The 71,661-nt window shown below is 42.5% G+C and overlaps 2 protein-coding genes across 4 annotated transcripts; one reads left to right on the top strand and one right to left on the bottom strand.

Moving 5' to 3' along the window:
* Positions 1 to 8,202: 8,202 nt before the first annotated feature.
* Positions 8,203 to 12,814, bottom strand: LOC134390212 (serine/arginine repetitive matrix protein 1-like). The gene is made up of 4 exons (XM_063113447.1): positions 12,733 to 12,814; positions 11,424 to 11,621; positions 10,942 to 11,377; positions 8,203 to 8,623 (listed from the first exon to the last, which is right to left on the bottom strand). The coding sequence occupies exons 1-4, from the start codon at positions 12,812 to 12,814 to the stop codon at positions 8,500 to 8,502; spliced, it is 840 nt and encodes a 279-aa protein (XP_062969517.1). The 3' UTR covers positions 8,203 to 8,499.
* On the top strand, positions 11,212 to 50,190 carry DUSP10 (dual specificity phosphatase 10). Of its 3 annotated transcripts, none has more exons than XM_063114100.1 (4): positions 11,212 to 11,357; positions 14,374 to 15,227; positions 44,898 to 45,257; positions 49,081 to 50,190. In XM_063114100.1, exons 2-4 carry the CDS (start codon positions 14,417 to 14,419, stop codon positions 49,344 to 49,346), a joined length of 1,437 nt encoding a protein of 478 aa, XP_062970170.1. In that variant the 5' UTR covers positions 11,212 to 11,357; positions 14,374 to 14,416; the 3' UTR covers positions 49,347 to 50,190. The 3 variants fall into 3 exon arrangements, with proteins under 3 accessions (XP_062970170.1, XP_062970168.1, XP_062970169.1); XM_063114098.1 differs by lacking the exon at positions 11,212 to 11,357 and adding an exon at positions 12,170 to 12,259; XM_063114099.1 differs by lacking the exon at positions 11,212 to 11,357 and adding an exon at positions 12,271 to 12,375.
* Positions 50,191 to 71,661: the final 21,471 nt, after the last annotated feature.

Below are 71,661 nucleotides of genomic sequence, written 5' to 3' on the forward strand. Positions count from 1 at the left end.
ACTCTTTATCTATCACCTTTTCGTCATCACAGAACTACTTAAAAGAGGAGTCTTTGTCACTGTCTCCACTTCCTCACCTCCACTGCCTCTCTCACCACCTCCCTGCCTCTCTGCAGCCCACTCTTGCAGAGATTCCCAGTTGTTACGTTCAAGCCTTTTTTCTGTCCTCAATGTACTAAAATTCCCTTTAATGTTTGACATTTACTGAAACACTACTCCCTGTTCCTGAAACTTGCCCTTTCTCCCAGTTCTGCCCACACTTATCTGACCACTTGTTCACAAATTCTTCCACAAAAGCCTAGCAGATGTGATCAGTGTATTCTTTTCCGAAACCATTACCGAAAGCATGTTCCTGAGTAAGTCATTTCAACTCTGTCTTTTATTTTCTTTGGCAAAATGAGGAGGTTTGCACTAGGACATTTCCAAAGTCTATTTCAGGTATAGTTTGATTCAAGAAACATTTATTGCATGCTTTGCATGTGCTATGAATAGGTTTAGGAAATTCACTCAAGAAGTGTGAATCATATCAGGAGTCAAAGTTCACCTACTGTCTGCAATGCGATGATAACACAACTAGCTGCTACAAACATTTTGAAGAATGAGGCAGCAGTTAGATAAGCAAACAAATAAATATAATCAGCATTGCTCATTTTTATTTAGCCAGCCTGCAACTATTCATTAAGTAGCTACTCTCAGACATTGTGCTAGCTACACAAATATAATCACTATTTCGAATCCTCACAAATCTCCGAAGACAGTGTTATTATTTCCATTTTATCAGAAATTAAATGGAGGCTCAGAAAGGGTAAGGAATTTTTATGCAAAAAAAAAAAAGAGAGAGAGAGAGAAGTTGGAATTTTATTTTGTAATTATCTATTTATTCATATGCTTTCTGTTTTAATGTCTATTTTCCCTTCTAAATGGTAAACTCTTTAGGGCAGAAAATATGTTAATTTTGCTTGCCACTAAATATCTAGTACCTAAAAGATAGGCACAGAGTAGGTTATTGAATTAACTAATCAATCAACTGATCAAATTAAACCCCAGGGTCTCTTGATTCTAAAGCCTATGCCCTTTTTGCTAAGAGACTTGGTGCTTTATAAATGCAGTAAATGTGTCACAAAGATTTTTGGGAACATAAAGAAGAGCCCCATTAATGAATTTTTGAGATGGCTTCCATGCCATTTTTGACTAGGTCTTGTGATAGGACCTAAGATGGCCAAGTGCTGTCAGGAGAAACTTTGGATGGGGCCAGAGAGAAGGGTACAGGGATGAACTTTGTAGCAACAGTTTTAAGGAGCCAAGGAGATGGATTAAGAGATGAATTCAGTGCTTCGTGATAAGTGACCAAAGGAGTAGACTTGTTCCTCACAATGTCTCTAGAGCCAGATGTGCTAACTCTACAGTAGCACTACCCTAGATTATAGAAGTATAATGCAAGCCACGAATGTGAACAATGTATGTAATTTTAAATGTTCTAGTAACTGCATTTTTTAAAGTAACAAGAAACAGGTGAAATCAATTTTAATAATATGTATTTAACCCAATATATCTAAAATGTTTTTTCAACATATAATCAATATAAAATTATGAATGAGATATTTTGTCTTTTTTTCCTACTGAATCTTCAAAATCTGTATGTATTTTGTGTTTAGATTAGATTGTAATTCAAACTAGCCACAATTCAAGTGCTCAAATAACCACATGTGGCTAGTGGCTACCGCAGTGGATGGTACGGATTTAGATAGGCAAAGTGTGCTGTGTGGACCAGCTGCATTAAAATCACCAGAGAGCATGCTAGGAATTGTAGACTTTTTGGTCCCATCCCAGACCTACTGAATCAGGTCCCCAGGTGATCAGTGTGTATTTAGAGTTGGGGAAACACTGGTCTAGATAATAGGCAGGGAGCTTCCAGTCTACTGGAAAACAGGAAGGATAAAGCAGAGAGTTGTATATTTACAGTCAAGCACTTTGTACATTCCTGATAAAGAGCCAGAGAAACCAAAAACATTAGACAGCTATGGAGTGAATTCTTATTTCCAATTTTTTTTTGTAAACTGTGACCTCTTCTTAAGAAATCCACTTCTTAGGCCCTTAGGCTGAGATTTTATAATAATTCAACCATGTGCCAATTAACTCAGGAAAGCAAACATAACGAGAAATAACCAAAAGAAGATGGTGACGTTAATATTGGGATTTAAAATGGCTTTCTTAATACATGCTATGAAATTGGGAAAGCAATCTATACTTACTATGGAAACTCCTGATGGGCTCAAAATTCAGGATGTTTAGATAAAGATTAAATATGCCTTTGGAGGGAAGCAAAAATATTCATATCTTTCTTCCTTCAGGCTGAATGGACACAAATCAGAGGCTCAGAAATATATCTTGGGTTTATTTTTATCTTTGTAATCTCCAGATTGCCTTAGAATCCCAAAGCGAGAATCCTCACTGGGATTTTGTACGTTCCCCTAATAAATTGTAGGAGGAAAATTTGTTTTTCTTTTGTATAAATAATTCTATCTTAGATTTATTAAGTGTACCCTCACCATCCTTTCAGGGTAGTTTTAAACTCTTGGAAATTAAGGCAATCAAAGATGAAGAAAAACTCAACTCAATGCATGTTTAGTAATTCAGGACAGAAATGCAGGACACTGGTGCAGCACTCGTCTCTCAGGTTCTGCTTTGCCCTCTTCACCATAGCGGAAGAAGGGTGCACGAATCAGGTTCTCCAGACAAGCAGAACCAAAAGGATGTGTACATGTGTACAGAGATCCATTTTAAGGAACTGGCACATGCAGTGTGAAGGCCAGCAAGTTCGAAGCCTGCACCATGGGCCAGCAGACTGGAGACCCCGGAGAGAGCTGAGTTTGCAGCTGAGGAGCAAAGGCCCCTGACAGAACTCCTCTTGCTCAGTGGAGGTCAGTCTTTTGTTCTAGTCAGGCCTTCAGCTGGTTGGATGAGGGCACCCACATTATGCAAGGCAATCTGCTTTACGCAAAGTCCACAAATTTAAATGTTAATCTCATTGAAAAACACCCTCACAGAAACAGACCACAGATCTGAGCCCCACGGTTCAGTCAAGGTGACACATAAAATTAACCATGGCAGATGAAGATCACACTAGCTTAAACACACAAAAGGAACCACTCTGCATCCTCACAGGACAGGGTCACAGCTGCTCTGCATACTATGGATGACAGGAACTCATCTTTGGGGTTCTCCTAGGTTTGATAGAGTGGCTATGAGCATGTGCTTGAACATCCCTAAAAGTCCTCTCACTCAGCTTTCCCAGAGGGCGGGGTCTGGTTTCTTCCTTCTTTGAAGGCCTGTGGGCCCAGCACACAAGCAATTGGCCACTAAGTTGTGCTGCCGCCGGTAGAGATGCATCCAGACTGACAGCCCTGCCCCTTCCCTCCTAGCCCAGGGGCAAGGGTCCAGTGTCTGCAGAGGACAGCCAGACTGAGCTTCAATGACACCACACTTTGTGGCTGCAAATTATTCAACAACCCCGTTCTGTGACCAGATCCTGTTCTAGTTTATTTGGTTTGTGAAACTGGAAATTTCTGGAATTGGCAACATTCCTTCTACTTGCCCACTCCTTGCCTTCACTTGCTCAAACATACTCTACCCAAGTCTGGAGTCAAAAATTCAAAACAAAAAATTTAAAACAAAAACAAAAAAACAGCCATTCCAGTCTGCCTGCCTTCTCTTCCTTCCTTCCTTCCTTCCACAAATAATTTTGATGGTTGAGGGATGAGAATTGGGAAAAGAAAAGCTTGACTTTTAGGGAAAGCAGTCACAACTGCTAGAAGGGCTAGAAGCAACCATTATTAGACGATGCTGGGCAATTCTAATGCCTGTAGTCAATATTCTGGAGGACTAGCACATTACATGAGGATTGGGACTGTGTTGAGAAGGGGGTTGGAATCTATTGGCATTACTATTCTGTGCAGAATGTAAAGAAGACACTTCAGTGGACTGGCCGCTGTTGCTACTCCAATTTAAAGTTCAGAATGGCAGCTCTGGAGTTGCATCAATTTTCCTAGTTTCTGGAAGTAGGAACTGCAAACCCAAGCATGGGGGTGACTAAGAATTCCCTGTGAATTATACATCTCAGTGTGTTCCTGTGGAAAGGTGACAAAGTGGCTGTGTCACCCATACCTGCTGCTCTGCTTATCATCAGATAGATGAAACACAGCTCCAGCTCTCTATTTGGCCACTTTTTGATCCAACCTATTTATCTTCTTTACATTCGAAACTTTTGTGAGCTAGAAGTTTATGGCATCAATAACATTTCCTCCTTCTCTAAGGATTCTACTTGAAATAAAACTTTAGTCAATTCCAGTAGAGATGTTTCTCTTACCTGTTGAGTAACTTGACTTGATTTGACCTGACTTGGATTCATTTGAGCACCTACATGCTGGGCTGGTGCTGTGGACTTGGTACTCAGCATAGAGTAGACACTTAAATTCACCCAGAAAGGAACTCATCTACCAAGTTTGCACATTCTTAGCCCTTGCAGGCTTCAAGAGTAATTCTAAAGTGGTTGTTTTTATTCACCACATACACCAGGGACAATACTGAATGTTTCCCCGACCCCCAGTGGGAAATCCAGGAGGACTTGGGCGGCCTTCACAGAGCACTAGAAACTGGACTTTTCGGCTTGCTTCTCCCATTTAACCAAGAATCAGAAATGGCATTTCCTCTCAGAGCACATCCACCAGGAACATGAAGAACTGGGTGACTTCCAGGCACAGGTCCTTGATAAAATGACTTTCTGAAGAAAGTTGTTATCACCATCAGTTATGTGCTAGAAGAAAAACACTGTACAAGCCATCTGTCAGGGAGATTTACACCAGGCAATGAATGTCTTTGAGTATTATAAGAAGGAAGACAGTGAAAGAGAAAAGGAAGATATCTTTATTATGCTAAGACTCAGTGAACAGGAAGGGGAAATTTTCCTAAGCATGGAAGACACTCATAATTGCAAAGAGTTCTGACAGATAGAAAAATCAAGTATGGAAGTGCATTGGTGGCATAGTGGTGAGCATAGCTGCCTTCCAAAAATCCAGTGTGGTGTAGACTATAATAAGATAGATTACACAGTAAGAAGAAAGATGTTGATATTTCCATAGATGCTAGGGGAAAAAGAAATTGGAGTTAGACTATGAATGGGGAGAATATGGTAAAACAAAACAAAACAAACCCAGGGATGTGTACACAATGAGTTTCCCTAGAGACAGACACTTGGTTAATATCTGCATGAATAATTCAAAAGAGGATTGAATTTAGGGACCTTAGAGGTCCTTAACTTACAGGAATGGCAGAAGACCAAATCAGTAGCAGAAAGGCATCAGATGAACCAGGGTACTCATCTAAAAAAATAATAATAATAAATTAAGGGTATGTCTGTTACATGGTCTGAATATCCCCAACTCCCATTCATATGTTGAGATACTAAAGCCCTAGGTGATGGTATTAGGAGGTGGGCCCTCTGTGATTATGTCATGAAGGCAGAGCCCTCATAAATGGGACTAAAGGAGGCCCAAGAGAGATCCTTCCTCCCTTCTACCTTGTGAGGACACAACAAAAAGTTGTGAGTCAGCAGCCCAAAAGAGAAAGAGGGCCATTAGCAAAACCTTATCATGATAGCACCTTGATCTTGGACTTCCAGCCTCCAGAACTATGAGAAATAAATTTATTTTGTTTGTAAGCCATCCAGGTTACGGTATTTTGTTATAGAAGCCTGAACAGAATAAAGCAATACATTAAAAAAAGGGGGGGGGCTCAGTTAATTCATTCATTTACTCATTCACTCACTCATTCACTCAATAGAAACTTATTGAGCTCATACTACATGCTAGCTCCTGTGCCAGCCATTAGGAGTGGGATGGTCTTGGTAGTAGAAGTCTTGTAGGCTCTTTTTTGAATTCATCAGTTCAACCTGCAGAGAAACCAAACCACTGACAAAATTTAGAGCAATATGTGGGATGATTTTGGAAATAAAGTTGCTATAGTTTGAATATTTGTCCCCTCCAAAGCTCATGTTGAAACTTTGTCCCCAATGTGGCAACATTGAGAGGTGAGGGCCTTTGGGAAATGATTGGAACTCATGAATGGATTAATTCATTCATACACTAACGGATTAATGAGTTAGATTAATGGGAGTGGCACTAATGGCCACTATAAGAGGAGAAAGAGACCTGAGTGAGCACATTTAGCATGCTCTTGCTTTCTTGCCATGGGATGCCCTGCACCAGCTCGGTACCTTCGGAGTCCCCCAAGGAAGAAGTCTGTCACAGAATGTGCCCACTGGGCCTTGGCCTTCCAAATCTCTAAAATGGTAAGAAATGAATTTCATTTCTTTGTAATTACCCAGTTTCAGGTATTCCATCACAAGTGACAGAAAACAGACTAATACAAAAGTGGAGGTTTTGGTCCAGTCTCCAACATGGAGCACACACTGAAAGTGGACCACAAGAAGACATAACAGGCTCAGAGAAGCTCAGAAGAAAACACAGGAAGAAACAGCAAATGCTTATGCAGAGGCAATTAAAAATATCCTTATGCTGTCTGGAGGCTAAGGGGTATATGATAGAAGTTTGTAAAATCCCAAAGAGAATGAATTAAATAAAACACAATTGTTAAAAGCAAATGCTCTGGCACCACATTGTCTGGGTTCAAATGTTGACTCTGCTGCTTTCTAGCTGTGTGACCCTGGGCAAATTACTTAACTCGTCTATATTTTTGTTTCCTCATTTTTAAATTAAAGCTAACAAAAGTATCTATTTATAACTCCAATGTGTATGTGAAGATTTAAATGAGTTAATTCATGTAAATCACAACAGTGCTCAGTACAGAGCAAAACAGTAAATGTAACCTATTTTTTTTTTCAAAATATTAGATCTTTAGAATCAGTTCAGTTAATATTTCATTGTAAAGATAAATAAGGCACATCATGGCACATTTGGTTATCTACAGGAACTGGTTCTATCTAGAAAAAGTATAGTCTTAACCTACTAGGAGATGCTGAGAATTTCAGATTAATTCCTCAGTGTCCAACCTGATGCAAGTCCTAAGGGAGTTTAGGATAGCTGAGGGTGCACTTTACCTTCCAATTGTGCATCCACAACACTCCTCAGTGTCACAGCCTCCTGGGTTAGGGACCATGGTGTTGACAGCACTTCCTATTGATGAGACATGAGCTCAGCTTGGCGAAGGGGAAAATATTAACCTCTTTGATGTAGCAACACAATAATAATAACAGGCCATCGGCCACAGGAGGGCATTGCTGGACACTCATGGCCAATGAGCTAGTTTTTTAGTTTCATAAAGCACGTAAGTTTATTTCAATGGTCTCCCTAGCCAGAATCCTCTTTTGACAAAGAGCAGCAGGCATTCGTGAGGTCACAAATGGAGGGTCAACTGAGGGGGAGAAAAAGCTGACTGCCTGGAAGGGGAATCTGTCCGCCTAAGTGGAGACTGGGAGCTTATTCATTCCCTAACCAGCCAGTCATCTCTGTTTGACCAGTAGGGGTTGGGACGGACTTTAACAAAAGGTCCAAGGCCACCTCTTGAGGTCAAGCATGACTTTGAGCCTTTCATCTTCATTTTCTGGGCCTCAAATTTCCTTATAGGTAAAATGATGGGCCAGCATTAAAAAACAAAACAGAACAACAACATAAATTGGGATCCTTTCTTCAGATGAAATTTTACTTTGGAGTCTCAGAGTAAAACATATCTGTATCTATCGAGTGTGGAGGGATTGGACTGGGGGCTGGTCTCAGAGCTCCACCAGCACTCTCTGCCCCACTTGCATTGGTGTCCCTTCTCTTTCTGGATCACCTAACACTCTTTAAGAACCACTGGCCTGGACAGAATCTAAAGTCCCTTCCAGATCTAACATTCTGTGGTTCTGGTGTCTTTGGCATCAAAGTGACCACAAATCAAAGGAGCAATTACAGGTTCTAAAAGAGCACTGTCCATCAGAAATATGTAAATTACATAAGTCATTTAAAATTCTCCAATAGCCAGATTCTAAGTAAAAAGAAAGAGGTAAAATTAATTTTAATAACATTTTATTTAAACCAATATATCCAAAATATAAACAAAAATAAACAATCCAACATGTAATTGATATAAAAACAACTGAGATATTTTATATTTTTTATATAAAGTTTTCAAAATCCAATGTGTATTTTAAATTTATAGCAGATCTCAAGTTAAGACTACATTTCAAGCGTTCAATAGTCACATGTGGCAAATAGCCACCATCCTGGAAAACACAGATGCAGAACCCTAAATGTCTCAGAGCCTCTTCCTGAGTCACAAACACACCCTGTTCTTGAATTTAGTAGGAAAGACCCGCTGGCCTCCTGCGTCCAAACCCATGGGTGGTGAGACCAGCTCACGGCCCCGCTTGTTTCCATCACCACAGTGGCCACTGACATAGTCTATTTATGCTGCTATATAATAAAATACCCAAGACTGGGGAATTTATAAATAACAGAATGTTTCACAGTTCTGGAAGCTGGGAAGTCCAAGATCAAGGTGCCAGGAGATCCGGTGGCTGATGATGGCTGCTCTCTGCTTTGAAGATGACACCTGGTTGCTGCATCCTCTGGAAAGGATGAAAGTTGTGCCCCACATAGCAGAAGGAGTGGAAGGGAACAAGCCCACTCCCCCAAGCCCCTTTAGAAGGCCTTAATCCCATCTGTGTGAGCTCTACCTTCATGACTTAACTACCTCCTAAAGTCCCCTCCTCTTAGTACTATCACACTGATGATTAAGTTTTCAAACAGGAATTTCGGGGGACACTTTCTGGCCACAGCAGCCACCTCCTTCAGGGGATCCTCTTCATCAGCCCTTCCCAAGGGCTGGAGAGTATTGCGGGATTTTTCACCAGCTGCTCTCAATGACCTCAAATGCTCATCACCTCACTTTTCTATTCCTCAGCTGATTACCAACTTCTTGCTGATTTGACATCTTCTTTACCCTGGCACTCATGATTTCTAAGTTTTCTCTAAGCCTTTTCTCTGCCTTAATTCAAGTACCTCTAGGAATCTACTTTGACTTCAAGGTCCTCAAGGATTACTTTGAAGACCCCATCTTCTGCCATCATCCCACATACTTAACCATTTGAGTGCACAAAGAAGAAGTAATGTAATGAACACATTTGTTTAACACCATACATCTTATATCTTATATGTTGGCCTAAGTTATCTTCATCTTTTGTCTTTAATACATATAGCACTTCGTACTGAAAGAAAACAATCAGTATTTTTCTTATGATTTTTGTAGGAACAAAGATATGACTTAGTACAATTGTGTTACGACACTCAAATATAATAAAGATGCTTCACTGTTTCTTTGGGATTAAAATCTAACATTAAGGCTCTGTTGGTTATTTGTATACATATCAGGTTCATAGCCATTGGCTGACTAGTATTACAAATTTAAATCTAAGGGCAGTATTTCAGATAGTATTTTCACATTTATGGCTCAAAAATAAGAACAAAATTACCTCTCCTTGTATATAACAAGTTTAGAAGAGCAGTGTCTGGAAAAACCTCCATCTGTAATCTGATTTTTTTTTCTACCCCTCTGTAATTTGAATATAAGCTATATACTTAGAGATGCCTAATGTAAAAGATAATTACATGTTTGTACATATTAATGTGGTAATTATTCCATATTTCAGGTTCAATAAATGTTGAGGAATTTTACCATCTTTGCCAATATTTCAGCCTGGATGGCTTAGTTCGTAGTCAACTAAATTATAATAACCCACTAGTTTGAAACTATAAGAAAATAATCATCTCATTACATTTCTTTTTGAAGTTTCTTTCCCCTTTGGGGCCTGGTGGGAAAAGCTGTTAAGAACTATTCTGCAATTGTAAAAATCTCTACTTTGTTTGGGCTTAGATACTGAGGCAGTAGCATTGAATTCACCATTTATAGATCATAAGTACATTTAAATAGAGACACTCCATCTCCTGAAGCAAGTAGAATGATTTTTTACGAAGGCCTGTTATCAGCAGAGAATCTTATTTCCCCTTGACTACTCGCACACCCACTTCCCCGCTTTTCTTCTCAGCTGGGGTATCACCATTTTACAGATAAATAATGAACACAATGACTCCGGGAGAACATTTAGAATAGATAGAGTCAAAATCGGGACTTAGAACTCAAACTCTGAGTTAGTAAACTTTTTTCCCCCCAATAATTGTTTGTGCTTAGGGAAAGGCAAGCTTGTAGTCTTCCAGCTTCAAATAAATCTCTAGGGTAGACCCTCTACGAAGTTTTTTGGGTTTTTTTTGTTTGTTTGTTTTTTGTTTTTTAATTTCTAGGAAACGACTGAGAACCCAACTTTCCTGGCCATCATCGGAGGATCCTCAAAGGTGTGAAGACCAAACACTAATTAATGACCATTTAGGGGATGAATGTATGTTTTTTGTTAGTGAGTAGCTGGAGAGGGGCTACACAAAATCCTTTCCTATTTAAGATTGGCTGCATTTGATGCATGTTGAGACGCTGGTATGAAAAGCTGGACTCTGTGCCTACATGTGGAGGGACCCAAGGGGACTTCTCTAAACAGCTCATTGAGCACAGCCAGCTGTGCTTTGGCACCTCTTGATTTCAAATCTGTATTTAAAGATGGATATGTCTCCGCCACTTCGCATACTTATAAGGCCCGGAGTCTTAAATACAACTCCAAAAACCTTTAATCAGGCGAGGGAGAAAAAATATTGCTTATAATGTATTACTCCATTGCGATTATTTCACATTTGCCCCTTCTCTGAGATGTTGGTGGGGCGGGGAAGGGCGGAGGAAAAGTTCTATTTCTTTGGGGTTCTTTGGTGTAAACTCTCCACAGTTCATCTGGGCTTTTCCACTCCTTGTATTCCAAGGCAACTTTCCCGCAGTTGCCCCCCGTACCTTCCGGACGAGGCGCGGGGCGGCCGGCCCTGCCCCCCCTCTTCTGTCCCCTGGAGCCGGTCGGGGGAGGGGAGGCGTCGACGCTGCTCTGGGCCCACGCGATCTGGCTGTTCACACTCGGCCGCGGCTGTTGCAGGAGCGCCCGGCCGGCCGTCCTTGGCTTGCCGGGGGCCGTGCCGGGAGGAGGGGCGGCGGCCCGGACCCATGCGGCAGCGACACTGGGGTGGCGGGCGCGGCGCCGGGACCTTGCGCTGCCGGCCGGAGCGGGGGTGGGTTGGGACTGAGGTGCGGAGAGGGCGGATAGAGGGGCAGCGGCTGGCCGGGGACGAGCTCCGGAGGCGTGGCGGCCGGCCCTGGGACGTCCGGACCCAGGCGCAGACGGGTCCGCTGGGGGAGTGACCGGCGCACGGAAGCAGGTGAGCCGAAGGAGGACGCGCTGCTGCCGCGCAGGGTGTCAGCAGGACAGCCGGAGGGGCAGCGACACCTGCGGGCGGGCGGCCGGGCGGGCGGCCGACGACTCCCGGCGGCGTTGGGCGAGGCTGTTGGCCTCACTGCCCGGGGAGGGCCGGCCCGCTCGCCAGCTGCGCCGAGCCGGGCCCGGGGCCGCGGGTCGAAGAGGCGAGCCCTCGCCGCGCGCTCACATCCGTCCCAGCGCCGGAGGCTTGGCGACGTCCGCGAGCCTTGGGTTAGGGTTTGTCCAGTCACTTTGAGCGACTGGACGGTGATTATGGTTGTCTCTTGCCGTTAGAAAGTTACCCCGACACTTTGGATCTTCCGTCCAGAGTAAGGGGGAAAACAGACAGCGCGGTCGGTCCCCGGGGGAGGGCGTGCCGGAGGATCCCGGCGAGCGCAGCCCATTGACAATTCAGCCCCGGAAAGGGTTAACGGCGTCCGGCCGGCTCGGTTTGCATGTAAATAGAGAGCAGCTGCTCCGCGCGGCCTGGCTGGCTCCGTTAAGTTTTTGATTGGTTGCCAATGACATCACCGCCCGTGTTATAACCCACAGCACCCGGAGCGGCGTCTGGTAAACCCGCCTCAAAGGGACGAGGCCACGCCCTCGGCTCCTCCCTCTCGGCCGCCCATTGGCCGCGGGCCTCCTTGCGGTAGCGGTCTGTGTTCTCCGGGTTTCCATTGGCCCAACGCGCCGTCTGTCGGGGACCGGCCCGCCCCCGCCGAACCTTACATTTACAGTGTAGGAAAAGAGAAAGTAACTATGTTGCTGCTGGAGATCAATGAAGCCGAGTGAATGGGGGCTGAGCGTGCGTGTCCATAGCTGGAGCGCAGCGCCGGATGGTGCAGGGCTGCACTTATTGATGAAGTAAGTGGAGTCTCCGCGGCTACTACGGAGAGTCCGGGAGTGGAGGTGGAGGAGAGTAAGGAGGTGCTGTGTGTGAGTGTGAGAGAGATGCGACGCTGACGGAGGAGCCACAGCAGGTGAGGGTGGAAGTCCCGGCCGCTGGCTCCGCTGCCCTGTGGGTTTACTCCTCTCTGCAGTCTGCTTGGATTTGGGGTGAAGAAAAATAAGATTTGTTCGGATGCTTTGCGGCAGTTTTAAACGCCTGGGGCTTGTTAGTGCGCTGTGTGGCGAAGGAGGGGACGTTAAGTGCCCCAGGAGTGGGGAAGGAGCATTCTCTAACACTCCAGCCCCTGCCTAGTGTTGGAAGGGGACTAGCGAGGGGGCGACAGCTCTGTACTGGTTTTCTCCGGTGGGTTTTCTGGGCCAGACTGGGTGGTTTCACAGGCACTATATACGGCCGACCCTCTGCTGCAGGGATGCAGATCTCTCCGCACACTCCGTGCGTGTGCGTATGCGAGCCCGCGCACTCCGTGTGGAGGTGGGGGTCCCCGCGTGTGTCTCTGTGAACACGCTCATTCGTCCCCTCAAAGGAAGTGGACTGTCGATCCTGGACGTACCCTCCCAGGTAACACAATAGCAAAGACTTTTACCGCACGGTCCAGCTGGAAAACGGTTATAGCTTCTGGAATAGTACTCGCTCTTCAAAAAAAAAAAAATACTACGTGAGGGAGGGAGGGAGGAAGGAAAAGACGGCGTTAGATCCTTCTTTCCCATCCAAAGGTGGGTGAGAGAAACCCGGGGCGGTGGGGATGTGCCTGCCGAGTGATGGGTGCGTGTCCTATGTGTGCGCGCGCGTGTGCATTCCGCCCGTGACACTTTGGCTCGGTGTCAGAGAATGGTGACGGTCGTGTGTGTGTAGACGGGTGATAGATGACATTTTTCCAGACAACACTTAAAGTTCGTTTAGGTGAGCGGTTCTTGGCTCTTGCTTGAGGTTTGGTTTCTTTGCCATGTGCATGTCTAGTAGAAGGAGAGGACTCAGTAGGGCCAGGTTATAGAGTGCCCCTGTGCCTCCAGGGAGGAAGGAGAGGAAAGAACTGTCCCTTTGCAGGAGCCCTCTGAGAGGACTGGAGGTAGACCCGGTGGGCAGCGCTTCACTGCCCCCTTCAACAGCGACAGACTGATTGGGAAGTCCATACTCTTGAAGGGGAGAATCTGTACCGGATTGAAATCCTATACAAAGCGGCTGCCTCCCATTGACAGAAGCTCTAGGATTCATAGTCAGTGGGGTGCGGGGATTTGGGAGGGCGGGGAGCGGAGTCCAAGTGGCCAAGTGGTCCTTTCCTTAAAGGCAGGAGTGGGGAGCAATGGCTGATCAATCTGGCAGGACAGGGGTTTCCAGATCTGTTTCCTTGGCTTGAGACATTGCTTTAAGGCACCCAGTTTGTAGTGAAAAGTGGAAATGCAGATTAATTTATAAGAGGCTAAGAGAAAACATGTGAGTTTTAATATGACCATGTTGTGCTTTTCAAAGAAACTCAATAGAATGGAAAGCAAGAATAGCTCTTGGTTACAGACATTCACTTAGGGGGATACTTTCATTCTGATTTGCAGTAAGTTGACATTGACCCTGATGTATATTTAGCTACTGTGTATATCTGTGAGCATGCCCACGCTCTTGGTCATTGCTTTGCCTTTGTGGTGGTGAATTAAGTGGAAGGCATGTGAGTGCGGACACATGGGTCTTTCTCAGTTGCCCTGCACTTCTGCCCAGGAGATGAGGCCCAGACAGATGTCTCTTAAGAGCCTTCGTTGTTTGTCTTCAGCTTTTCTAATTCTTTGTGCTTTTTACCTTCTCTAAGGCTGAACTTTGATGTAGTTCTGTGAAAGGTTCATTAATGTTTACAACATTAAGTCTAAATTTGATCTTAGGCTTAGCAACCAGATAGATGGGGCCCTCAGGTTTGCATCCTCTTTGAATACATAAAAATGAGTTTCAAGCTTTGACAGTGGCATGTAAAGGGCATTAAAGCAACTTTGATCGGAGGCATGCAAAGGTCTTTCCTCGGGATTGGATGAGACTGCCTTTTGTGTCACATGACTTTATTCTTTCTCTCCCCTCCCCTTCCTTACAGACTGTCTTGAGTTCTTCTTGAATTGCCAGTTTTCAGCCTCCTCATGCCTCCGTCTCCTTTAGACGACAGGGTAGTAGTGGCACTGTCTAGGCCTGTTCGACCTCAGGATCTCAACCTTTGTTTAGACTCTAGCTACCTTGGCTCTGCCACCCCAGGCAGTAACAGCCACACTCCTGTCATCGCCACCACCGTTGTATCCCTCAAGGCTGCGAATCTGACGTATATGCCCTCATCCAGCGGCTCTGCCCGCTCCCTGAATTGTGGATGCAGCAGTGCCAGCTGCTGCACTGTGGCCACCTACGACAAGGACAATCAGTCCCAAACCCAAGCCATTGCTGCTGGCACTGCTACTACTGCCATCGGAACCTCTACCACCTGTCCTGCTAACCAGATGGTCAACAACAATGAGAGTACAGCCTCTTTAAGTCCATCAGGTGTGGTGGGCAGCCCTGTGTCAGGGACCCCCAAGCAGCTAGCTAGCATCAAAATAATCTACCCAAATGACTTGGCGAAGAAGATGACCAAGTGCAGCAAGAGTCACCTGCCGAGCCAGGGTCCTGTCATCATTGACTGCAGGCCCTTCATGGAGTACAACAAGAGTCACATCCAAGGAGCTGTCCACATTAACTGTGCCGATAAGATCAGCCGGCGGAGACTGCAGCAGGGCAAGGTCACTGTCCTAGACTTGATTTCCTGTAGGGAAGGCAAGGACTCTTTCAAGAGGATCTTTTCCAAAGAAATTATAGTTTATGATGAGAATACCAATGAGCCGAGCCGAGTGATGCCCTCCCAGCCACTTCACATAGTCCTGGAGTCCCTGAAGAGAGAAGGCAAAGAACCTCTGGTGTTGAAAGGTAATGCCCCTGCTCCCCACCGGAGCACAGTCCTAATTAGCTGGGTTCATTTTGGGTTTTCTCTTGGAAGTGACAGCATTCTCCTTACCCTGGCTACCAAAGACCAAAATAGACTTTCTTCTTGTCTTACCTTTCATGCCCTTTCTTTGTTATAGTAAGAAAAACCCAGCGGCATTGAACTGGAAGCCAGAAGAGCTGGGCCCTAGCCTTGATTTGGCTTCTAATTTGCATTATGCAAGTCATTTCACCTCTCTGAGACTGTTTTCTCATCTTCCTAAAAAAGGGGCTTTATACCACCAGCTGGTATCTCAAGTCATGTTTGTTTTGGTAGCTCTCTGTTTCAATCAATAACTAGTGGGGAAGTTATTATCTCTCAGACTTCACCAATGCTGATGGAACAGAGGAAGCAGCAACTGTGGTGAACTACAAGGAAACCTACAGGTACCAGTTATTTTTGTGGGAAATTCTTCTTTCTCACCTCTGACCAGCTTGGCTTTTATACGGTTTATAAAGTGACCTCCAAGAACAGCAGAGATCCTTATTATAAGACCCCATAGAGCACGTAAGTTCACCAAATACATCCATTCCTCTGCAGAGCTCCAAGGGGACGGAAACATTTTTATCAAACATTTGCCAGTCCATTGTTCTTTCTGGCCTGACCTGGCCACTGTTGGTATTATGGCTCCTCCCAAGGTAGAGTGGTAGGTCACTGCCCCAGTGTACTGAATGCAGAATAACTCCAAGGTTAGTGGAGCTGCACCTCAGCAGGAATTAATTACCTACTCTTCTCTGAGCCCTTTCTATACAGTACTGCCTAACCTAACAGGGGAGTCCTCATCTTGTGCCCAGCCCAGCTGCACCTCTCTGTCCTCTGGGGCACCGTGCATCACTCCTCTTTGGCGTCCTTCACCTAGTGAGAGATAGTCATTTTCTTTCTTTTCCGTCTCATGTTTTGAGCCAAGATACACAGTTCCTGAGTCACATCTTTAGCCAGTCTCTTCAAGTGTGTTGACCAAAGGTGTTGCTTGGTTCCTTTGAACACTTCGCATATTTAAGTTGCAACTCACCATTTGGATGACCGAGTTAGTTACTTTGTCTTCGTGGGACAGCTTTGCTGTTTTCCTTCTTGTTTTTTTGATGGTGCTTTCTGCCTTTTGTTAAGCAGTGCTCTTGGAAATATCATTCTGAATTCCTTCGATGTAATGCCCCCTTCCCACCCTCCACGCTCCTTCTCAAGCTTGCTTTCACTGAACTCAACTACCACAAAGATATGTCTTTCCCTAGGGCAGGTGGGCTCTGATGGGAAGGAGAACATCATAGAATTGTATGCAGAGAGTTCCAGAAGCTCCCAGGCACGTGGTGCATGTTCTTGGGGTCTCCAGTATGTTTGGATGTCCTCTGGGTAGCTCTGTGTTGTACTGTTTCTGTATTCTTGTCTGGTTAACTTTGAGTGATTCCCAGTAGGTTTACTCTGCTGCTGTTCTCTCACCGTGATCTTGGCTTGTCTCTTCTTTTTCAGATGAGAAAATATCATCTACAAATTTCCCATTTGTTATAGTTAGTCTTGGGGAGCAAGGAGAAGGGTAGCTAATGGTCTTTAAGAAGGTGGCAGCAGTACCCATGTTGGTCTCTTTTCCTATGTTGAGTAGGTTTTCTTGATAAAAAGCAGGCCTTTTGTGTCCACGTGATCTGAGGAAAGGTATCAAACACCACAAAGTAAGATGACCCTGGACTTGAACTTGAGGGTGATTAGGAGGAGTTGCAGATTCTACCCTCTATTTTGCAGTGGGCAATGTCACATATACAGGTGGCCTGCCAATCACTGAGAAATGAATCTCCTGGTGCTACTGATGAAAGTGGGGTTCCTCTCCCCTTTCCAGTGGATGCAGCTGAGACTGAGCAGACTGGGCTTGTCCTTGGAGAGGAGGTTGCCTCAATAGGGCGGGGCGGGACACGCTGCTGACCTCACCCCTGGGCGCCCTGGGCGGCCGCTGCGAGGGCTCATCATTTTCGGGTTGGTGAGACATCGCTGAGGTCGGCTTGGAAGACACTCTGGTGGTAGAGGTTGGATTATTTGTAGTTTTTTGAGCTTTTTCTTCAAATATCTGGGAATTTTGTTCAGGAGCAAAAGGGTCTGTAACTTACTTTATCATTATCTTGCTATTTTGGTATCTTTTAGGGGAATGACCTAAACTTGGGACCAAGATGAAAAAGAAGGGAAAGAGATGGGTCAGGATTAGAATGCCCTTCATGTGGGGGTACACCAGAGGTTAATGCCATAGCACGACTGAGGTGAAGCATGGGGTGGGCATCCCTCAAAAGGCATGGCCAGCACCTTCTCCCAGGCTCCTGAGTGGGTCAAGCAGACATTTTGGTCAGGTTTTCTTCTGAGACTTATCTTAGTGACCCTCCCTTGGTGATCTAAGACTGTATTTCAGCAAGAGTGGTAGTGGTACCACTTTGCAATGAGTGATATTTGCAGGGAAGATGTGGTGATGGTGGTGGTGTGGTAGTTAGAATATAAGGTGGGAACTTCCAAGGCCTTGTTCATTTATGTTCAGAGATTTCACTACAATCTCGGGTAATTTATGGCTGACCCATCTGATTCTCTGGTTTATGTTTGTAAACACTGGTTGCTACCCTCCCTGTCCAAGTTTCATGTCCCCCTTTTTCAATGCCCTGCTCTCCATTTTTGGTGCTGCCTGTCAAGTCCAGCGGCTGCTCTGTTGCCATTTTAGTAATGCTGTGTCAGGCTGGGAGGAAACTGATCAGAGGGACGGAAGCCCCTGGGATTAAGTTACTGTTCTAATTTACAGTCCCCTCCCTGTTGGTGACCTATGTCTGAATCCATGCTTCATTTTCTTCTGAAGAATAGATGGCGTCAGACCTGTGCTTCTGTTCAAACTGGCAAAAATGATCCAAATGAATAAGTATTTAGGGATTTGTGAAGTCTTTTAAAGAATTGCAATCTGTTTTACCCAAAGGTGATTTTAATCAACCAAAACTTGGTTTCTAGCCAAACTGAGTAAGAAGGCTGGACAATTCTGGACCCTCCATAACGAGAGCTACCATTTTTGCTATAATGTTTGTAAGGCTCCCTTTCTTTTCAGCAAAGTTGGGTTCAGGGGAGTAATGTGTCATTTACCTATGCAGGAAAGGGTACTGCTGTCGCCTTCTTAAAGACAGCATATACTTTAAAAAATTTTATTACAAAAATTTTCAAACATATAGAAAAGTAGAAAAGTGTACAGTGTAACCCATACCTATCAACCAGATTAAACAATTATATTTTCTCTATTTCCTTTCTCTTTCTTTTTTGTTGAAATGTTTTAAAGTATAGTATAGACAACATTTTAATGCATTTAAGTATGTTTAATGTTTAAATGGAATGTTTTCAATTTAATAAAGCTGGGATATTTTACGGTACAGTATGAACATTTTCACTCCTAAATACTTCAGTGTCGTGTACCCATTTTTGAGTGTTTTTCAAACTTAGAATTTCACTATGGCTGACTGGCTGTCAGATCTAAGGAAAAGCTTCTCTTCCTCAGAGCAGGAGGGCCCCAGGCACCTCCTTGGGGTCTGAGTCTCCCTTTCCCCACTGTCTGTCAGAGCCTGTGCCTGCACTTGCTCCACGCTGTTACAAACAAAGACTGACTGCCATGATCTTGTCAGGCCTGCTCTGTACCAGAGGCATTTATTGGGGAACAAGGGAAGGAAAGGGCAGTAGTTTAGGCAGCTGACATGTAGGGAGGCTTCGATCACACATGGAGTTAGATTTTTATATTATAAAACTTTCCCTTTTAACTACCGAGAAATGAGCAACGCAGATTGCACTTTTTTCCCTAGTCAAAAAGAATTCTGAAATATATTCACTTGTAGAATTTATATACAATGTATATAATGTAGAGTTAAATATATGCAATGTAGAGTTTGACAGAGCGAATGGCTATTCTCAGAACTCAGGGACCATGTGAAAATATTCTTTCTGTTCCTGCTTTGTTTCAGGGTTGGAGGGAGAGGAGGGAACAAGAGTCCCCCCCTCAGGGATGTTATGGGGGATTTTTTAAGATATGTGAAATAAAGTCATATCTACGTTTACAGACTTCCTGTTGTGATTCTGAACCTCTAGTTAACAGCCAAGGCTAAATACCAAATGCTAGCCCTATGGCAAAAGGTAGAGAAACTAAGGCAGGACTTTGGATCTAGTCTGCTTGAATTTTAGTCTTGGTTTTTGCCTTACTCGTCATGTGCCCTTGGGCAAGTTGCCTAATCCCATAGTTAGTTGGTTTCCTCATTTACAAAAAGAGGATATAACAACAGCTATCTCATAGTGTTAGTTTAGGAATTAATTTGTGTGTAAAATATTCAGAATAGTTTCTCATACAAGGCAAGCACTCTATAAATGCAGCTCAATGTTATTATTTCTATTGATTGGACAGAAATGATAATGCCAGTAAAAAGGAATTTTTGGCTCCTCTTCCAAAGGAGTACAAATAACAAACTAGGTATAGCAGGGTGTGTGTGTGTGTGTGTGGCTATGGCCTAAAAATAACTTGGTGACTGTTACCTAATTTAAGTAGCATACAGTTGGAGTGCCAAGTAATTGCAAAACCATGTTGGGTCAAGAGGCCAGAGTAATTTGGGCATATCCTAGGATTATTTATTTGTAGGAGAATTTGTAAAAACGTGATGATGAATCTGTCCGACTAATGTCCCATAACTATATAGTGAAAGCATAAAACTCTTAAGCTTTGCTTTTTCTGGCCTCTAATCAGGCCGATTTATTTTGGGAGTAAGGATTGTAGTCTGACTATAAAAGGGTAGATGGCAGGAGGGGAGTGGGTTCATGAGCCTGGCTGGAATGAGATGGAGAGTGAAGAGGAGGGGTGAGCTGAATGGCTGCTCATTTCTATCAGCGAGTCCTAAACCTCTTCCCTGAGCTGCTGACAGTTGTTTGCACTCCCCCTGGGCTTCTGGGCATGCCATCCTGCTTCCTAATTAAAGTGTATGTGAAAAGGTAACCCTAGACGTGAGCTCTCTCTGCCAGCCCTGTTCTTGCTCCATCTGTTCCTCATGTGTGCTCGTCAGAGTGGCGCGTAGCTCACTTACACCTGGGTTCGAATCTAGGCTTGGCTGACTGTGGGTGTCCTTAGGCAGTTCAAGTGACCTCTCAGGTCCAGGTTTTCTCTATTGTAAAACAGGGCCAATTTCAGCATCACAGGATGAAATAAAGTGCCTGGCACATAGATGACTCTCAATAAATTAGGCCCCTGTACCCCTACTCCCATGTCCTTATGAACCTCTTACCTTTGCTGGTGGCAGGGTGGCGGGGGACAGGGATGACAAGCTGCTCTAAGCACAGTACTATGGGAGTGTGTTAACTGTGAACATTCTAACCTTACCAACTCAGATCAGTTAAGTTAACCATCTGGTTTGTCAAGGACATATTCAAGCAACTCCTCTCCTGGCAGTGGTAGGAAATGATATTAAATTTGAAAAAGCAGGATGGGGGAAGGAAACTAAGTAGATAAAGCTGTTTGCTGCCTAATTCTGTTTTCAAAATGTGTGTATAGGAAAAAGGAGAGGGGAGAATGGTGAATATGTGCGATTTTCTATGTAATCCTTAGGCAAACCCATCTGGAGATGTGACAGAATCACAAATGCAGAATGACTCTGGCACAACCTTCTGTTGCATGCACCCCAGGGGCTGGGCAGGAACCTTTAACCAGTAGCAGGTCCTACTTCCTTAGACCCTGTGTTAGCAGCAGCCAGTCTGCATGCCCCAGCATTGCTGGAGAGCAGTTTGGGCATAAAAATGTGTTATATTGCAGTGCTTAGGCAATTAATCCAAGTTGGTTTAAAAAAAAAAATACACACACACAGACACATACTAAGGGTAGAAATCCTAATCTCAGTAGAGGTCCTCTCATCTTTTTTTTACGGGAGAATCCCAGCTTTCAGAATGGGAAGGAATTTTAGATGTCCCCTAATACAGTAGTTTTCACTACAGGCTGTTCATTGATATCACCTGGGGGCGATTTAAAACCTATGATGCTCAGTTCCACCTCCAAAGATTCTGATTAAACTGATCTGGGGTGCAGCCTACACATCAAGAGTTAAAAGCTCCCCAGGTAATTCTAATGTGCAACAGTGTTTGAGAAACATTGATCCAGTCCAGTCTCCTCATTGTGCCCTTATGGAAATAGGGCCTAGAGAGGTTTATAACTTGTTCAAGGTCACACTCATGATTAATTTTAGTGCTAAAGTAGGTCTTGCCAGGTCTATAGATTTGGGTGTGTGTGTATTGTTATCTAATAATAACAGTATCTAATGCATAGCACAAAAATATAAAATAAGTATTCATACCTTTGTTCTTGAATTTTGAGATTTCAGTCTAGAACTAAAAGGACCGAAGTCTAAGGACATTTGAAACCAGTAGCTCATGGTCTGGATATTTACCTGGGTCTTAGAAATATGGGTCTGATGTTAATATTGGTTTAATTCTGACTTCTAGGGAACTTAATGGTTTAAGGAAGAGCTGAAAACCTGTATCAGAATGTACCTATACGCAAGCATCTCAGTCCCTATCGTTTTGATGGGTGGTCTCCACAGCTGTACGACTTGTACGACCTGAGATTCATTCATTTTTTGAATGCCCTCTGTGTACCAGGCACCAGCCTGCAGGCTGAGGAATCTGCAGTCACAGCATTCATAATCTAAATGGTAGAGTGAGAGCACATGTGGACGAGACCAGTCTTCCAGATCCTTTCTGCCTGGAAGTTCCTGTTCGTGTTTCTATTCTCCATCCTCTTCGGCCACCCAGTCTTGTTAGGGAGCAGTTGTTCTCCTGGGAAATACATGTTTGCATTTTTTTCTCCTTCTTTTTCAAGAAACAGCCTGCCCTTTTCTAAGTACATTACGGACCGACAGAATTTCTTTTCAGTGTCTTGATCCGAAAAGAAATGATTTGTTAGTTTTTAATGGAAAAGGAAATATATGAGCTCGTTGTGCCTGTAAAGCTCAGGCCAGTTGGCTTCCTCTGTGCGGTGGAGTGGAACCTGGGTAATTTGGACCCCGCTAATTTTGTACATGTTGCTGATGGGAACAGGCCTGCCTTTATTTTCCCTGCATGCTGTCTATGGAAAGAGGATGTGCTAAGCAAACAAGCTTTGCAAACATATTTCAGAGACAAGGTTTTGGCCTACTTAAAAAAAAAAAAAAAGTGTTTGCAAGTACAATTTAAAACCACTCTAAGGGGCAAGGCTAGGATGAAAGCATAGTCTGTGATTTCAAAGCCTGTGTTATTTCCCCCAAACCTTTTGGCGAATTTTCATTGGTGGTGTTTCTTTATTTTGTATGCTCATATTCAGAGTATAATCTTACTAATTCAGCAATCTTACTCAGAACTGGGGGGAAGAGAAGACAATGAGTAGAACCACAACATAGATTACATCGTAAGACATTTTAAAATAGATATTTATATTCAAGTTGATGTAATCTTCTAATTATGAAGCATTTGACTCTAGATGTTTGCATGCATAACCCACGAACAAGATCTTAGCATCATTTTTTTTTTTCAGGTTATGTCTGTATCATTGTTACTTAAAAGCAAGCCCACCGCATATTTTAAACAACTTAAAGGAAAAGGAACCTTGAGCTTATGCTTTTGGATAAGGAAATGAGCTGTGCAGGCCTGGTACTTTCATATAGGATAAAGGCTATTACCCTGTGCTCTGCCTCTGGCAAAGTGGAAGATCACTCACAGGAGGAAAAGTGTTTGTGAATTTGTCAAATGATCTGTGTTGCCCTTAATGTTTTATTTGTGGTGAAGGTTGACTCATGGCCCCTTTCTGGCCCCCAGACTTGACCTGAATGAAAAGCAAACCAAAGCCCACTCTTTTTGAGCTTCCACAAAGGCTTCTCGTCTTACTGCTCCAGAGAGGACCCTGCCAGGCATCTGCTGCCCATTTCTAATATCAAGGAAATAGGAGAGATGCCCGGTCCAGGGGTAACGTCAGGCCTGTCGTCCCTTTGAGGAGCTTAAACCTCTCAAGTTATAATGTGAGCTCAGCTGATCTCATTTTGTGTCCCGAGGTAAGTAGGCAGTTACCACTTTGCGTCAGAACATCACGATCTGGTTCTTTAATACCTTATATTTATTCTATGGAAGAAATAATCTCACATTCTTTGGATCAGAGCCCGAGGTCCACTACTCTTGGCCTAAATAGTACCAGCTGTTGCTACTGGCAAAAGAGAAGAAAAAACAAATGGGGGCGGGGGGGGCGCGGTCAGGGGGAAGGAGAGAAAAGAGCAGTGTGAGGGCGGAGGGTGCTTGCAGGTGACAGCAGCATGTCAACATGTCCTCCAAGCTCCTGGCCCTAAGTTCCAGGCCCCACAGTCAAGATGTGTTGTTGCCATGGGTCATTACGGTATCTCTGCTTCCCTCTTGAAATAAAACTAGGCACAGACTGCTCAGAGAGCCTCCCCTGAAGGGAGAGGAGACATTTTCTTGGGTCTTGTATCTCTATTTTTATTAAAATACTACATTTGCATGATAAGATAAGGATGGCTCTTACAGTTCTAACGAAGTGATATTTTAATCTGACAGTGAAGCATCATTTAATCACATATAACTACAATGGGTCACACCAACCTATCATCCCTAAAATTAGAAAATTATTTTCTAGATAGCTTGAAAAAAAATTAATATCTACTGAATGCTTTCTATGTGCTGGGCATGGGCTGTCATACATGTATCTTATCTAGTTCTCAGAGCAGCTCTGTGAGAGAAGTTTTATGTCTCCAGGTTTACAGATAAGGAATCTGAAGAACAGATTAAATATTTTCTCATGGGTTGTTAACTCGTGAGTGGGAGAACGAGAATTGAAGCCCAGTTCTTAGGATTTCAATGTCCAAGTGTTTTTCTGGCTGGCCACATATTTATTCAGAGTGAGCAATACATGTCATTCCTTGTGCTTGCTGTAGCTGTGCTTTGTCTCTGAGGTGCCTTAGTTCCAACACCATCTTCCTTCCCCTGTTTTCTTGTGTATCCTCAAGTGAAAAATTCCAGTGCTAAAAAGAGTAGCCCACTCTCAGTCTTCAGTGTAGAGCTGTCTTCCTGGTGACATTGCCCCAAATTATATCCCAGCCTTTGGAAATTTTAAGTATTGGTCATAGCAGAGTTTTTTAAGGAGCAACAAACTGATCAAAGAATCTTTCGAGAACTATGATTATAGCAGTTCGCATAGCTTTATGAAATGTTTCTTTCTTGTATACCAGACTCTGCTACAAGCATCATATCATAATGACACTCCAGTTTATATATGAGTGACTGAGACTCAGAGAGGTCCAGGCACTTGTCCAAGGTCACTCAGCTGGTGCATGGTGGGGCGTAGCACTGTTATGGTTTTGCTTGGGGTGTTTTTAATGCTTTACCCTTAGAACATGTTCTCCTAGTAGCCTGTGGGTACAAGAATGATGTTGCCTTCTTCTGCATTTATTGATACACTCACTCACTTTCCAGAGTGGGAAGTAGATGAGAAAGAAGAAAGACAGGTACAAAGTTGGGTATAGCAAGAAGGCATATGTGGTGGGCATGCATGCCCACATCCCAAAGACTCTGATGCCCAAAGCTAGCCGATTGCTTATGCTTTATATTCATTATCTGTCCTAATAGAGTTAGATGATAATGCTGACTGTAGTTTTTTTTTTACCCTCAAGTATGTGACAAAAGAATCTCTAGAAGGTCATTATTACTCTTTGGGAAGGTTAATTCTCTGGGATAAGTGAACAGAGATCCCATCAAACTGTATACTGTTTACTGTTTTCTCCTTTCCTCACCCATCTTATCTCTGTTCTTCCTTTCTACAGTCTCAGCCTACAAATACAGCTTGGGTCATCTGGAGGTGTAGCAGGGACAGATCCTGGGAAAAAGCACAGTGAACACCTTTGAAGAATAGTGCAATGGACCCTGGGAACCCTGTGTTGGAAGCAGCATTCATTCCCTGACAGGGCACCCAGCTTCATGCAGTGAAAATATGTGGCCATCCTCTCAGATATCAACCATAAAGTTTTGTCATGTCACTCCTAACATCCCAGGTCCTCCGGTGGTAGGATGGGGGGAGGAAGACATGAGTGATCAAGGTGGTAGAGATAGTGAATGGAGAAGAAAATCTAAAAATATGATCATTCCTTAGTCTGAAAAAATAAAAATAATCAGTTTTAAGAAAGTTTGAAATACATTCAAGGATATTAACTTCCTTGGTTATAAATTCTCACCTTTACCTGGGAAGGTGAATTTTCTGAACCACATCAACCTGCAGGATGACTTTAGAGATGTTGAAAAACCAAGTCTATTACAGTCCCTCACACAGAAAGCATTCACTCACTGTGTGTTGAATTAAAAAAAAGAAATTCTTCATGGAGCATGGTACCACAGAATTGAAAGAGACCTTATTGAGCCTTTGGTCCAAGCATCCCATTTTATAGATAGGGAAACTGATTACTTACCTAAGAGGATATAGGTAGCTAGTAGCAAAGTTGGCATAGGATACGTGTTTCCTAACTCTTAGTTCAGAATTTTTTTTTTTTTTTTTTTTTTTTAAATCCTGGCAGGCATATAATCCTTCGGTTTGTATCTGAGTTGTAATTAAATAAGCAAAACTTGTGGGTCCCAGTTTCGGCTGGACCACGCCATGATTTCTTTCTCTTTCCCTCTCAAATGAGCTTATTAAGTGACCTTCCGTCAAATGAGCCATCTGAGGTTCCCTAACACTTGCAGTCGGCCTTCCTATTAGGAATTTGTATATTGTCTTGCAGGGGGAATATAGTTTGGAGATTAAAAGCATAGATTCTAGAGCCAGGCTGCTGAGTTTGAATTCTGACTTTGCCATTTACTATAATTATGAACTTGAGCAAATTAACTTTTCTGTGCCTCAGTTTCCTTGTCTATAAAGCAGGGGAGGAGAACGGCATTTTTCCCATAGGATCAATTGAAGATTAAATTAGGTATATATGTGTAAGTGCTTTAAACAATGACACATAATAGAAACATCTATTTAATTTACCATAATTATATTATTTAATATCTACAATAATAACGTATTATCTACTTATATCCAAGAAATATATATGAGTGATCTAGTTCAATAAAACAATTTGACGTCACCACCAGTGAAATATAAGTAGGAAAGACTTTTCAATGTTTAGCAGATCTTTCTGTTCAAAGGTTTGGAAAAACTCAATGTTTCTAGAGTGGTGAATAGATACCTACATAGGTATTTTTTTTCTGAGTCAGTACCATGCTGGAAAACTAACTATATGCTATTTCTCTGTAAGGAAATCTTACAAAACTAAGTCTTAGAAAACACTGTTTATGTATACCCATTGTTGGAATACTAAGAACATTTTAGAAAGGAGAAAAAATGATATGCTAACCTGTCCTGACTGGCCTAGTTTCATTTTTACATATTCTCTTCATGCTTTACCCATATATGTACATATTTTGCAGAGTTTCTCATACAGAAACTAAAATTCATTTTCACTTTATATTGCATGTACTTTGCTTCCTGTTTTGTCATAGATTTTTTCTTTAATGCTGTTTTATTGCCACATTTTACTTAACTAATATGCCTATTAATGGAAATTAAGATTGTTTCCAAATTTTTGATAGTAGAAAAGAAACCTCTTGAGGGAATCCCTTGTTTAGAATCTTCTCCAACCCATATATAGAGGAATAGGTGCTAGCTGCTGGCTAATTTGGGCTTATTTTTTCTTTCCTAATTCCCTTTCACTTTTTCATTCTTGTATTTCTCTCCAGAATACAAGAGCCAACTGCCTGTCAAAGTTGTGAGTTTTTAGGGAAGTCCTTACCCACGAGCACAGGCCTTTGCACCCTTCCCAAACACGTGTGTATAACACACATACTCTGAGGCATGTGCCACACGTCTTGGGCTTCTCCTTCGAAGGGCAGAGTGAGGAAGATTGGAAGCACCGTTCAGCACTATTAAAAAACAGAAGCTATTGTGGAAGTGAATGATCTGTCCAGGCCAACAACAGCTCCTTGTTTCATAAATATGAGTCACTCCCAGTTTTATGCTGTTGATAAATGCTTTGAAAGGGACAGTAAAAACATAAAGAGTTAGACTTTGTGAGATGCTGAGTATATGTGTTTACTGCCCGCCCCGCCCCCCCCAGCTGTTTTCAAATCCTGGTGTTTTAGTGCAGAGCTGAAGGCTTCTGAGTTTTCACACCAACACAGGCAGCAAGAGCACGACAGGATGGAAGCACAATTCCCATTAGTTCTTTTTTGCCTAATTGAGGTAAAATGCCCTTTAAATAGGAGATAATTCTCTGCCAAATAATTAGCTTGTCTTCCTTGATAAAATATGTGAATTAGATTAAATTTATTATAATTAATCTTGCATATTATGTAAAAATGCATTCATCTGCCCTCATGAGGTGAATCTCTTCATTCCTACCTTGAGGGTAGCTAGGAAGCCCCACCTCTCCAGGGAGAGTGGAGGAAACTAGATGGATGCTGGGGTGATGGTATTCGGGCAGCTTTCTCTTACATAGATTGAGAGAAGCTGATTGTGAGACACCACCATTCAAAGGCACAGAGCTTTCATATTATTACCTGCATTAAAAAAAAAAACATAACTTTGAAAACACTTTGGGGCCTGAGAATCAGATGCTCTAAAGCTGCCTAAATAATTACCTTGAGGGCTGGCAGGTTAGCTCAGTTGGTTAGAGCATGGTACTGGTAACACAAAGGTCCATGGTTCCATCCCTGTACCAGCCAGCCACCAAAAAAAGAAAAAAAACTACCTTGAAATCAATCTCCTACTAGTGACATTCTTCTGGATTCACAGTGTAGATCTTTTCCAGGGAATGGAGTGGGGCGATTGGCTGGGTACCGTTAGCTGGTGGCTGGGCAGTGGCTCTGGAAGGTGGCCTGAGAGGGTGAGGTGGCTGCTTGATGAATCAGGAAGCCAAAGCTCCTCCCTGCAGTTTTCCTTCCTCCCACCTCTCCAGGCTCTCAGAGCTCCTTCAGATGTCCCCATCTGGCTGCACACTGCTTTTGGGGGTCTTTTCCCCATAAAGCTCTTGTCCATGACTACTTTATTTTGCTAGTGTTAGGATGTGTGCTGGGGAGATGTGGGAGAATGGGAATAGATGAGCATACTGTGGATAATTGATAAGAGAGCCTCTCTGCTCCAAGTTGAAGTGTTTCTTTTCCTGAGAAGAGTGGCCATTTGATGTTCGTGGGAGCCTACTGATGTCCTAGCTCAGTGTGACTTGTAGTGTCCTAAGATTTTAGTGATTGGTCACTACCTCTGTATCTGTGTGCATGCACACACACATTTTAGCTAACATTTGTAGAATAGGGTGACTATGGCACTGAGCATTTACTCAGTTACAGGGGACAGCAACAGTGTTATTTCTTCTAACTGTGCTATCTAATTTGGAAGCCATGAGCCACATGTGACTAATAAGTATCTGAAATGGGGCTAGTCCAAACTGAGATATGCCATATGTGTAAAACATACACAGAATTTGTATTTCAAAAACTTTACATGATAATGATTACATGTTGAAATGATGATATTTTAGACATGTTAAAGGAAGTATATGATTAATGTTAATTTTATGATTTTTTTTTTTTTTTTACTTTTTTGAATGCAGCTGCTAGGGGGAAAAACCTTGTTACATAGTACCTTGCATTATATTTCTATCAAATGGTGCTAATCTCTATATAGTAATAACAGTATCATTATCCCCATTTTTAGATGAGGAGACCAAGGCTGAGAGAGGTTAGGTAAGCTGAGTGAAGTCACATAGCAGAGAGCCAAATTCAGACCTTTCTGACTCCAGAGACCACACCCTTCATCACTACAAAGTTGTATAATAGATAATTTGTCTGTCTTTTGTCCTTGGTTCCTGGACAAGTAGCCCTTTGGAATTTTAAATTCTAAACCCTTAGAATTTCCAGAGTGATGGGAGTGTATTTGTTACTCACACTGGGCCTCTTGTATTACACCTGAGTTTATGCTAACAAGATGACTCAGGACAGGAGTTGATCATCAGAAAGGCCAAATGTGTGATTAGAGGGTTGGGGCTTTGTATTATTCCAGCCTCCTCTGCAGAGGAGAGTGAAACTGAGATCAAGTTCAATCACAAGGGCAATAATTTAATCAATTATGCCTAAATAATGAAACCCCAGTAAAAACTCTGGACACCAGAGCTCAGCTGAGTTTCCTAGTTGGTGAACACATTGATGTGCCAGCAAGGTGATGTGTCCTGATTCTTCAGGGAGAGGACATAAGAGCTCTATGTTCCAGACCCTCCCAGCCTTTGCCCTGTGTGTCTCTTCATTTGGTTGGTCCTGATTTGTATCCTTTAGGGTAAAAGTGTAATCATATAGTGCTTTCCTGAGCTCTGTGAATCATCCAAGTGAACTATTGAACCTGAAGGGTTATAGGAACCACAGAATTTGTAGCCAGTTTGTCAGACGTTTGGGTGGCCTAGGAACCCCTGAGCTTGTGGCTAGCATCTAGAAGTGAGGGCAGTCTTGTTGGGGACTGTCACCTCAACTCATGGAGCCTGTGCTGAGTCTGGTTAGTTAGTGTCAGGGTTGCATTGCAGTATTGCAAGAATAGACTGCCTTGCATCTGGATACATGTTTTAGGGGCACAGTGGTTGAAAGAGCTAAGTGCTGTAACTCAACTTGCTTGTTTCTCTAACCCCATATCCTTGGTGACTGGCTAGTTGTATTCTAGACTTGGAAAATGACTCGGTCTTTGAGCAAGTGCTATTGACCAGTATGCTCAGTCTGGAGGCTGGTAGTCCTCTGACACCTTCATACTCAGTATTCTCTGGGCTGCAAACTTTGAGGCTCCCTCCATCTCATCTCCCAGACAGCATCACACAGAGTGGTGGTGGCATACAAGTGTTCTTCAAGAAGTTCCTGGAAATATTCATATTATCTTTTCACTCTGTTTTTCATAAACTTCTTGGCGAACCCTCATACGTATGTGCTGGCACCTCTTTGATACCAGGGATTCTTAAATATTGATGCTGGGATTGAGTTCCTTATAGGAAATGGATGCAGGGTAAGGACATGGGTAAGAAGTGTTTTGTTTTCTGTCATTTTTTCACAATCATTTGCACTGTCTGGAGTCATACTTTTGTGGTGTGTCCCATCACATCGCATAAACAAGGCATTCAGTCAATTGGTGCCTACTCTTCAGGGGCTTTCATTTGGAATTTTTAGTCATGATCCCATGTGTTTTCTTTTTCTGTTTTGGTTTGGTTTCTCCTGCTCTGCTTAAAATAGACACTGTCTCTTGTCTGTGGTCCTGCTAACCATTGCCCTTCTGTTGGTGCTCAGGCCGAGCCCTCATCTACCCACTTAGGTCAGCAGCTCCTAGAAAGTTGACTCCTATGCATGCATCTTGGGGCCAGCCTGGAAGGCAGATTTCATGGAAAGGACAAATGTAAAATCTGTAGTTACTATGAAGGAAGTTTCCTTTACCAATAAAATCTAGGAATAAAACAGAAAAGGTTTGGGGGTTGTAAAAGAGGCCTCTTGAAACTGCCAGTATGACTTGATTTCTTTCTAAGGAGGGCAGCCCGGGGCACTTTCCACACTGCCACTGCGCCAAACTTGCTTTGCAGAGGGGTTCAGTTTTAAGATTGTGGACAGTTCCCACCAGGTAACTATTAGGCAGTTCTCCCTGCCACTCTCAGTGACTGTGGGAGTGTCATTCCCAGTTTCTAAGAGCGGTAGAGCAGATTCATCAGAACCAACTACAGAAGTACAGACATTAGACATCCTCTTCCAGCATGGTGCCCCTGAGCCTCTCACATTCCAGAGGACCAGAGGCTCCAAGGATCCTTTTTTGTCTTTAAAGAGCACCTTAATGCGCTATACCCTTGCGAGAGATCTAGAGCAGTAACAGCCCTGTTACAGAGAAGAGGAAACTCCTGTGTCTGAAGAAAAAGCTCTTATGATATGATCGTGTGATTTAAAACAGCCTTATGGTTCAGTAACTTGCCCGAGGGGCACAGTTAATAAGAAGGATAAGAGGAACCTAGAATTCCTGATTTTGGATGCGGTGTTACATCTCTTCAATAGGAGGCAGAAGAAACAGGGCCACCTGGGGGTGGTGAAGATGCCTTTCTGAATCATCTGTTGCTGCTTGCCACGTCTAACTAGGCAGGCCAGCTAGCTCAGAGGGCCAAACCAGATCTTGCTCAGTGTTGTGCACCCAGTACTGAGTGCTGGACCCCCAGCCCGTATTTGATGCTTAGTAAATGCGTGTTAAAGAGAATTGAGGGCCCCTCCCGCTGTTCACTGACATCCTGAGCCTCTTTTCTCTGTCATGGCTGCTTCGTCTCCATCTCTGCCATTCATCACTCATACAGAATGTGCAAGGGAGGGGCAGGGAGAAGGGAGAAAGGGTTAGAGGCCACCAAGTGTGATTTGTCTTGGATCACAGCCCTCCCTGGTGGTGCCCATTTGTCACATTTAAGGCCTGGCACTCCTGTAGTTTGCCTCTTCCTCATGAGCCTCATTGGCCCTCCTTCCCAGCCTGGCAAATGTCAGGATTTCCAAGTCTTTGTGTAGAACCCACCTGCCTGGTCCTGCACCTGCCTTGCATGAGTCACAGCCAGATGGCATCATTCAGGTCAATCTTCCGTGTGTTCTTAAAACATTTCCTCTGCCAGTCCTTTTGCTAAATTTCCTTTAATGTTCCTCCATCACTCTTTCCCCCCTTCAGATTTATCTTTGGAGACTATTTCTTTTTAATCTCCCAAATCCCCAGCATAATGCTGAACAGCACATAATAGGTGCTTTACAATTACTTGGCCCCCTCTCTTCTCATTCCAATGTTTATTTAATCTAAAAATATCTAATGAGCACTTACTATACAAAACAGATACTAAACAGTGAATACTTAGTTTCTATCAATAACTACCATTAATAGCTCATTGAATTCTTGCAATAACTCTATTATTGCCTGTTGGTGCTATTATTAGCTGCACTTTACACGTGAGGAAATTAGGGTACAAAGAGGTTAAACAAATTTGCCAAGATCATACAGGAAAGTTGTGCAGGCAGCCTGACCTGAGCACATTGAACAGTTATGCTCTATTTCCTCTAAGACAGATAATATCTCGGCTTTCTTGGGGTCTGTATTTTAATCACAATGATGAACAAGGAAGAAATAAATAAGTAATTTCAGATGGCGAGAAGGGTTCTGAAGACAGTAAAACTTCAAAACTTCACAATATTATGAAACAGAGATATGGGAGGTTAGCTATAAATTGAATGTCAGGGAAGACCTTTCTGAGAAGACCATATTTGATCTGAGGTCTGAATCACAGATTTGAGTCTACACGGAAACAGAACTGTTTTTCCTGTTGTATTCTCTCAACACACAACATTTCTGTAGGGACTTTTCCCTACATGCCTGGCAGTTCTCTAGCAGACACCAATTGGCTGTCCTACAATTTAACTCAATTCCGACACTACCTAGAGTTAGAGTCAAACCCCACAGATTGAGAGCTCATTCCCACAAGACTGCCTCCCCACCAGCCCACTTCAGATGCCAGTCACCAGCCCTAGGTTGTGATCTGTGCCTCTGACCAACTGGCTATAAATCAGGGTTCCCACAACCCCCTTCTTGGGTTTGATTAATTTGCTAGGATAGCTCAGAGAACTCAGGGAAATATTTACTTACATTTACCCACTTATTATAAAAGATACAAAGGTTACAGATGAACAATCGGATGGAAGAGATGGATTGAGGAAGAGGCACAGAGAATCCATGCCCTCTCTGGGAATGCAACCTTCTAGGCACCTTTCCGTGTTCAGCAATCTGGAAGGTCTCCAAACCCTGTTCTTTGAGAGTTTTCTGGAGGAATCATTACATAGGCTTCATGGATTACATCACTGGCTATCAACCTTCTGTCCTCTCCTCCCCAGAGATGGGGGGTGGGGCTGAAAGTCCAACCCTCTAATATGGACCCTATATTCGTCCGTTTCTGTTGCTTAAAAAAAATACATGGGACTGGGTAATTTGTGAAAAAAACAAAATTTATTGCTTACTGAGGCTGGGAAGTTCAAAGTCCAGGGAACACAGGTGGTGAAGGCCTTGGTAGCGGCAACAGTGATGGTGGGGTTGGGGTATCACATTGTAGAAAACGGTGGAGCAGAGAGAGCAGAGAAGAGAGCGTAACCTTCTCATTCACTCTCAAAGCCCTCAGAACCACGCCCTGACCACCATTTTTAATCCATTCATTGCTGCATGGTCCTATAATCTAATCACCTCTTCAAGCATCCACCTTTCAATTACCATAATAGGATTTCCCACCCTCTTAACAGTCACAGAGGGGGCCAAGTTTCTAATACATAAAACTTGGGGAACAATTTAAGCTTCAGTGAGTTTTGGGAGGACATAATTCAATCCACTACAGACCCCTAGTCATCTCATTAGCATAAAAAAATGCTCATCAATCTGGAGACTCTAAGGGGTTTTAGGAGCTGTGTGTCAGGAACCAGGGGCAGAGACTAAATGTGTATTTCTTATTATATCACAATAGCACAGTGAGGAACTATGGGAAGGGAGTTCTGGAAGGAAGGACAGCAGGTGCAAAGGTCCTGCAGTGGAAGCAGGTCACCCGGGCCTCACACACTCTCTAGCAGCTGATCTCGTTCATGCCACTGTTCATTTATATCGAAGCTGTGTTCAAGTTATAGAATCCTAAAACTGGTAGAAACTTAAAGACTACTCAGAGTCCTGGTTTAAGAGAGGTAACAACAGGTGTCACAGCTAGAACCCAGCATCACTTTGGTGTGGGAGGAAGGGCTACCTTTAGAATCCTTGCTGCCAAGGCTTCTGTCACCCGGTGCGATGTTAGGCATGGCTTCAGGGGATGTGGCTGGGAAAGCTGACAGTGCCACGTGAGGGGTGCATCCCAGGGCAACTCTCCATTCCACGTGTCCTAGCTTGAACTGACCATTACTTGGCTGGCCCTCCATTTAGCCTCAAGTCCATGTTGACAATATATAATCCCAGCCCACCTCCTCCGAGGCAAGCAGGCTTTTTATGTGTTTCATTTTCCCCTTAATCTCAGAAGGTGATCTACCCAGGTGGGGACATGCTAGCTTTTGACCCGATGCAACCTTGTATATCTTTTAGTGCATGGAGCCCTCACCTGGCTGCAGGCTGACCTTTCCACACTCAGCCCTCATGGGGTGGTCTGACTGTTGGACATGGCTGGCTAGGTGATCCACCTGTAAGGATAGCTCATGCCTTCTCTTTCTGGCACGTGGTTGTTATTGCTCAGCCTGGCTGTGTTCTTGCCCAGCTCCGTAACTGGAGGAAGTTGTTGCTGTACCTTTTGTGAACTGAGAACGTTGGTTCAGGAAAACAATTCCAACTTTGATGCTGACATTTGATCCTTCCCCTACCACTTCCTGAATTCCCTAAGCCATGGCCCTTTGACCTCCAGAGCATAATAAAACACACAGCCTTAAAATCTGTTGTTTTGGACATGTGTTGTTTTGGACATTCATTCAGAGCAAGTTGAGATGCATAGGACATTTTTGGCTGTACATTTCCTTCCATACGTGATGGAACCCAGCCCAGGCTTCCTGCTTCTCCTCCCGCTTCTTTTCATGGATGTTTCTAGATGACCTTTTGTGAATGTAATTTCCAGTGGGAATGTTTCACAGTAGAAATATGTTCTCCCTTTAGGCTTGCTCTTGACATTTTTAGAGATTTATTTAATTGGACTTTGCTTAAATCCCAATGGGAAACATACTTTTGCTGTGAAGTTGTGATGTGTTTAATTTGGGGTCTAAGATAAATGTCGGTCCTCAGGGGAGTGGCTTGTTAAGCAATGGTTTTCCTTTTGTACAGTGGGCATGTTTAATGAATAGCTTTACTGGGCTTTCCTCTGTTTGTTTGCTTAGCAATGCTTCATTATTTAAACTCCTTCTGCACTGAAAAGCAAAGAATATTTTCCCTCCAGAGAATTAAACAATAATGCAGAGTATCTGGTTGAGCTCTTGGGAAAAATATGACTTTGTGTTTTATAGCACTCTCCTCCTGTTAACATTCTTCCCTCTGCAGCTTTCCAGTATGATCTCATGGATTTTTTTTTTCCCCCTCCTTTAATCCGCCTTGATGTATTAACCAGTTTTGAGCTTTTTAGTGAGCAGAGAAGGTGGAACCCTAACATGGTGTAGAGTAGACTCCCAAATACACAGAGAGCCTCCAGCTAGAATATTCTCAAGGTTGGAAAGATGCTGCTGGTGGGGCACAGGCCAGTGCTGATCCACACAGAGCTCAGTGAGGAGAAATGTGTCTTTGAGAAAGGAGTGGGCTTCTGTGCTTGTAGCTGGCTCATGGAACTAAGGTTCTGGAATGCTCCCTGGGCTTGCCTCCTCTGAGCATGCTGGTCCCTTCGGCAGCACCCCATCCTGACCTTGGACCATTTCTGGCCTGACTTTAAGGTATGGTACCAACTTGGGTTGGCTCCCAAGGGCTTTGCTTTCAGGTAGCCCACAGGTTTTGGTGTGGATCTTCAAAAGTATTATAACATTTCTAAAAAGTAAGCTATACTGAGAATTAAAACGAAAAGTGGTACTGTATTAATTTGCTTGGGCTGCTGTAACAAAATGCCATAGACTGGGTGGCTTAAACAACAGAAATTGATTTTCTCACAATTCTGGAGGCTGTGAGTCCAAGATCGGTGTGTCAGCACTGTTGGACCTGGTGAGGGCTCTCTTCTTGGCTTGCAGACGGTTGCCTTCTCTCTGTGTCCTTGCAGGCAGAGAAAGAGAGAGAGAAAGCTCTCTGTTATCTCTTCTTATGAGGACACTACTCCCATCCTGGGGGGCCCATCCTCATGACCTCATCTAAACCTAATTATCTCCCAAGGGCCCCATCTTCAAATATCATCACATTGGGAATTAGGGCTTCAACATATGATACTGTTGGGGTCGGGGGGAGGACGCAGTTAGCCTATGGCAGATACAAAAAATGTATTCAGGGAAAGAAAGCATGCGAATTTTGCCCAGGTTTTTGGAGTACATATATGTCAGTTATACCCTCTGTAAATTAATGCATTCTTTGCTTCTCTCTCCCTGTTTTCCTTTCAAACACTTACTGGTCACCTATTTTGGACTTTTGAGCATTCAGAAGCTTCCCACTGAATTTAGAATACAGTCTGCCACAGAGGCCCTGTGCAGATGGCTCCTTCCGGCTGGACATCTCTGACCTCTCTGGTTACTCTCTCGCTTTTGCCCATTCATTGTGCTTCTCCATGTCTGGCTCCCTCGAGGCCCCCTGAATTCCTGGCCTTTATCCCTGTAGTGTGGCTCTTTCTCCCCCTGTTCTCCAGGACTCCCTCCCCTCTGCCCCTTTCCCAAACCAGGCAGTCCCTCCTCATCCCTCAGAGAGGCCTTCCGTGGGCCCCAGTCTAACCAGTCCCCTCTCATAGCACCTAGGAACTGGAGAGCAGCTTCATGGCCTTCATCATAGTTTGTAATGACCTGCTTTAATCTGTGTGTTCATGTGCCCATCATCAAGCTCCCCACATTGGACGCTGGCCAAGGATGGGTGAGTGGGAGGGAAGGGGAAAGTTTTTAGCATGTCACTTCCTGCCCCAAGTCCCAAAATGTTGGGAGTCTTTGATTTTAGATACAAGAGGTTATGAAAGTGAAAAATATGTTAATATAACTGGCTTGTCTGTTAAGAAAACCCAGAGATGAACCGAGTGCTTGTGGCTGCCTTTCCCCTGGGAACTGGTTGGTCTGTGCTGACACAGGTGAAGTTTAGACACAGGGTGAGAGAAGCCAGAAGGAAAACTGAACTTGCAAGTTTTCAGAAACATGGGGGCTCGCACTTGGTGAATCCTGAAACCCTGTCCTGAAATGTAAAACTCAACACTTTTACTTTCTTTTAATTGGCATTTTTGTTAGTGGGAGTGGTGCTCAATGTACAGGCAAATGGACTGGTGAAAATGAGACTATTAGGGGGAGTGGGAGGACAAAGGGACAACTGGCCCATCAGAAAGGTCTGCTCTGACCCTTCCATTCCAGACTAAGCCTAAGGGAGAGCCAGAAGGCATTCTCTCTGCCCCTCTGGCAGAGGGAGTGACTCGGAGAAGTCAATTATGCCCACTCTGTCTTCAGGTGCTTATTATTGAAAACTTTTTGAGACAGAGTGGGGTGGGTATGAGGATGGGAGTCTGCGCTAACAGGACCCACTGTGTGGGGGGTGGGGGTACGGGGGGCTCAAGTACTTTTTCCACCCCACCCTCGACTTTTAAAAAATAAGTTTAACAGATATTCTGTGGCTCCATTAGAAATCCAAGCATTGAAATGTATTGCAGGTAGAATCTCTCCCTCTCTTGTTTTCTTCCCATCTACTCCTGATGGGTTTATGAGAGGGAGGAGGTGAAGGGAGAGGACAGAGGACTGGGAAGGAGGGAGGAGGAAGGGCAGAGGAGACCACACTGAAGCTGGCACCAGAGTGCTCCTCCTGAGGGTCACACTCCTGGGAGTTCTCGGCTCCACCAGGAACTGGAGCTTTTACAGTTTGAATCCTGCCCATATAAAAGTCATCTGCTTATTAAAATAACACAAAGCTGCTTAATTGCTGTCTTTGTGGAAAATTACATGACCCTCATCAGCTGTTGCTTCTGGCAGTGCTTTCTGTTCTAATGTAAATAAATGAGGTAACAGATTTAAAGAAACAGCCTGTATTTACATACTTGCGAAGTATACTCTCAAACAGTCTGCCTGTGTTATTCAAATAAACACAAATTAAACCTGAGGTATCCCAAACACTGGTTACTCATTAAACCCGTGAAGTAGAGATGGTAGGAAGAGGCACTGGAAGTCGCCTCCCTTTCAGGTGTAGGTGACTAGAGCCTGATTTTCTCCTGCAGCTTGAGCTCCTTCAGCTGGCTGGAATTTAATCCCCAGCCCCTTTATGCACCAGTTCTGTGGTGAGGGGACTTGGTTGCACCAGAGGCAACTTCTGAGCTGGGAGGGGGTGCGGTGAGGGCAGAGGGAAATCTTTTAAACTCTGTTAGACGTGGATGCTCACATGAAATAGACACTACCCCTCTGGTGTCTATTACTTTGTTTCCCTCGGATTATGTGCCATCCCTTCCTCCCCAACAAATTGCATATTATAAAATCTAGCATTCTGGAAATTAACACTTGACTATGACACTTACCAAGAACTAAAAACAGTAACTTTGTTCCTTCCTAATCTCCTATAATCAGCAGTGTGCTCTCTTCTAATTTCTGGTTCTACATACTTCTACAGCTATGTTCAATCATTAACATGTTTGGGAGACTCTTGTCGTTTTCCTTATGTTTTCAAATAAATATATGCTTCCTTCTTAGATTGGTGAAATCTTTGCAATATCCTCCATAGAAAGAACTTTAAAAAATGTTTTTTCTAAATATTTACCTTAAGAAAAGAAAGTTTTAATTCGAAGTCTGCCAAGAAATGCTGACCCTGGAATGTCTCACACACGATCTTACTGAATCGTTCCAACAGACCTGGGTAGTAAGTACTATCCCCGTTTTATAGTTAGGGAAAGACTGGAAGACTCAGTAACTTTTAAAAGGTCACACAGCTGGCATGTGGCAGACCCACTATTCTAAATCCAAGGCAAAGCTCTTTCCCTGCTGCCTTATATATACAAACTGCCTTCCAGAGCTGGTTTTTAAGATATATCCATAGAAAACCTGTTCTTCCTACTAGAGAGAACAGACAGTAGAAACCTATGAAGTGAGGGACTAACATATCTGTAGATATAGGAGGACACTTCAAAATGCTCATGAAAAGATTCCTATTATCTTTTAATTCTGTTTTTCCACAAACTTTCTGAAATACCCTCGTATCTTCCTGGAAGACTTAACATACCATGCCACCAAATAATCAGTAGGTGCTCAGTTGGGTTCCAGATCCTGAGGGTTTTTTTTTTTTTTTCTTAAGTTTGTGGTAACTACTTGTTTAAGTTCCTCACACACACTGGACGTGTAAGCCAGGCCACAGCAGCAGCTTGAGGGAAGGAAGCAGTCAGATGATAGAACCGTAGGAATGAACACTCCTCTCTGACTCATAGCTCCAAAGTCTCTCTCCTCTGGGGTAAGGGAGCCTTCACACCTCCTGAGACAGCACCCGCACTCAACTCCCTCAGTCTCAGGAGAAATACACGTTTCCTGGGGGGCAGTATCATAGACACTCTAAGTGACACCTCCCGGTATTGACTTGAAATGTTTCCTACTGTAAAATGTCCAATTGTGCCTGTGGTGTATAAAGACAATTTCATGGGAAACAATAAGTAGAAATAATCTTTGTGGATCTAACTGGCACCCCAAATATTTCCCTTAAAGTGGGTGATATGCTGCCCTGAAAATCATGAAGTGAGTCCAACCCCATCTTTGAGGGTTTCCGCCTTGGAAGCCTGACATCAACTCTGACTTATCCAGGCTTGTTCTTCCACAAGGACTCTTACGTGTATAGAATGAGTCTGCTCTGATGTACTGCAGTCCATGGAGGACCCACAAAATAGTAATAGCATCCATTTTACACCAATTATCTCTCCTACTTATCATAATATCCAACTTTTATGAAGTGTTTTATCCCTCTTAAGACCCCTATGAGAGAGATACTGTTATATCCAAATTACAGATGTGGAAACTGAGGTGCAGTTAAGTAACTTGCCCAAGGTAACACAGCTAATAAGGTATAGGAGCTTGGATTTTAACTCAAGCAGCCTGGCTCCAGTCTGTGTTCTTAACCACGAGTTTCAAAGGCTGTTGTACTTTAAAAGACAAGTCACCCAGTATGAAAAACTAGGCAACCAGCAGGGTGATCAGTATGCTCGCAGCAAACTTGTAGAAGAGTCCAAGAGCTTTCCTTAAAGTTCTGAAAAGTACTCTCTTTCCAGTTTAGCATAAAACCAAAAAGCTGTGTGGGAAAGTGCTGTCCATCTTCAGAATATGGAAATCTCTTGCTTCTAGTTTCTGCATTTGGATGTGGTTTCTTTAACTCACCACCCAGAGCACTGCTTCTGAATCACACTGCAGAGGGCTCTTCTGTTTCTAGGAGCTCAGCAGCCAAAACAGCAACAGCAGCTGAAGTGCATCTATCGAGAGCTTTCCCACTGAAGCTAGGATGCATGGCTTCAGTGGGACTGTCACTTGGAGCTCCTGTTGGAAGGAACTGGCGGGTGGTATTTCCACACGTTTTTCTTTCTGGGTGCTTGGTATTCTTTGTTGTCCCTATTCAGAATCAGCAGGCTGACCACACTCATTTTGGCAGAGAACCCAGTTTTAAGATTAGCTTTGAAAATGTTTGTCCCCCGTATTGTTGCTCATGCCTAGAACATATTTGCATGGAGAACTGCAAGGTCCTGTGTGCATAGGGAGCCAGCCAGCTTGGTCGGGGCGGGGGAGGGGGTGGAGAAGAGCAGCTGTATTTTAAAAATTCAGTACTCCTCTGGAAAAACCAGGAATCCACAGACATGCAGTCTTTACTGGGAAAGCTAGGTCACACAAAATGAAATCAGATACGTTTGTTTAGGAAGGATAGGGAGCTGTTGCTTTCTTTATAATAAAAGTACATTATTCAAACTTTAAAACTGCTCAGATACCTCGTTTTCTTGTTCTTTTTTTTAAAAATAAAATTTTAAAAGTAAAAACCCTGGAATATTAGCTTACTTACCATTTCAAGTTTTTATATAAAGCAAATTTTTTTTAGATTTTTAAAATGGTAGTTTCCTAAAGTAATGGGGAAAAAAGTGCTAGACATTGTTTCCAAGTATTTTATTGACCAGTTCAATCTTCACAACAGTACTGTGAGGTAAGTGCTATTATTATTCCTGTTTCATATGTGGGGAAACTGAGGTAAGAAACCTGCCCGGGGTCTCCTAGCTAGTGTTTGGCAGTGCTGGGATTCAGACTGCACTGCACTTAGGCCTTTCAAGGACTGCATGGGTGCATGGATCAATTGGAGGTGAAGACGGTCGTGAAGATATTGGTGTAATAAGATGTTACTTATCAAACATCTGGTTATATATCAAAACCTTTACATAGGCTTCCTATACCACAACCCTATAGGTAAGTGATATGATGTCCACTCTATAGATCCAGAAACTGAGGCTTAATGAGGAAAAGTGATTTGCACCAGGTCTCAGCTCCTACGAGGCAGAATCATAATTACAGTCTGGTTCTTTCTAACTCTAACGTCTGTTCTTAACCACCATACTACACTGCCTCTATTTCAATTGCTTATTAATTATTGTGATATTCTTATGTAGTAATAACGAATATATCATGATCAAAGCTCCTCATTAAGTGATCAGTCAGTTTGGTGGTATTCAATGGGCTGGCGGAGGGAAAGTAGTTGGAAGAAAAAACCCTATTAGCCTTACTCTTTCCCCTTCCCCTCCTACTTCCAATTCCAACCCCATTCCAAGAGAAAAGAACAGTTCTTCCTGCAGACTTCTCTCTAAAAAGGTAAGCTTCTACTGGTTCGTTTTGCTTTAAGCACCCTCACAGAGAGAGCTTGTGACTGCCCTGCATAACCCTTCATTGCCCTGCACAGACAGGCACAACCCATAACCCTTCGTGAGAGCCGAGGCCCGGTTGATGAGCACACTGGCAGTTAAACAGGAGACTGTTTCTTCAGACCCCTCCGTTAGAATTTCCTTGTCCACCTAACATGTTTGAATTATGATATCTCCTCCTTTTCTATCTACTCCCTTTTCATTTATTGTATGAAAAGAGTTCCCACATGGCTTAAACATACAGTACACACATAATTGGGCACATAAGCACACCCTGTGATTTGGAGCATTCCGTGTGTGTCTTTCTCAAATTCCCTGCTTCCCACCCTCCCCCACAGGCTTTTCCCCCCATTAGGCAAATGGAAGGCCCATGCCACCTGTTGGCATTACATCATTGGCTCCCCAGAACACAGTTGCACCAAAGCTTTAAACAAAGTAGTTCTTCTTGTATTGTTTGCACTCAAAGAGCTGATATCATGCCAACTGATGTCATTGTATGTCTTTGTGTAACTGCTATGGCAACTGGGCAGGTGGGGAGCCTCCAGCTGATGTCATTGGGAAAGGAGGTGTAGAGACAGAATTTTAAAAAGCTGTATGCTGCATTTTTCTGTGTGTGGGGTTTTCTGGCATGATTAAAAAAAAAAAAAAAACTAGCTGCTTTTAAGACAAATTACAGCTTGAGTACCCTAAATAAGAACAGAGGGAAGGTTTTTTTTTCCCCCCTTAGAAACTTCTTTGGAGTTTGTTTTGTTGTTCTTTCATCTCATATGGAAAAATGTAACAACTGCCTTTTTCTTAAGAAAAAAATAAATTAGTTTCCCATCACAGAATCTGTGTGGAATTGTTTACTTGGATTTTTATGGAGGCCAAACTGAGCAAATTTTAAAATAACCCAATAGAGTCCCCTTCATGGCAAATGTGATGATGACAATGGGTATTTTTTATTTTATTTTTTTTTAGGAATTCACTGGTGAAGTTTTTCTGGGTTTCAGTTTTTTCTTTCTACTTTAAAAATTATCTCTTTGGGCCCAAACTTTATCGTCATGATTTCACAGCAGAATAAACTAATAATATGTAAGGGCACACAATACTAGAAATCAGTTCTAGAAATCTAAACAAGAGTTCATAGCTCTTGTTTTTCTTTTCAAAAGCAAAGGTAGCTTTTCACTTTACCCATTTTTGGTGAGTGAGATGCCACAACATTGCCCCTTTGAATTTTCTTTGGATTATTACCCTACCTTAATGCAAGTTCTCATATGGTTTTTCTGTTTTACATGACTGGGTGACTGGCTGTGTGTCTGTCTGTTGTGAACAGTTGTGAGACGTGCTCTATGTTACATCTGGAACTTTCTGCTGTGGTTGCCAAAGATGAGACTTGAAATGGAGAACAACGTATCTTAGATTCAGAAACTAGTGGACAGACAGGCTTCCTGTCATTATTTCAACATAGCCATGTCCTGTTCACACTTTGTGTTTTCTGCCTTATCTCCTGGAACTATTAAGACAGTCATAAGACATCTGTCTTTAGGGGTAGATGTTGTGTTCTGGTGGCTTTCAGCTAACAGTAGTTTTCCAACTTCTTCCTCTTTTCAAAGGGAAAGCTAGAGTGTATCTAGTTCTGTTTGATTAGGATTAGCACTCAGTTGGCGGTAATAACAACCCTGATGTCATAGCCCTTGCCTGTATATTGTATAATCTGAGCCTCATAAGAATCCTTTTATCCATGTCTGTGACTGAGTGTAACAATTATTAAATAGAAATTTAAACAAACTATGATCCATAAATTTCCTAACGTAAAAGTTATTCTCTTTAGCATAGTCCTTTAGCTTTTGAATTAGCTTTTTGTTTACTTTTAAACAGAAACATTTTCTTTGTTTTCATATACTTTTCACAACTACTTTTTTAATGGGTACATAATACTTCATGGAATAAATGTAATAATTTTTAAAAACTATTTTTTTATTTGGCCTTTTCCATAAAACAGATAATGCTGTAGTGAACATTTGCATGCATCTAGCTGAATATCTTTGGTAAGATGATTTCGCTAAGATATATTCCCATAAGTGAGACTGCACTTGTTCAGAGGGGGAGGTTTGTGTTTTTAAAACAGGAAAACAGGTGCAGTTTAAGCTTTTTATGCTAGACCCATAACTCTTGAGAGGAGGAGCAGAGTCTTAAGCTCAAAGGTGGGTATTCATGGATCCATTAGGGCTCTCCTGATGGGTTTATGTATGTACAAGCCTCGGGAAGCCCAGTACAAGGGACTGGGCGCCTCTCAGATTCCATTCCACTATAAGTCAAGGTTGACATGTCAGGGACCTAAGTGGAGAATATCTCAGAAGAGATCATAAGGAAAACCCACCCACCTCACCCTGCCTGGTCTTTTCCAGGCTTTTCTCTGTTGCTTCCACTTGTGGGCAATCATAAAATTAATAAAAACAGCTGATGCTTGTTGAGCAATACTGTGTGCCAGGCAGTGTGCTAAGCACTGTGCACGTGTTCATTCATCTCAGACTCACAATCACACTCAGAGATAGGTGCCATTACCCCCACTTTTACAGATGGGGAAACTGAGCAAAATTAACTTGCCGAATTCGGCCTTCTGGGTGAGGTGAGCTCGGAAGGGTGCAAGACCCATGCCTGGGTGCTGAAGTCCAGGCGGAAGTTCTCCGCCCGAGGAGTTTCCCGAGCCTCCCTCGGCTGCCAAAGCGCGGGGGTTCTAAATAGGTCACCGAGCATGTGGTTCTCGGAACAGACCGGACTCGCAGCTGATAAAGTCTCCTGATGCGGCGTGGAACTCTTTCCAGGGGAATGTGCCCCAGTTTTAGAAAGAGCACATTGCCGAAGTACTCCATGCAGTGACACCCCCCGAAGCTTGTCCTGAGTCTCCAAATGGACTTTCATTTATTGTTTTTATTTAAAAACAAAAACAAAAACAAAAAACACTCAAACACATAAGCAACAGCGCCCACCCACCCATCCCTTCAGGAAGGTGGCATTTTCTGCCAGCTCCGAGGACTTCGGGATAGTCACTCGCTTTCCGTGTTTGTGTTGCAGGTGGACTTAGTAGTTTCAAGCAGAACCACGAAAACCTCTGCGACAACTCGCTGCAGCTGCAGGAGTGCCGGGAGGCGGGCGCCGCGGCCGCGGGGCTGGCCCAGCCGCTCCCCGCCACCCCCGACCTCGAGAGCGCCGAGCTCACGCCGGTGCTGCCCTTCCTGTTCCTTGGCAACGAGCAGGACGCGCAGGACCTGGACACCATGCAGCGGCTGAACATCGGCTACGTCATCAACGTCACCACGCACCTGCCCCTGTACCACTACGAGAAGGGCCTGTTCAGCTACAAGCGGCTGCCGGCCACCGACAGCAACAAGCAGAACCTGCGGCAGTACTTCGAGGAGGCCTTCGAGTTCATCGGTAACTGTCTCCCGGGGCATGGTCGCTCCCCACCTTCCCTTCCCTCTGGCTTCTGCTCTGATATCAAGTTCGGGGTTTATGCCTGTGCCGAGGAAAGCTGCTCTGCGGCGTCTGCGGGCTCTGCCCCTGATGCAGCCAAAGTGTCCTAAGTCGTAGCCCGCTGAGTGGGTCACAGCCATCGGGATGAATAGAAAAGAACAGCCATTCAGTGTGGTGGGATTCGTTTAACTAGGAATCCTCATCCCTCAAGTTCTCCGTGAGAAAGCGGTAGGGTTAGCATTTCACATGCCCCGTGACCAGAAGAAGGGCTGGAAGTAACCAGCTGCAGGTCAGAGCCGGCCTGCTGCGCCCTGGTCCTCCAAGCCCCCGGCGCCTTGCAGGAAATACATACGTACAACGAATGTGACACCACTGCCAAACACCCACCCTCCCTGTCACCCGACCAAGCCTTACTCATCCAGCATAGGAAGTAATTTCATTTCTTTACCTTGAGTTGAATTGAGTTGCGATTGGTTTGGCCTCTCCACATGAGATTGAGGGAGAGGTAGGGTATTAGTCCGTTTATGTTGCTTATTACAAAATACCTGAAACTGATTTATAGAGAAAAATGAAATTTATTGCTTACAGTTTCTTAGGCTGGGAAGTCCAAAGTCCAGGGAGCACAGCTGGTGAGGGTCTTGGTGGTGGCAACAGTGACGCAGTGGTCTTACATTGCAAGATGGTGGAAGCAGAGAGAGCAAGAGAGAGAGGGGAGGTGCCAGGGACTTTTGAATAACCAGCTGTCTTGGGAACTAATAGAGAGAGAACTCACTCAGGCTTCCCTCCCCCACGGAGAGCAGTAATCCATTCGTGAGGGATCCGCCCCCATGACTCCAACAGCTACCAACAGTGCCACATTGGGGATCAGATTTCCACGTGAGTTTTGGCGGGGACAACACATCCAAACTCTATCAGGCCCCATTTGCTGAGGAAGCTTTTTCAGCAGAGCAGCTAATACTCTAGTGAACATCCTCTACATCCCATCATTGCAGAGGAAGTGGAGAGTGGGGAGGAATAAGCTGTTCTCCCTTCTACCCGCTTTGCCCAGGTTCTCAAACGTTGTTTACAAAAGAGCGTGAGTGCTAACGCTATGAGCTGGTACTAGATTTCCTTTGATGGTTTGTCCCAAACTCACTGAACTAGGAAAGATCAGGTTGTGTAGCTTGTGTAGCTTGTGTTTCCCAAGGAGGAAAATTCTAGCAAGAACAGGCCTAAATCTCTGGAAGAAGGCAACCGTCAGCCTAATGCTAATCCTAATCTTAATTTTTGCTACTTCTGTAGCCGTGAATTTTTGTAAGGCTCAACTGATCATTTGGGGACACCAGCACATATCAGATACTCAACAGTTTTTCTTCAAATGACTTCAACCTTTATTTCCCTAAAGGGGTGCCTTGGTACTTTTCCTCAGTATTGCAGCAAGTGGTTACTGGCCTTTGTCCCAGGAAGAATATGCTCATTTTCCATACTCCTTTGGCAGAAAAAAGGCCTAGGTTTCACAGCCATCGGGTCTGGTGGATTCGATGTAGAGTTGGCATCTCTGGTCAGTTTGCCCAGCTATCCTATTTGCTAACTGTACCTTCAACATAGGATGTTTCATCTGGAAGGAAATTCAGAGTAGTCACTGAACTCAGACAAGTAAGATGACTTCTCCAGGGTTGTAGGAATTCTAGTGTCTGAGACAGGACCAGAATCCAGGGTTCTTTGCTCTCAGGCTAGGGGTCTTTCTACAACACACTGGGGCAGTATTTACAATGCCCTATTAATTAGTTCCCAACTGGCAACAGTGTGGATGCAAAGATACTTTAGAGTCTTTATCACTAAAATCTGAGCCAAACTTTGAGCCCCGAAGAAGAAATATTTGTCCCCAAGTAGACAAGAAACTTCTTGGTTGACATATGATGTTATGACTGCAATTTCATCTGACTTAATTCCAGTTGGGGAAAGTTAGGAGATGGTTTTTCATTTAATGAGTAACATATGATAAGCTTGTTTTAAGAGAATTTCAACCAAAGCACTCACATTTCTTTATAGATTATTCAGACTTACCTGCTTTTTGAGAAGGAAAACAACAACTACCACCACAACAAAACAATAACAAATAGCATTTAGCCGAAGAATAATTCAGAATCACAACCTGAATTGGCACAATTTTATTTTCATTGTTGTCTTATTGGATAAACTGAAATCTAATTGTCTTGCTCTGGGGAAAATGCAAGTGGGTTTTATAAAGATAATGACATTCACTGAGAGTCTATATAAACAAAGCAGAGTGTAGGTGCAGGGTTTAAGTATGCCAGTTCATTTATTCTCTGGCTGAGTGATATTATTCCCATATTCCTGGAGGCTGGTTGGCTAGTATCATTCTCATTGTGCAGACAGGAAGACTGAGGCTCTGGAAAGTTATGTGACTCACTCAGGGTCACACCTAGTGTGTAGTGGAACCGGTGGTCTGACCTAGCGCTCAGCAGTTCATTCACTTACCACTGCGCTTCTGCTTTTTGTTTGGAGGCCAGTAAATAGTGTGTTCTGAAGAGTAGAAATTGAAAAAGGGAAATGCTTACATTTCTTGAAATACTTTTATCTGTGTTAATCTTATCTAGTAAGCTTCTTCTATAGGTTTTTAAGATGAAAATTTACATCATATTTCTTTTCTTGGTCCTCTGGTGGGTAGGCAGTAGAAGTAATGTAAGTTGAATCACTAGTCTCTTTACCTCCTCTGCTTCCCAGCCTTTTCATCTAATTGGTATTTCTTCAGGTAAGCTTTCTTGGGGATGCCTTTTAGTCTAAAAGTGTCATGAAGAATCTGTTCAGGCAGTGACCGCAAGCTAATATCCTGAGCTTTCCAGTGTATCTGAAAACGTAGAAAGTATTGCCTCTTTTGGTTGCTCTGGCCAGCTTCCGCATCATTGCCATTTGGAATGGCGTACGTGGATAAAAGAGAGTTGAACCCTTAAGAGAGCGACACCCTGCACCTGTGTACTACAAGTGGTTAGTTAACTATGCAACAGTTGGCTTTTCTGGTGAGAAGCTGAACATGCTAACTTTCTAGTTGAGTTTTGTTCCTTTCACCTTGATCATGGTTTAGTAAGACCGAAACCTCTTATCCATTTAATGCCAGTTCCTATACAGAGCAATTCTATAGCATAAAGAAAGAAATGTGTTTTTTCCTCTATTACAGGTGGGAGATTCAATGTTAACTCTAGTTTTGATAAGTCATACAACCTAGCAAGTGGAATTAACATCCTTTATCAGAAGAGGAACTATATTATATATACACATACATGTATATATGTGTGTATATATTTATGTGTATATGTATGATTTTTGCTCTCCCTTCCCTTCCTTTCTTTCCTTTTCTTCAGTAATATGATTTTAAAAAGGTGGGGGGGAAGGAAATAAGACATCTGAGAGAGCAGCTCCCTGACTGTTAGGGTCTACTTAATCAGCAGCTCGCTTAGCATGTACATTAGTTGTGCAGTTGGTCTACCTTCAGTCCACTGCCATCACCTTTGAAGGAAACTGTTTCTATGAATGATTTTTTTCACTTCATCTTCTCTTTAAATGTAGACATGTAGCTTCTCATTCACACTAATATTGATTTTAGCCAGTGCTGGAAGTTGTGACACGCATAATTAACTAGTAGATTAGACTTGGTTTTAAAACTGTTTTAACTCATTCTTTCTCTATAAAATAAGGCATTGTCAAGTTGAGATAAAAGTGAGTCTCTCTCTGTCCGTCTCCCTTTCTCCTTCCCTTCACCTCTTGTCCTTCTCTGTTTTTCCAGAGGAAGCTCACCAGTGTGGGAAGGGGCTTCTCATCCACTGCCAGGCGGGAGTGTCACGCTCTGCCACTATCGTCATTGCTTACTTGATGAAGCACACAAGGATGACCATGACTGATGCTTATAAATTTGTCAAAGGCAAACGACCAATTATTTCCCCAAACCTTAACTTCATGGGGCAGTTGCTAGAGTTTGAAGAAGACCTCAACAACGGTGTGACGCCGCGAATCCTTACACCAAAGCTGGTGGGCGTGGAAACGGTGGTGTGACAGCAGCCGGGACAGAAAGGATTCCTGCTGTCCATCAGGAGACAAAGAGGAAGGAGGACGGATTCTGTTTGTTCTCTCTTTATTTTTTTATTTGGGGGTGAAGTTTGTGAACAGAACAAACTTGTTTAAAAACTTTTTATTTTTAACAAGTGTGAGAAGACTATAACTTTTGATGCCATTGAGATTCACTTCCCACAAACTGACAAAACAGGGAGGCTAAAGAAGTCATTTTTTAAAGCCAACAGTAAAAATATAATACAACTTGTTTCTTCCCCTTTGCTTTTAAGCTATTTGTAGAGTTTATGACTAAATAGTCTGTGCAGGTTCATAGACCGAAGATACTATACTTTAAACCAATTAAAAAGAACCAAAAGTAAATAGAAAAGACACTGAATCATGAAGGCCTGGGATCCGCTGGGTCATTCATCTGGAAAACAAAAACCCAACCAAACCAAGCCCTGTTGTGCTCACTGGTGCAAAGAGAAGATCAGGGCAGCTTAAGTGGTCTAAGAACCCTTCACACATTCTTTAAAGAGACAAAAGATACTGTTAATTTTGTGTTTTGTGCTCTGGATTTTTTTTCCCCTTTCTCTAGGTTTAAGAGATTTTTCGAAATGGCAAGGAACTGACTGTTATACCATATGCCTTCACTGGCTTCTTGTGCAATAATATGGTGTTTTGAGTGTGCAAACAAGTTAGAGCTGGCAGTGAATGAAAATAAGTAGTGCAGATTTGCCAGCTTGGAGAGAGAAAAGAATTCAACAATACCAGTTACTTTCCTTCCCTTTTTACTTTTCCCTTTTTTTGTTTTTTGTTTTTTTGATTTGATTCTGGTTACAGTGCCATAAACCTTGTTATGTATGTATATCAGAATGTAAAAAAAAAAAAAAAAAAATTTATTTAAAAATATTTTTTGCAAAAAAATCTTGGTGTGTTTCTCTTGATTGTGTAAAAAATTATTTTCATCATATAAATGAAACTCGTCTGGGGATATGTCTTCTTTACTTCTCTTTTACCTTAACTCAGGTTCAAGACTCTTTTACTTCCGGTAATTTGTACATATAATGTAATCAGAAATAAAACACATTTTTATGTAGGGAAAGGGAGATGAAAACCAGAAAATAGCCTCTGTTCTCAAGTGAAACAGATTAGCAAGGAAGTGAAAGAGCTCCAGTATTGAGCTGCCCAGTCATCGTCCCTTCCATTCTCACAACCTGTCATCCTCTTCTGCAAATATAATGCCTCTCATGTTGGGAAGTCTCAGGTATAGTGAGCTTAAGGGTGTGGGAGGTTCCTGTCATCCTTTGAGCCTTGGTAACCAAACTACTGCCGGATCGATTGGTTAGAATTCAGTGACCTCCCCAGTGGCTATTTGATAAATATTTGTGACAATCTGCCATTTAGGGGTCTTGATGGTTCTCACCCCCTCCATTGCCACTTGCTCACTTGACGTCTTTGGTGACATTGACCATGTAGAGCATTGCAACAAATTGCTGTTCTGTATTTTCCCAGCAAATCAAACTCAGCTTCCTATGCACAGAGTCCTTATAAGCTTCTTCATGGTGACACTTGGTTAATGCATAGCTGGGTTCCCACTTCACGGACAATTTGGGTGGGGCAAGGGAAGAACACAATCCAAACATTTTCTATGTTTTATTAAAATAGCTAGCCTATTAAAACAGTCCAGAGGGACTTGGCCATAGGCAAGATTCATGGCAAACTGAAATTTGCCTGGGGTGACTGAAAGAGTTGAAGAACCTGGCATGTCCAATTCTATATGACTTTATTTGACATAAACTGTTTTTTGAACATTTGCTGGCCAATATTGAAATATTTTTGACATTTTTTGACATCGCTTTTCTACCAAAAGTAATTTTAATTTGTTTTTTATTATTAGAAAAGTGGAGATTGAATTTAACGGGAATGAACTGAGAGTTGGGATTATTTTAGTTTAATTCGACATGTCGACATGTTAATCAGGTGAAAAGTAAAACTGTCATGATGCTTTCTACCCTTCAGACTAAAAATTTCCTTGGTGCTAGAGTTTATTTAAGGAGTCATGTTGATATTTAATCAGTGATTTAAGCTACATGGTAATTTACTAGACATTTCCTTTTTGTTTATTCTAAATCCAAATGTTAAATTTCTGATAGTGTATAAGGTTTGTGTCCTTTTAAAACAAGAAGGATCAGTATAATTTCTCTTCTTTAGCTACATGGAAATGATTCATGTTTTTGGAAGTTTATGATTTTGAGAGAGAGTTTATCCTGGGGCAGACAGGAATCCTGCCAACCAGCATACCAAAAATTCTGAGAGCGACTCAGGTCTTTTCAACTAATCTGCTTTGAGTCACTTAGCCTCCATTTCTTCATAAGGAATGTTAACCACTTCATGAATATAATATGGATTTACCAAGCCATTGCTCTAGAAACCAGACTCCCCAGGTTTCTGGGCCTCGCTAGGTGCCTGGGAGCTTTAGAACTAAGCTAGGAAATAATTGTGTCTTCCTGAGAAAGCAGTCTCTGACAAATAAATGCATCGTTTTCAGAATCCAGCAAGGGTTGTTTTATGCTGAGTGAATTTTATGAATCCATAATATATATAGTTAAAAACAAACAAACCAATATAGCAGGCACTGTTATTTTAAGTTGAACAGAATACCAGCTCCAGCTCTTCTATATACATTTATTTCAATAGCTAGTACTTTTCCACTTAACACATATGAACCAGGATAGAGGTTCACATTTCATGGAAGAGCTTGTGACAACTAGTTTTGGATGAGGACAGGCAGGGCAGGGTGGGAGGGGGGGCAAGGAGGCTGACAAATGGAGGCCATGTGCAGGGGGAGATATGAAAGAAGAAATGAGCACCACCCAGTAATCCCGTGCTGACAGTAAAGGGGAGAGATGGCCTTTCAAAGGGCAGTGAAATGAAAAACAGCAGAAAATGAGAGGTTAAAGTGAAAAAAAAAAATCTATGCTAGTAAAGAACTAGGATCTGAATCACATTCCAGAAATTGACTAAGATAGAATGCTAATAAAGTAGGTCTTCTGAAGGTAAGAAGTCTGGCAAGCCAAATTGGTTGAGATCAATCAGCTTGTCTAGGAACAGGCTCTTATAAACAGGCTGCAACACAATATATTTGTGCTTTTTTCCCCAAATATGTAACAAACAATCTTAGGAAATACGAGTTGATGTTTGTTTTCAAGCTCTGATTGGAAACAATCATTATATGTGGATGGGAGGTGGTGGGTAGGATGGTAGAAAATGACTGTTAAGCACGGGCCCCTAGCAGGATGGGCAATAATAAAGTATTAAAGTGTCCGAAATTACACCTGTCTGTAGAAGACTCCCCGCCTTTTGGAGGTGGTAGTACATGAACTCTAATGCTTTCCATGGCTCCCAATTTCCTCCTCTTTGACAACTTTGCAAATGTTTGGGGCAAGATACATGTATCAGGGTTTGATCAAAGACACCGAATGATATAGAATGAGGGCTTTATTCTAGGGATTAGACGTCAGGCAACCATGGGATCTAGTGAAAAGTGTGTTGCCTCTGATGGTGGGCCGAGCTTTCTGTGTGCCAGCATGGCCAACAGGGAGAAAAGTGAGGCCTGAAGTTGAGGAGAGTAAAGAACTGGAATTAGGAAGAAAAACTGGACCCTCCATCAGCCTTTTACCAGCTTTGATGTGGGTGAGTTGGAGAAGGATCGAAGGGCCTTTGCCATGGAGCTGAACATATATCTTGTATAGGACTTGGTGAAGCTCAGGGTACAGATCTGGAGAGTGCTTTAGGACTGCACTCATGGCTGCTTCCCAAAGTCAAGGTGAGCCCCTGGATCGGTGAAATGTGTGCTAGCCTTAACTGCCTGTGTCCCTTCAAATGGCTCCTGCTTCATTTCCGCTTTTCCAACCTCATGCAAATTTCCCTTAAGGCTGCCCTTAACCCAGTGTGAAACAGGAAAGGGGATTCTGGGAGATGTGGTTACTGATTTAGCTAAGTTGATACTGTACAAAACCATCAGAGTCCATCCCTTGCCAATTTGGCATTCATCTACACTTCTTTTAACCTTACATAACTTTCAAATAAAGACATTAGCAAAATAATGCTGTCTAGTAAGATGCAACTATCACTTCTGCAAATGAAAACACACTGGCCCTCTCCCCCAAAGAGGATAGATAGGCCATATGGTACTTTATCCATTTTTGGGTGATACTCAGTCTTCTTCTGGCTGAGTCATTCTCCGTTTGATGTCTTGTAATTTAAATGCTGAGATACGATTATAAGGATGTTATGAGTTGAATTGTGTCTGCCAAAAAGATATGTCGAAGTCCTACCCCTGGACCTTGAAAATACGATCTTATTTGGAAATAGAGTCTTTGCAGATGTAATCAAGTTGAGAAGAGGACATATTGGATTAAGGTGGGCTCTAATCCAATGACTGTTGTACTTCTAAGAAGAGAGAAATTTGGACACAGATGCAAAGCAAAGAATGCCATGTGACAACAGAGGCTGAGGCCGGATGATGCACCTTCTAGCCAAGGAACATCAAATATTACCAGCAGCCACCAGAAGCTAGGAGAGAGGCTTGGGACACAATCTCTCACAAAGCCTTCGAAAAGGAACTGATGCTGCTGACAACTTGATTTTGGACTTCTGACCTATAGACTGTAAGAGAGTAAATTTCTGTTGTTCTAAGCCACCCAGTGTGTGGTAATTTGTTATAGAAGCCCTAGGAAACTAATACAACGGATAACTACCTTTGCCACATTTTATATTAGATGGCAAGTAGGGGAGAAAAAAGAATTAGTTAATATGTAACCAAATATATTTATATCAAAATAAGGAATAAATATTCATAACTCTTACCATCCTAATGTCTGTAACTGATTTTGCGACCATAGCTGGTATTTATAACTTCTTTCACTGTCCCTTCCCTGTATCCTTTATCCTCAGCAAGCACATCACCTGCTCATGGTTCCTTGCCTATTGGGGTGACTTAAACCTTCATTTTTGAAGGATCCAACCCTTGGTAGCTGAGACTACATTGGGTTGTTTTCCATTTACTTTGTTACAGTAGCAAAAGTAGTTACAGGACAAGAAAGTGTAAGAGATGCCCTTGAATTCCAGACATACTTCTTACTCCTACAGTCTTGTAGTAATTCAATTTCCTCTTGATAGTCACAGTCAGCTCAGCCAGTAAAGTGATACTCTGCTTTGCTTGTTGATTCTTTAGCATAAGGAACTTGAAGTAGCCAGGAGGCAATATTAACTTCTAGCTTTATGGAACCATTGCTGTATCTCCAAGTAGAAGCATCTCTCCCTTGGGAACTAAGACTTCTAGACCACTAGATTCTGAAGTTGAGGGTAGAAAAAGCAAATGTTGCAAGTGGGTCACTAAGTGTGAGAGTGAGAGGAACTCCTCCCATTTCCACCCCTTATTCCTCTACCTGTGAATCCTGGATAAGGGAGAAACAGCAACATATATTGGCTGATGATTTAGAGAATTTACTGCATCTTGCAGAAATATACCATAGCTCTGCAAAGTGTTTCCATCCATCTAGCACAGTAACTGCATTGTCAAAAGAGCCATTCCAACTTTCCACTGCTTCAGAGTGATGGATAACATGGTGAGACTAACAGATTTCATGTGCACGAGCGTCTGTTCTCACACTTCACTTGCTGCAAATAAGTTCCTTGGTCAGAAGCAAAGCATTGTGGACTACCGTGATGGTAAGACACGAGGATTCTATAAATCCACAGATGCTCATTTCAGCAAAAGCATTACAGGTAGGGAGACCATATCCATATAAAGAGTACTTTTCTGTGGAGAACTAAATACCACCCTTCTATGATAGAAGTGGTCCAATGTAATTAACCTGTTATCAGATAGCTGATCGATTCCCCAGAGGATGGTGCTATTTCAAGCTCATCATTGCTCTCTGCTTTTGGTGGGTTGGACACTTAGCAGTGGCTGTGACCAGATTGATCTCGGAGAGGAGAAGTTCACATTGCTGAACTCTTGCATACCCTCCACGTCTACCACCATGGCTACTTTGTTCATGAGCTCATTGATAAAGGACAGGAATGACTGGAGAGAGGGAGAGTGTGTGTGTGGGGAGAGAGAGAGAGAGAGAGAGAGAGAGAGCGCTGACAGAGGTCCACAGGATGTGTCACTTTAAGATCCTCCTATGTTGGGGTCGAGTTTTAGTGAGTATTCTCATGACTCATTCAGGGAGGTCTATCCATTTATTTCTTCCCCAGATTTTCCTGCCATCAATTTTCCATACATTTTTCTTCTAAGTCCCTGATTATCCATTCAAACCATTAGCCATTGCCCACGAAGCAATGTACATTTATACCTCTGGCTCTCTCTCCTTTCAGGCAAAATAAACCATCAGGTGCTGGAAGTTCTGCTCACTCACTGAGAAAATTTTTCTTTGCCACTATCTCCCGGGTCATCGCAGACTGGGGCTACAATAATGTAGCCATTTATTTTTGTATACTACCAGGATATCATGCAAAGCTATCTCTAAACAAAGCTAAATATTTTTTTCAGTCTGCCAGTCACTGGGAACTTCCCATGAGGTCATAGATGTAAGTTCCAGGAGATATTGTATCAGGAAAAGAGACTGTGGGTATCTGGGCCACTTACTTATTCAGTATACTTGTGCCTGATCTTATATATTCCATTTCAACTTGATAATGGAAAGCTGTCATTCACATACAGCTTAGAAGCTTGTTGATCCACAACACTTAGTTTATCATGGACAGTTCAGGCTGCGTTATAATTTGATGGCCCATGATGAAGCTTCCAATTTAAAACTGTTATTCAGAAGATAAGTAGTGTTTCTGAGGAAGCTGTCATAGTTTTGCTCCAAAATCCTAAATATCTCCTCAATGATTCACCTATCCAGTGAATGGCTCCATACAGGATCCCTCTCTAATACAGACACTTTTTGCACCATGGGATCTACTGGACCTAGACATAAAAGCAGCTTGCATGGCAGCCTTGAACTACTGTAGAGACTTCTGTTGTTCTGGTCCCCACTCAAAACTAATGACTGTTCCTCTTACTTGGTAAATGGATTGGAGTAGTGTGCCTAGTGAGGTATATGTTCCCTCCAAAATCCGGAAAGGCCCATTACACAGTGTACTTCTTTCTTTGTGGTAGGAGGGATCAGATGCAGCAGCTTGTCACCATGCCCCAAAAGGGATATCTTAGCATGCTCTAAACCACTAGATTGCTACAAATTTCATTGGGTGTGGGCACCCAAATTTTGTGGGATTTATTTCCCACACTCTGGTATGCAAGTATCTTAACAACATATCTTGAATAGTTACTTCATCTTGATGATCAGGTACAGTCAGCATGTTGTCATTAATACAATGTACCTGAATGATGTCTGGTGGAATGGATAGACAATTATGGTCCCTGTGGACTAGATTACAACTTAGGACTATAAAGTTGGAGTAGCCCTGGGGTAGGACAGTGAAGATGTATTACTGACTCTGCCAGCTGAAAGCTAATTGCCTCTGATAGTCTTTACCAGGGGTCAGCAAGCATTTTTCTGTAAAGAACCAGATAATAAATATTTTAGGCTTTGAAGGACATATGGTCTCTGTCCTAACTACTCAACTCTGCTATTTCAGCACAAAAGTAGCCATAGACAATATGTAAATAAACTAATGTAGGTGTGTTCTAATAAAACTTTATTTATGAAAATCCAGTAGTCTAGATTTGGCCCATGGGCTGTAATTTGCTAACTCCTGGTCTTTATTAACAACATTTGCCAGATCAATAGCTACTTACCAGGTGCCAGGAACCATGTTAATTTGCTCAAGCAACAAGACCACACCTGGAACAGCAGCTGCAATTGGAGCCATCACCTGACTGAGATCTTCAAAATTCACTGTGACTCTTCAAAATTCATCTGTGTTCTGCATAAGACAAATAGGTGAAATAAATGGGAAATATGGTAGAAATTACCATCATTGCATTCTGTTTCAGTCCATGTTGGTAGCACTAATCTTCACAATCCTTTAGGAGTTCAATATTAATTTTTGTTTACTATTTTGGCATTTAGCTTATTGCTATATAACAAACTATGACAAAAAAGAATGGCTTAAAACAATAAAAATTGTTTGTTTTGTTAATCTGTTTCAGGCAGGTTCAGTACTGACAGCTCACCTCTGGTAAACTTATCGGCATAAAAAATATGATCTGGGGTAGTTCAACTGGGGCTGGAGAATCTACTTCCAAGATGGTTGGCTCAACTAGCTGGCAAGTGCTTCCTGCACTTGACTTGGAACTCAGCCAGGGTCATCCGCCAGATAGCTCGGCTCCTGTCCACGTGGGCCTCTCCATGGGAATGCTTGAGCTTCCTCAGAACATGGCAGGTGGGTTCCAAGAGGCGTATAGGAAAGGCACGGCACATCCAAGTCACTTAAACTCTGGAGTTCGGTATCACTTCCGCCAAATTCTACTTATTAAACGAATCACTAACACAAGCCCAAATTCAAGGGGAGGGAAATGAGACTCCACCCCTCAATGGAAAGAGTAGCAAAGTTGTGGCCACGTGTGCTGCACCACGTTGACTTTGCGCAGCACAGCCCTCCCGTCGCGCTGCAGGAGGCGCGGCGTGGGGACATGGCCAGGGGAGCTGCGGCACTCTCTGCCTTCGCGCTGTCTCAGGCGGCATCACGGCTCACGCTGGAACTGCACTGAGGCCCGAGGGTTAGTCTCCCTCTGCTCTCCAAGACCAAGCCCTCAGCCGTGGAAATAAAGGAGCCCAGGGGAGAGCGACACCTACCCGGTGACTCTGGTCTTCCTTGTTCTGACAGGAGCGTCAGTATTCTTCATCTTACCTCACCTGGATCAAACTTTAACCAGGTCAAAGATTGTTAAGTTGACTGGTTTGAGAAACATTTTATACTCCATAACTCACTGATAGTTCTCTGAATTTCCTTTCCTCCCTTTGACTTGATATATTACAAACAGAAACCTAAATACTCCTGCGGGGGGGGGGGGGGGGGAAATCCACAGACCTTTCCTGTCCCTACGTGCTATTCGATGAGGTCTAAAGAATCAGTGACCAAAAGCTAGCCTGACACTGGCATTTGGATCAACCCCTCACTATATGAAGGTGATGTCCCACCTGGCTGTGCACAGTGTGAGCTTTCAGATTTGCACCTTTTAGTGGAGGTTTGACTTCTTAGTAGCCAACTGTGGAATCTTGGAAATAGGTTCTGCTTTGTCTTAGGTTTTCTCAGAAGCAGACCTTGAGACAGGAATGTCAAAATAAGCAGTTGATGAGATGACCTCTGATAAAACTGGTAAAGGAAAGAGAATTGAGATAGCATAGGGAAAGAAGCCAATAAAAATGAGTTATCAACAAGTTACCATTGTGAAAACCAGGAGCTTAATTCTACCATAGAATATGAAACTCAGAATTATCCTCCCAAGGAGTGAAGGAACCAGGGCATTATCAACTCGCGCTCGTCCTCCTTGGGTAGGGGAGGGGGCTTCAATTCCCTGGCACTTCCGTTCTTCTTAGAGGGTGTGCACAGTTGCTGAAGAAAGTCCTCAAGCAAAGCATCCTGGTTCCTGCATGCTTACAAGGCAGGCCAGCACGTCCTGGAAATAGTAAATAACAGCAAACAAGGCAGAGCAGGGACTCTGGGTGCCACGGGTCCCACCGCCGGTGGAGCAGATTAGCAGTTCCTTGGGATCCCTTACCCTTTTGACCAGGCACTCATTCCCAGTGAAAACAGACATAGTCAGAGAAGACTGGGACGTCTTCCTAGCTCAGGTTGAAAATCCAGAATGTCTACTTTTCTCCCATTTTGTTCTGTTCATTGATCTTTCCAGTGCCAGGCAGCACTGTGCCCTTAAATTTATGCTTTTGACAAACATTTGCTTTATTTACATCTTCAGTGGTTTGAACCATGGCAAGTGCTTATTAAGAAAACTATACCCTTGGGGGGCCCACAGCCTCCCATACAGTCTAGTCTGTTCACACTGTAGGTTTCTATAGAGCAAAGAGGCATTTGGTTGTCCCTGTGGCATCCAGCTCTACGATTTTGTCCTGCTTATAGTTTTGCTTGGTATTTCATTACTGACTGACAGAGCATTTTCATCCCATTAGTTTTTTGCCATCTGAAAGTGTTTTCAGCTCACACAAATCCAGAATATTTAACAATCAGTGCTCACGAGCTGGTGTGAGTTTCCTTGAGCCACTGTATTTACATGGGGTGGTATCAAAAAGCTATCCTCTACGTCATAAAACTGTCATGGCAGATAGTACCTCAAAGATCTATTTTTTTGTTTTTAGCTAACTTAAAGCTGTCTCTCTGTGTTTTGGATGGTAGGAAGAAAATGGCTGGTTGGAAGTAGGGGGAGGGACAATGTCAGGATTAACGGTGTAATAGCAGCAAAATAATTATTATAGTTGTAACGATCTGCATTTAAATGGCACTTTCTTTTCAAAGGTCTCACAACACTTTTCTGAATATCACCTCTAAATTCAAAAACAGTTTTGAAGAAGGCAGAGCAATGTATAATTACATTATAATTTTACTCTGAAGTATAATTCAATACATGTACAGTGGCTTTATTAAAAATTGAATTACTGACATACATATGGATATTTTATGGCATATTTTGACAACATAGGAAGTCGCAGAATATGGGCCTTCAAGGAAAGCATGAAAAATAAGTTCTAACAGATTTCCATGTAAGGAAGAGGGAAACAGGTAATAAAGTTGTCAAGGAGCTCATTGAGATGGAAATGAACTTTTGTTGACCATAGGCCAACACTCTTGCTAGAGGTGTTTTAAATGACATGGCCCCAGGACTCCGGTAAAAGACAAAATCTTCTATTCCTGGAATAGCAAGAGAAGCTGGAAAGTTTCTTATACCATGGCAGGCAGAGAGCAAGAACTACAGAATCGACCAACAGAGAGTAGGCAAGAGGCAAGCAGGAGAAGATGCAGCCACAGAGATTCTTTTTCTGCAATCTTTGAACCACTAAGGAGATTATAAATGGACTTCAGGTTGTCTGTGAACTCTCAGAAACCATATGTAAATTTGAGTATGTGTTTGAACGCATTCATTGTGATGAGTGTCTATACCTTTCATCAGATTTTTCAATGGTCTCATAACCAAATGGGTTAAGAACTGCCAGCCTAGAGAGATACCTTGAGAAATGAATTCGATATTGCTCTTAGAAGCAAGTCCCAAATTTCACTAGATTCTGCATGGTTTGGCCCTTGTCTACCTCTTCAGTCTCAGCCGAAAGGCAGCAGAAAGTAGTGATAATATGGCAGACTCTAGAGAAAGATTGCCTAGATTCAGATCCATACCCTATCATTTTGCAGTTTTGTGTCCTTGAGCAAGTTACTTGATTTACTCAGTCTGTTTCCAGTTCAGTTTCCTTATGTCTAAAATGAGAATAATAATAATACTATCTATCTCATCTGGTTTGAAGGCACACTAAGCTCCACCATATCGATCCTCTCCCTTGGCATCAAACACCATGTTCCTCCTTACCTCAGAGTCCTTGCATGATCTATTCCTTCTGTATGGAATGTATTATGTCCTCATTCTTTCTCTGGCTAACTACTGATGATCCCACAGGGCTCAGCTTATATTTCACTTCATCAGGAAAGCTCTGACCCTCATAACTCAGTCCCTCTCTATTATATTCTCTGTGACCCAATGGTGTGCTGGAGTTGGCTCTCACTGGCTAACGAGAGCTGATTGTTAAATATTCTGGAACTTTGTGAGCTGGCAATTGCAACTGTTGGTAGCTTGAAATCAGCCATGGTGGAAATATTTACACTGTGGAAAGTGGCAGATGCTACAAATCAGGACTTTTTTAAAAAAAGCTGGTTTACCAGCAACCACTGTATATATCACCTTGCATGTTTTGTTGTTTTGGTTTTTTTGGTCACACTTGTTATGATTTTAATTATGCAAGTACTTCTCTAATTGCTTATTTAACATCTGCCTCACTCACCAAGCTGTAGGTTTCATTAGGCAGGAACCATGTCTGCCTGCCCACTGCTATACTTGCAGTACTTACAAAGTCTGACCTGGGCCTTTAACTCTACAAAAAAAAATAAAATATCAACTAAGAAAGTAGTTTGGCAAATGGCACATATGTTGCTTCCATGGGCAAGAAAAGAATTATTCAGGAATAAGGAAGTAGAGCCGATGTGGACACTCCTTTTCTGAAATTCCCATCCCTCTGTCATCGATAGCTGGTGGAGTAATACATGATCAAGTTCTTCATATGGGGCCATTAGAAGCTCTGGGGCCGCCCCGTGGTGCACTCGGGAGAGCGCAGCGGCGCTCCCGCTGCGGGTTCGGATCCTATATAGGAATGGCCGGTGCGCTCACTGGCTGAGCGCGGTGCGGACCCCCAAGCCAAGGGTTGCGATCCCCTTACCGGTCACAAAAAGACAAGAAAAAAAAAAAAAAAGAAGCTCCCGACAACCGCAGAACTTGAGTGATCATATAGGGTGAAAAGATGGCACATGCCTACTGTCCAGGTTTGGAGAAATGCAGCCTCTCACCTAATATAACTGTCCTTGATAGTCTGGGTACCTTTGGAGCTTCCAGAGATGCCATCACCTGTGTGCCTCTTTGCTGCCTTTATTCTTTCACTTCAATCCACTTCAGATGGAGCTGAGTGGATGCATAAGTGTCCAGATGGTTCAGTGTCTACCACCCTTGGTACTTTGCAGAGGAAAGAGGGTGTCACATAGGTGGTTTTGATTGTCTGAAGCTCAAGAGTTGGGAAAATATAAAGAACTCAGAAAAAATAGTCCAAATGGCTTGTCAGAGATGGAGAGTCTGGGCCTATCTCAACAGCTGGCCTGCAGTGGTCTGAGTGCCTGCTTTCTGGGTCTTAGCGCCTTCAATGCCTGAGAGTGAACTTCATGGCCAAAAAGCCCACCAAACACCTGGAAAGTCAGCACTTTCCTTTTCTATCTGAGGCAGTCGACCTCTGCTGGAGCTAGTTTCCATCAAAAATTGATTTCTGTGTATCTGCTTAGGATAGGTGGGCCCCTGCTACCATTTCAGAGGTTTTGCAAGAACAGGAAGACTTAGCATAAATGGAAAATGGAATCAGTGGAGACAAGGCATATAGTTGCAGGAAAACATCAAGCCACTTCCCCATCTCTAGGATGTCAGTCACTGAGCTATAGATAAGTGGAGGATGAGCCCCTATAACATTCAATAACCACAAATAAAATTGAATATCCTATACCAGTTAGGGGATAGGCTCTCCCAGTATAGAATCTTTGAAACATCATTCCTTATGAGGTTTGATAGAAATACAGGTCTTGGCCCCAAAATTCACCTTAGGACCCTCAACTCCAAGCACCTCAGGGCAATACCCAGAGGTCAAGCTGCAGACAATCAAGGGCTTCTGGACTGGATATCAGTTGAGCTGAGTTTATCCAGCTGCCCTCCTGGGAGCCTGAGAAGATATAAAATTTTCTGATCAGCATTAGGAAATGCAGATCAACCAACCAATCAACAAACCAGACAACAACCAACAACAAACACTTATAGCTACAGCATTGCAACAAATGGCCTCACAGCGTCCTCCAGCTGGCCAAGCTTCTCTGAAAGCCTGCTTTGATCTACCTCACTCCCAGATACAAGGCGATGGACCTCTTTTTTCAAACTTTGATATTCATACTAAATATCAGAGGGCCTTGTTAAAAGGCAGATTCTGATTCAGCAGATGAGGCTCAAGATTCTGCATTTCTACCACACTATCAAGGGTGCCAAAGCTACCAATCCAAGGACCACACTTCATACTTTGAGCGGAAGGCCTCAAAGAACACATTTCACAAAGAGGTAATTGTCATGGAGACTAACAGCCACAGGAACTCAGGATGGCTCTCTCTGGGACCTGTTGTGGGCCCTGCCTACAGGTCTGATTTTATACTCCACCCCCATTTCTAGAAAATAGAGATGATGATAAAATCTGTAAAGTGGAGCTCATAATACCTATTCTTTGTGCCCCCAGTGCTATGAGAAAATAATTTAATGCTGCAAAGTACTTAAGAGTACCTTTTCACAAGGACGGAAAAGTGCTTCATAATGACCCTGTCTCCACGCAAGTGTTCGGAGTTGGGAGCTGTTATGATTATATACCATGGTGTCCTTTCATACCCATTATTCTTTTCTTTTTCTTTTCTTTTTTTCAGTTGTTCTTATTCAAATATAAGGTTTATAGATGCACTGTACTCCCTCCGTGCCCTCATCCTAAGCTGAACTCTCCTTTTTAGTAGGCTAGGGCAAGACTGTGGCTTGGCAAATAGGGCCCATAAACGTCAGGATGCTTTCCTGGGTTTGATGTGGTTTTCACTCCTGAATTGTATTGGACAGCCCGTGTGGGGCTAAAAGGCCAGGGCGTTTTTAGCTTTAGTTAAGCAACAAAATCCTGCAAGTTGAAGCTATATCCCCCTTTTACTGCTCTTGGAGTGCTAGTTGAAAGCACAGTGTATCCTCAGAGCCAAAGGCACGAGTGCAGATGGAGCTGCTCTGGGTTGATTCTCCTATATTTAACATGGCCCTAATTACCCACAGGTCTCTGGGAAAGGAGGGCTGATGAGCAGTTCAAGCTCCCTGCATAGAAATAGCCCCAAAATAGTTCCAGTGTTGTTTCTAATTGCAATGGATGAGCAGACTGTCTCATTAATCCTCCCCTATCAGCATGCAAACCGGCTGCCCCAGAATAGCCCTGATCTCAGCCAGCCCACAGCTGGCTTTGGGGTTGGTGGTTTTGTACATATTTGGAGAGGGAAGAATCTCCTTCCCAGGGATGGGGGAGTGTGTGTGTGTGTGTGCGTGTGTGTGTGTGTTTGGGTGCAAGGAGCATTCTATGGACACTGGGATCTTAGGTAAACTTAGGAACAGGATTTGGAAAAGTACAAAATACCACGTTGGGTCTGGGCAGGATTGGTTCAGAAAACTGATGAAGTAGCTGAAACTTGTCTTTCAAATGTCCTCAACCTGTTCTTGTGCCCTTTTACCTTTCTGTGTGAATATTTTACTGTATTTGTTCTTTCTCTGTTTTTTCTGTCTATTCGATGTAGGAGCTGATACCAGTCATTTACACTTTAGTGTGAATGATGTACCACTGATAGGTTTTTACATCTTTCAAGCTTTACAAATTAAAAACGTAATTTTCCTTCACACACCCATTCTGTTAGACCACCACAGCACTCTTGTGAGGCTATCGATGACAAGCATTATTTTCATTATACAAAAGAGGAAAGTGAAGCTCAGCAGGTAACCATTCCTGAGCACCTCAAGATCATGCAGTTAACAAATGATAGACTTTGGATGGGAAACCAGGTCTTTTCTCTCGTAGTTCTGAGAGATACTTGGTTTCTTGTTGGAGAAATATAATAGTTATGGTGACACCATGAAAAGAAAAGACTCTTTAGAAATAGATTGTGATTTCAATCTCTGTGATTCTGGGTAAGTTGCTTAGACATTTCTGAGCTTTTGTTGTGAGGAATAAAGTAAATAATGTACATATAAAGCCCTAATGATTAAAGCAAACTAAAGAAACATGGCAACAAAATGCAATGTGTAATCCTGTATTAGATATTTCAATGGGAAAAAATAGAAATAAAAAACATTTTGGGGGACATTAGTTGGCCTAGTTTGAATATGGCTCTGAGCAGCTGAAGGCAGCACGCCCCACCCAGAAACAGGCAAGGGAGCACACTGAAAACACCACTTCCACATGAGTGGCCCACCAAAACCACTGCCACAGCTATAGCTGCTGCAATAGTGGCTCAACACCACAGCAGTAGCCACAGTCACCATGCAGGTGGCCCGCCATACTCTTGACTGCATTGACACAAGGGGAGTCACCAGCAGAGACTGGGAAAAGAAGAGGATGTCTCTGTCTTCAAAGCCCAAACCAGAGTAATAGAAGAAGCAACTGCTCTACCAGATGACCAGACATCAACATAGAGATCCTAGAAAAACAAAAATCCTAGAAAACATGACACCACCAAAAGAATACAGTAATTCTCAAATACCAAACCCTATAGAGCAGGAAACTCCTGAAATGGCTGAAAAGGAATTCTGAGCAACAATCTTAAGGAAACTCACTGAGAGATGAGCAGATTCAGTTAGACAACATAATGAAATAAGAAAAAAATCCAGGATATGAAGGAGGAAATTTACAAAGAGATTAATCCCTTAAAAAAGAATGTAGCTGAACTCATGGAACTGATTCACTCAACAAAATAAAAAACACAACCAAGAGCTTAAGCAGCAGGCTAGAACAAGCAGAAGAAAGAATTTCTGATCTTGAAGGTAGTCTTCTTGAAATAACCCAGGCAGACAAAAAAAAAAGGAAAAAAAAATTTACAAAAATGAAGAAAATCTAAGAGAGCTAGCAGACAACCTTAAGTGCACAAACATTCGAATCATGGGTGTTTCAGAAGGGGAGGAGAAAGGAAAAGGCATGGAAAACCTATTCAATGAAATAATAATGGAAAACTTCTCAGGTATAGGGAGAGACACAACCTTCAGATTCAGAAGGCTCAAAGATCCCCAAACAGATTCAACCCCAAAAGATCCTCTCCAAGACACATTGTAGTAAAACTGGCAAAGCTCAAAGACAAAGAGAGAATTTTAAATGAAGCAAAAGAAAAGTGTGAAGTCACCTACAAGGGAGCCTCTATCAGACTAACAGCAGACTTCTCAACAGAAACTCTACAGGCAAGAAGAAATATTGTTATATATTCAAAACACCAAAAGAAAAAAACTGCCAGCCAAAAATCCTATACCCAGCAAGGCTATCCTTCAGAAATGAGGGGAAAAAAACTGCAGGAGTTCACCACCACATGACCAGCTCTACAAGTAATCCTCAAGGAAGTCCTGCATCTGGAATCTGAAAAATGATAATCAGTACCATGAATACATGAGAAAGAATAAAACCCACTGGTAGAACAAAAATGTAAAATGATAAAGAGAAAGAAACTAAACCTCAACACAAAAAGCCATAATGACAATGTAATAATATCCCTGCTTTAGTTCTGATTTTACTAATTTTGGTCTTGTCCCTTTTTCTTGGTGAGTCTACATAAAGGTTTGAAAGGTTTGTTGATCTTTTTTAAAGAAAAAAAATGAATATGGCTCAGGATAAGATAATAGTTTTGTAATAGTGTTAATCTTAAAAATATCCATAATTGTGCTGTGATTATGTGTGAATGTTTTGAGAAAATACACTTGGAAATATTTAGGGGTAAAGGGACATGATATTATAACTAGTCTCAAATGGTTCAGAAAATAATGTGTGTGTGTGTGTGTATGATTTTGGGTAATAACACAATATAAATGGGCAAAATTTTAATAAATGGCAAATCTGAGTAAGGGATACATGGAAGTAGGTGTAATTTTTCTGTAAATTTGAAACTATATCACAATAAATTAATAAAGTAAAAAATAAAATAAAGGAGTCTCACGTAAGGAGAAATCTATTATCTGAGAGCCAAGGTGATTCTCTCAGATAAGATACTCTTGGCACATTCCAGCTGACAGTCCTCACTTGGACATTCACCTTCTCAGCTCAGGAAACATGATGCTGACTCTGGGCCTGCCACTGTACTCTAAGCCTGAGTAGAGAGTCCTATCCTTCCATTCCACTCCACAGAGCTTAGCTAGAACCCAAAATCCAATGAATGGTAGTTCAGGAAAAGAGAACACTTAGAAAGACAGTGTTACCTCATCATACTGTGCTGTTGCTAGTTGCATCTAAGGTAGGAGAGCATTCCTGGGAAGAGCTGAGGTCACCCCTGCAAATGCGCTGGGTGAACAGGTCAGGGTGTGACAAGTTTCCGAATGGTGGTCATTGCTGAGATCCTGATACCAATATTAATTTTCTGGTCCCTGATTTCCCTTCCTGCTCTCCAGATTCATCTCTTGTCCTCACCCCTAGCTCCTTTCCTGCTCCATCCATACCTTGCAGCACCTAACCCACAGTGGCCTGAAGTTCCTTGCTTTTGCCCAAGCTGCACTCTCCAGTTGGAACGCCCTTCTCCATTCTCTCCTTGCCTTTCATGTTTGAACTTAGATGTCTTCTCTTCCAGGAATCCTTTTCTGGTCTTCTGAAATATGTCTGATAGCCCCTCCAACATCCCCCCACTGCACCCTGTACTTCTTTTAATAGCCTTGTCACCCTGCTTTGTAACAGTCCCTTTACTTATCTGTATTCCCCAGCAAATGTAAGATTTGTGAGGCTTGTTAATGTTTGTCCCTAATACCTGGAGTATTTTCTTACATATAATACATCCTCCATAAATGTTTGTTGAATAAATTCAATAATTAGATTAGATTACTATAATCCTGAAGACAAAGTTTTGTTTCTGTCATTGTTTGTTTGTTTGTTAATTCTCCTCTGAGTGACCCATAGCTACCTATAGAGATTTTATCACATATTGTTAGGAGATTTGGGGATAATTCATCTGAAAGATGCATTAACAAAGTCCTACAAAATCAGGACTGAGGGGGACCTGATGATAAGCCTGCTTGTCTCTAAACACTGGTCTGTGTGGAGACAGAATCTCCTGGAAAGATTTTTAGTGACATATATTATAGGGCCCACCTATAGAAATACCAATTTAGTTGCATTGGACGGGGCCCAGGATCTTGCATTTAAAAGGTTCTATAGATGATCATGTGGTAGTGCCAGCATTAGAAAATGTCTAGAGAAACCTATTTCAATCATGAGATGCTGGAGGTGAAATGACATGCTAAGGACCACACAGGTAGAAGGGCCCAACTAAGGGGGGTTCAGAATTCTAATCACCATCAAGGGCCTTTTCATTGCCTCATTTCTTCTGCTGGGGAATTTCTCCCCCAAATGCAGCAGGTTTGTTTTTCAGTTCTCATCTGACCACACAGGTGTATGCTTGAGTATAGGAAATTTTTTTTTCCTTTCTGAAATAGTTGCATTTCATTGTTGAGTGAAAGGATGTCTCAGGGTAATTCTAAAGGTAATGTGCTTTAAGAATAAAATGTACTCTGTAAAGGGAGGCAGGTGTTAGTATAAGCCGTGGATTGTGGGCTGTTGAAAATGTTCATAATAAATCACCTATTGATTTTGGAGAATCACCATGAATGAACTAGGAGATGTATTTACATCTTCAGTAACTACTGCCTATTTGGAAATAGCCATATCGCTGGAAAAAATGGCCCAATCATCTGTTTTATTGTTATCACATTGACTAGAAGGTCTCTAACTCATCAGAGAATGTTCAAACTGGAAGGGGACTTAAAATTTCATCGAGTCAAAGCATTTCAAATGTTAAATTACAGATGAGGAAACCGAAGCCCCCTAAAGGGAAATGACTTGCTTAAGGCATACAGCCAAGACTAAGCCTAGCCATACCCAAGCCAGTGTCCTCTCCATGGCAGAACAATACATACTTGCTGCACCCATTATGGCTTTTACACAGGGAACTAAAAGCATTTCAAAACCTTTTGATTACTTATCTGGCAAAATCCTTATGAGGAAGTCCAGGACAGAGCAGTGGGTTATCAGCTTTGTTTTACAAACCTCATGGGCTGCAGGACTAAGGTTCTCCTCCTGCCTATGACTTTAGGAGCTTGTTGTGGTTTGAATGTTTGTTCACTCCAAAGCTCATATTGAAGCTTAATCCCCAATATGGGATTTGAAAGGTGGGACCTTTACGAGGTGATCATGAGGACTATGCCCTCATGAGTGGATTAATGAGTTAATGGATTAATGGGTTATCACAAGAGTAGACTCAGGGATTTATAAGAAGAGCAAGTGAGCATGTTAAAACACTCTCCCCTACTCGTGATATGATGCCCTGTGTCACCTCAGGACTTTGCAGAGAGTCTCCACCAAGACAATGACCCTCACCAGATGGCCTCCTCTACCTTGGACTTTCCAGATTCTAAAACTGCAAGAAATAAATTTCTTTTCTTTTCTTTTTTTTAACAAATTACCCAGTTTCAGATATTCTGTTACAAGCAACAGGAAAGGGACTAAGAGATCTACACTGAGAGTTGTAGCAAGTAATCAATACTGTAGTCTCAGCACACTCATTTCCCCTCAACCATTTATTTCTCCAATTATCCAACTCACTTTTGTCAGGCATCTACTGTGGGCTAGGTACTGTTCTAGTCTTTGGGAGAGAAACAGCAGTGGTGCCCATTTTGCTGCTGAATAAACACTCTGCTTCTTCCAGGCAGCCATGAGGTCCATCAATGAGATGTGTATATATAGTTATAGGATCATGCTCTTAAACACCTCCTGAGTCCTGACCATGGTGCTTGGAAGCCCAACAATAATTAAAGGACAAAAGACACTTTGACAATGGAGTCTTTTGAATAGTTCATAATAAACCTTTTTGGAAAAGGGGTTAAAAATAGAGTATTCCTGTCCTACCAACACCACTAAATATGCTCTGAAATGCATATAATTTTTTTAGCTTATGATAGAGGTGGCATTTAAATTTTTTTTTATGATCCATCTTTTGGTTTACTGGTATGTTAGACTGAGGCAATGCTAAGAAAAATATTTGAAATAAATCCTAATAATTAATACACTCATCTACTAGTAATAAAGTTAGGAATAAGATTAAAGGCTATACTTTTTTTTTCTCCTACCATGGATATTTTTGTTTATTTATTTTATTTATTTTTCCCCAGCTTTATTGAGGTATAATTGACAAATAAAAATTGTACATGGTTATGGGTTACAATGTGATGTTTTTCATATGTGTGCACATTTTTATAACGCATATAGTTTGAGCCTAGGTTCTGTTGATTAACCCAAATTATTTACTCATGTATTTTTCTCAGGAGAAAACAAAGGAGTTAGAATTTTTGTGAGTGCAAGCAGAGGCAGCAGCATTTCTTTCTTGACAAACATGATTGACTTAAAGTTGAAAGGATATCTGGCTCCCTTTCAAGTTGGCGGTCTGGGCAAATTCTGGAAACACCCTCACTATAACCTATCTTCTAATTCAAACACATAGAAATACAAGATAATAGATTTGAAATAAATTTTAAAAATTCTTGGCCAATTTTGAAGGCAAGAAATACTTACTCCAGGTGTCAGAAATGAAGAGGATCAAGAAATAAGAAGTGACTAGTATTTGAAGCCAGATGGCTCAGAGGGTTCATAGCCAGATGAAAGATGTAGGTTTTGAACACCAGGAGAGAACAGGAGCCAAGCAGAAAGCTTTGAACCTGGAGAGAGATGAAACTGAATCCTGTGCAAGAAAGCTTGGCTCCAGATAAAACTCTGGCTCCTGTTCAAGGATACAAAACAGAATTAGGATGTTCTCTAAATATGATGGAAACATACTCAACCATAACAAATCAGAACCCCTATCCTACATCATGCTTTGGAGTGAGATAAAACTCTTTATTTCCTTTTTTTAAAGATGACTGGTAGGGGATCTTAACCCTTGACTTGGTGTTGTTGGCACCACACTCTCCCAAGTGAGCCATGGGCCGGCCCTAAAACTCTTGTATTGCCTATGCACTAAGAAAATTCAGAGGCAAGACTCTAACATAGTGATATCAAAAGGTTCTCAGAAGAAAGAACCATGTAATCGATGGCTTTCAGGATACCTTCCCAACTATAGAAAAGTGAGGGAACTATTCAGATAACAGTCTTGATAAATATTTAGATTTTTTCAACCTAAAAAGGACTTTAACATGTTAAAGATGTTCAAGTCATAAGGGAAAGAAAATAATAATAGGAGAATATAAAGACCAGATATATTTGGAAAGAAAGAAAAACAAGAATTATCAAAAATGCAAAATATAATCACTAAAGTATAAACACACTGACAATTTAAATAGTAGACAATATTTTTCAGACAAAAAATTAATAAATTGGAAAATAATTCTAAGGAAACCACTTAGAATGTACTAGACAAGAATAAATAAATAATTTGGAAGAAAAGTTGAAAGATATAGAAGACAGAGAATAGGCTCCAACAAAAGTCTAACAGAAATTCCAGAAAGGGAGTGAATGGGAAGAGCTGATAGTCAAAAGAGTAATGAGAACCAAGCAGGATAAATAAAAATAAATTTATTCTTAGATACATCATAGATAAACTACAGAATATCAGGGAAATTAGAAAGTATTAAAAGCTACTGGAGAAAATTTTGTTTCTAGCAATGAAGAATTAGTAATTTGAAACAATTCTCATGCTAAAAGGAATTAGTAAATCTGGACAAAATATTACCAACAAGTGTTTGAAAACACCAGATTACTGCCAA

This window comes from Cynocephalus volans, chromosome 11 (genome assembly GCF_027409185.1).
Source record: "Cynocephalus volans isolate mCynVol1 chromosome 11, mCynVol1.pri, whole genome shotgun sequence".
NCBI classification, from domain to species: Eukaryota; Metazoa; Chordata; class Mammalia; order Dermoptera; family Cynocephalidae; genus Cynocephalus; species Cynocephalus volans.

What these genes read in the sequence shown, in the direction of transcription:
- LOC134390212 (XM_063113447.1), bottom strand. Translation starts at nt 12,814, where the DNA reads ATGAGCGTGTTCACAGAGACACACGCGGGGACCCCCACCTCCACACGG. An exon ending in CATACGCACACGCACGGAGT is followed by an intron (nt 11,622 to 12,732) that starts GTGCGGAGAGAT and finishes CCCTAACCCAAG; the next exon opens with GCTCGCGGACGTCGCCAAGC. An exon ending in CCCCGCGCCTCGTCCGGAAG is followed by an intron (nt 8,624 to 10,941) that starts GTACGGGGGGCA and finishes CATCCTTTCCAG; the next exon opens with AGGATGCAGCAACCAGGTGT.
- DUSP10 (XM_063114100.1), top strand. Translation starts at nt 14,417, where the DNA reads ATGCCTCCGTCTCCTTTAGACGACAGGGTAGTAGTGGCACTGTCTAGG. An exon ending in AGAACCTCTGGTGTTGAAAG is followed by an intron (nt 15,228 to 44,897) that starts GTAATGCCCCTG and finishes TTTGTGTTGCAG; the next exon opens with GTGGACTTAGTAGTTTCAAG. An exon ending in GGAGGCCTTCGAGTTCATCG is followed by an intron (nt 45,258 to 49,080) that starts GTAACTGTCTCC and finishes CTGTTTTTCCAG; the next exon opens with AGGAAGCTCACCAGTGTGGG.